The sequence below is a fragment of the Pleurodeles waltl genome, chromosome 5 (assembly GCF_031143425.1).
Source record: "Pleurodeles waltl isolate 20211129_DDA chromosome 5, aPleWal1.hap1.20221129, whole genome shotgun sequence".
NCBI classification, from domain to species: domain Eukaryota; kingdom Metazoa; phylum Chordata; class Amphibia; order Caudata; family Salamandridae; genus Pleurodeles; species Pleurodeles waltl.
Window position 1 is genome coordinate 265,846,789 of NC_090444.1, and position 72,089 is coordinate 265,918,877.

The window sequence follows — 72,089 nt, forward strand, 5'->3', positions numbered from 1 at the left end:
TGGATGTTCCAGGTAAAGAAGGGTTGTCTTCAAAATCAAAATTAGTAAGAGCAGCAATTGTAAATCCTTTTCCTGGTAAAGTGACTTGGAAGTGCTATGCTGTTGGATTCACAAGATTTTACAGCATGAGCTGCTAACAAGTTCCTACTCCGTACTATGTCATTATAACTTGTATACACTAATCCTATTCATTGAAGTGATTAGCTCTCTACGTTTGCACTTGTCATAGGTCAGGTAGGAAGTCATCATGTGTAGCAGAGTTTTCTTTTTGCCATGATGTAATTCATAAAACATGATTTGGAAAAGACAGTACATTGCACAGCATAAGCCTGTTGGTTCATGGGATTGTCTTCCACTTCTTTGCTTACATCTTCAAAGCCAACATCAAGGTTTCTGTGCCAAACTCAAGAAATTTAGGCCCTCATTACAACTCTGGTGGTAAATGCCACCTACCGCCGTGCTGACGGCCACCAACATACCGTGACCGCGGCGGTAATCTGCCATGGGTATTATGACCCACACATAGAATTCTGCCACAATACAGACAGACCAAGGGTCAGTGATAAACTGGCGATGGCAAAACCCACACCATCACGCTAACAGGAATACGCCCCCAGTATCACGACCCACGAATCACAGCAGTGGTCTTTCAATCGCAGTAAACCATTACCGCAGCGCTCAAAATACACACACACATACAAAACTACACCACATTGGACAATTCAAAATACACACACCTGACACACATACACACACCCCACCCACACACCCAATCCAATATAAAACACACATCCACAATACCCACAACCCCTTACAGTGAAAAAAAGAGACCAAGTAGAGAGAGACAAGCAAGGAGCACCCACTCAATCAGAGGCACAAAACACCCTCACCCATACACCATTCACGCACATCACAGCATACACCACAACACATCACCCCACAAATCACCCCACACATCCTCACACATATCACTCACACCACTTCCATGGCATCCCAAAGACACCCCAGGTTTTCAGAGGAGGAGCTAAGGGTCATGGTGGAGGAAATCATCCAGGTAGAGCCACAGCTATTCGGATCACAGGTGCAGCAGATCTCCATTGCAAGGAAGATGGAGCTATGGCGGAGAATCGTGGACAGGGTCAATGCCGTGGGACAGCACCCCAGAACTAGGGATGACATCAGGAAGAGATGGAATGACCTACGGGGGAAGGTGCGTTCTGTCGTTGCAAGACACCAGATTGCTGTACAGAGGACTGGCGGTGGACCCACACCTCCTCCCCCACAACTAACAACATGGGAGGAGCAAGTCTTGGCAATAATGCATCCTGAGGGCCTCGCAGGAGTAGCAGGAGGACTGGACTCTGGTAAGTCAAATCTTTACTACTATATCCCCCACCCTACCTGCATGCCATTACATACCCCAACCCTTACCCTCACTCCCATCACTCCATCACCTCACATATACCCCACCATAATAACCCACCCATCCCAATACCAAGCCCTGCATGCAACACCAATACATGGACACCACCCACAGACCTGCATGGACACCCATCACCAAAGCATGCCCATTGGGGAGACTCAGCCAGCCCACAAATTCACCACCCACACAAGGCCAAGCTAACAGGGAAAGCACAATCATACAGGGAAACACACCCATGTACAAGATGGCACACGCAGATACAGGACCCCTACTCAACGTCACCGGAGAGGAGGTGGCAGCTACATCCAGTCCCCCCCTGAAGTGGCCCACAGTGATGACAGAAGCTCTGCACGCCTGGATCAAGATGACCAACCTGGCCCATCAGGGGCCTCTGGACTGTCAGTTTCCCTGCCACAGTTCCAACTCACCACAGTGCTGCCCCCCTCAGGACACACCAACACAGTACCCACCCAGCGGGCCCATGCCATTGTCCCCAGGACATGCCAATCAGCAGTGTGTCCACCACTACAGGGACCCCAGGCAACCCCACAAACCCAGGACAATGAGGGACCTGGGGTCAGTGGCAGTGGGCACCCAGTTCAGGGGACAGAGGCAGAGGACAACAGGGACGCTGGGAGGACTGCTGTGCGACAGGGGGAGGACAGGCCCAGGGAACCCACTTTCCACAAGGCACTCTCCAACATCCTGGGAGCATACCACCATTCCCAGGAGACCATGGGCCAGGTACTGGCCAAGTTGCAGGAGACCCAGCAGCTGCAGAAGGGACAGTACCTGGGGATCAGGGAGGATCTAACAAAAATCTACACCATCCTGGTCACCATTGCAGGGGTGCTGGCTGGCATGGGCAAGACCATGAGGGAGGCAGTGGCATAACAAAGGGCACCTGCTGATACTAGCCAAACAGAGGAACAGCCTTCCACCTCCGCCTGCGCTAGTGGACAGGAGGCAACGGCACAGGAACAACAGGCCACCAGCACCCCACCCCCTGCAGGAGGAGAACCACCCCGCAAACGGTCCCTGCGATCCAGGCAGAAGACAGAGAACATTGCCAAGACCCCCGCCAGGAAATAGGACTCTCCTTATAGTCACCCTTCTGTCTCACTCTGTTACCCAGTCCACCTTGAACTGCCATTGCTCCCCTTCCTATGCCCCCTTGGACAATGCACCTGTAATACCAAGAGACTGGACTCTAACTGGACATTCCTCCACCATCACCCCAGCCCCTTGCACATACCCCTATACTTATTGGCACATAAATAAGCACCCTTGAAACAAATACCATACTGGAGTCAGTGTAATGAATCTCAAATATATTAGTACAACATTCTCAAAGCATTGCAACATAAATGTACAGTGAAATATACTACAGGATGACCTTTAGTGGGCAGCAGTACATATAGCAGGAGCCAGAATGGGACACACAGATCTGAAAATAGAGAATCCAAAGGGAACAGTCAGTGGCTATAGACATAGGGTAAGAGGCTGCCATGTACAATGTCCAACAGATTACTGAAATGTTAAGTGAAGATACAGGGGAACATTTCAACCCTGGCGGTACAGGACCGCCAGGGCTGAAATGACGGAAGCACCGCCAACAACAGGCTGGCGGTGCTTCCAGGGTCATTACGACCGCGGCGGAAGCGCTGGAGTCGCACCACCGGGGCTGGCGGTTTTCCGCCACAATGGCCCCGGCGGTAGTAATCCGCCATCGCAGCGCTGCCCAGGGGATTACGAGTCCCCCTACCACCAGCCTTTTCTTGGCGGTTTGAACCGCCAGGAAAAGGCAGGCGATACGGGGAGTCGCGGGGTCCCTGTGGGCCCCTGCACTGCCCATGCCACTGGCATGGGCAGTGCAGGGGCCACCTGACAGGGCCCCATGCGGCTTTTCACTGTCTGCTCTGCAGACAGTGAATGCTCTTCAGACAGTGAAAAGCGCGACGGGTGCAACTGCACCCGTCGCACAGCCGCAACACCGCCAGCTCCATTTGGAGCCAGCTCCCATGTTGCGGCCCACATCCCTGCTGGGCCGGCGGGCAGAAACTCTGTTTCCGCCCGCCGGCCCAGCGGGGATCTCATAATGGGCACCACGGGAGTGCGGCCACATTGGCGGCCGCACAGCGGTTACAACTTGGCCGGCGGCGGTTGCCGCCCACCAATGTTGTAATGAGGCCCACAGTGTCTTACCTGTGTGTCACTGGAAGTACTGCTGTATTATATTTGTTCTGTTGTCAACATCTTCTTCCTCTGCCTCCTCTTCATCACTGTCCACAGGCTCCACCACTGCCACAAGACCATCTCCAGGCACATCCTCCTGCAGAAAAGGCACCTGGTGTCTCAATGCCAGGTTGTGCAATATGCAACATGCAACGATGATCTGGCACACCTTCTTGGGTGAGTAGTACAGGGAGCCACCTGTCAGATGGAGGCACCTGAACCTGGCCTTCAGGGGGCCGAAGGTTCTCTCAATTATCCTCCTTGTATGTCTGTGTGCCTCATTGTAATGTTCTTCTGCCCTTGTCCTGGCATTCCTCACTGGGGTTAATAGCCATGAGAGGTTGGGGTAACTAGAGTCACCTGCAAATATAGGGTGACACCTGTTAGATACACACTAACCCTTAGGGGCAATCCCATACCCAGACACCAACAGATACTCGGTGGGGACCTTTGGCTCACCTATTAGCCACACCTGGTGCCTCTGGAGTTGGCCCATCACATATGGGATGCTGCTATTCCTCAATATAAATGCGTCATGCAAAGTGCCAGTATATTTGGCATTCACATGGGAGATGTACTGGTCCGCCAAACACGCCATCTGCACATTCATCGAGTGATAGCTTTTTCTATTCCTGCAAACCTGTTCATTTCTCCGGGGGGGGACACATGCCATATGTGTACCATCAATGGCACCAATGATGTTGGGGATATGTCCCAGGGCATAAAAGTCAGCCTTCACTGTAGCCAATTCATCCACCTGGGGGAACACAATGTAGATGCGCATGTGTTTCAGCAGGGCAGACAACACTCTGGTCAACACGTTGGACAACATTGGCTGAGACATCCCTGATGCCATGGCCACTGTTGTTTGAAAGGAACCACTTGCCAGGAAATGGAGGACTGACAGGACCTGCACTAGAGGGGGGATGCCTGTGGGCTAGCGGATAGCTGACATCAGTTCTGGCTCCAATTGGGCACACAGTTCTTGGATTGTGGCACAATCAAGCCTGTATGTGATGATCATGTGTCTGTCCTCCATTGTCGACAGGTCCACCAGGGGTCTGTACACCGGAGGATGCCGCCATCTCATAATCTGCCTCAGCGGTTGTAGCCTATGGAAGAGAACGGTGAGCAGAGGGTCATATTTCCAAATATATTGCACTAATGTTGCTGAATTTACTTTACAGAAGTAGTATGTGAAGTCGAGAGTCAGTTGATATGCCAATGTCTGCTGTGACGCTGTTAGGGGCCATGCCCTGTGCCGCCCAGAAATGGCGGCTGCCTCACCTGTGAGGAGGGACAAGTGGAAATGAGGTACATGCGCTGCCGTTGTGCACCGTTGTGGTAGGCGGTCAATGACCACCGCACAGATTTGCATGGTTATTATTGGGCCCTATGGTTCCAGGAGCCAATGGGGATGTACGCTGGTGGTGACGGTACGCACCGCTGTGGACGTCACTGCCAATTTCTAACTATTCACTCACTTGCTACCTGACCTTCAACAGGAGAGGACCTACACTGCAAGTACTGCTGTGACCTGTATCTGGAAGCGACAATGGCTCATGTGTCAGGGGAAAGGGCCCCTGCCTTCACTGCGGAGGAGTTGGAGAAACTGGCGGATGGCGTCCTACCCCAGTACACATTACTCTACGGTCCTCCAGACAAACAGGTGAGTACACTGTGAGCATGATGTGTGGGCAATGCATGTTTGGAGTGGTGTGGATATAAGCCACATGTTGGGGGGTGCTGAGGCGTCCTGGCCTAAGTGCTGCACGAGAGGTGGTCAGTGTATGTGCGTCAGGGCATGGGTGGGAACTGGTGGGCAATGAGTATGCCGGTCCAGACGGGTGAGTAATTTCCTTTTCTGCTGTCTTTTCCCTCCAGGTCAGCGCCCACCAGAAAAAGGGTATTTTGTGTGCCATCGCCAAGGAGGTGCGGACCCTGGGTGTCTATCACAGGTGGAGCACCCACTGCCGCAAGAGATGGGAGGACCTGCGCCGCTGGACCAAGATAACGACAGAGGCCCAGCTGTGGCTGGCTTCCCAAAGTGGAAGGGGTGCCCGTTGCACCAGGACCTCTCTGATGTTCCCCATCCTGGCGGTGGCCTATCCAGAGTTGGATGGACGCTTGAGGGCATCACAGCAGCCCCAAGGGGGTGAGTACAGATTCTGAAAGCTGACTTTGCACCCTTTAGGAGGTAGCTGGGTGGGGGATGTGGGCTGTGGGTGCCCCTAGGCCAGGGCGATCATGGCAGGGTAGGTCCCTTGTTTGCAGGCTCTGGCGCACTCCTACCCCAATGGTGTAAGTGGCCATCTACTACTGTGCAGGGTCCTGTGGGTTTCAGGTGTGCAGATGCTGGGGTTAGGCATTGTACCCCATTGGCTGGGTCTCAGTAAACGGTTGGGTATAACCTAGTGCTTAGGGCGGCTCTCTGTGTGTTGTGTACGCCAACGGTAGTGGTGTTGCTGGCATTGATCAAGTGTATCCTCTGTTTCTTCCCCCCCTTTCTGTTTTGTCGCCCTGTCCTTATGTGCATCAGCATCATTTGGCGGAGGAGCAGAGACACTGGTGACAGAGGGAGCTGCATCCCACATGGGCCTGGAGGCCGAATCCACTGAGGGTGAAGGCACCAGTGGGACGGAGTGGGAGGGGAGCTCCACGACAGGGACAGGAGGGGAGACCAGTGACAGCGACTCCTCCTCCGATGAAAAGCTCCCTGGCGGTGGCAGACACCTCTGTGGCCACCCCAACAACAGGTACAACAGGTACAGCCACCACCCCCCCACCAGCACCGCCCTCCCAGCAGCCCCTCAGCGTGTTTCCTGTGCCCGCTCACCCAGGAGGGTGGGCATCTCCTTCGCCCCAGGCACCTCAGGCCCTGCCCCAGCCAGCCCTGCTGCCCTCAGTGAGGAGGCTATTGACCTCCTGAGATCCCTCACTGTTGGGCAGTCTGAATGCCATCCAGGGTGTCAAGAGGCATTTGCAACAAACAAATGCATACCTGGAGGGCATTCACTCTGGCGTGGCGTCCCAACAGAGAGCATTTCAGGCTCTGGCCTCAGCACTGATGCAGCCATTGTTCCTGTGTCCAGCCTCCCCCCTCCAACTTCCACTACCCAGACCCAATCCCCTCTACCTCAGCCTATCCCAAGCACACCTTCAGACCAGCATGCACCCAAATCACCACACAAAAGTGGCTCAGGCAAACATAAGCACCACACTTCATCTCACAGGCACTCACACAAGCACCATGCCCATGCAAACACACCAACATCCACTGCCTCCACTGTGTCCCCCTCCTCCTCCTGGTCCACCTCCCTTCCAGTAGCATCTACACTCACACCTGCATGCACTACATCTTCATCCACTACCTCCATCACCAGCACGCCCATCACAACACAGCCCTCACGAGCAGTCACCACCCCCACAACCATGCACACATCCCCTGTGTCCTCTCCCTGTGTGTCTGTGACCCCTCCTCCCAAAGTACACAAACGCAAGCACCCACCCACCCAACAGCCATTCACCTCACAACAGCATCCAGCCCATGCACCTTCTCCCAAACTCAGCAGATGTACACCTCCTACAACCACTCCCTCTTCCTCCACTCCCAAACCCTCTCCATCTTCCCAGCCCAGTGTGTCTAAAAAGCTTTTCCTGGCAAACATTGACCTCTTACCTACGCCTCCCTCCCCGTCCTTCCCCTCGGGCCAGGGTGTCCATATCCCAGGCCAGCCCCTTAGCCACCAAGTCGGCGGACGCTGTGGTACCTGCAAGTCCCAGAGGATCAAAGTGGGCACCCGTCAGAGCAGCCAGTGTGCCACCGACACCTACAAAGGACCAACCCATTCCGCCACCTGCCAAGGTGAAGAAGGGGCCAGCATGCAGCACGGCCAAGAAGCACAACCCACCCAGCAATGCCTTCTTCAAAACTCAAGCTGCCAGTGCCAAGGTTCCAGCAGCATCTGCCAAGGTGGGGAAAGGGAAGAAAACCCAAGGCGAGGCACTTCAGGCCTCGGAGGCTCCAGGTGAGGGACTGGTGCCCACCGTCAGTACTGGCAGCCACGCAACCTGTACCGCGGCAAGCACTGCTGCAGGCACCGCCACCTGCACCGCCATCTGCACTACCAACTACAACACCGCTGCCACAACAACTGTCAGCAGCATCATCCCCAGTGGGCAGCCGTCCGAAGCTGCAGGAGACGGCCTGGTGTCTCCCTCCACCACTACCAGCACCTGCACCACGGCCAGCAGTGGCAGCATCCCTGCCGCAGACACTGTCGCAAGCACAGCAACCTGCACCGCCATCTGCACTGCCACATGCCCAGCCGGTTCCACAACAACTGTCAGCAGCAGCATCCCCTGTGGGCAGCAGTCTGCGGCTGCAGGAGACGACCTGGAGCCTCCCACCACCACTTGAAGCATCCCCACTAACACTGGCACTACCACCAGTTTGCAGTCATAGTCGCCGCAGGATGGAGTCTGGTCCTGCCTCCATGGAGTATCATGCTACCTGTTCCCTGCAAATCTTGTGCATCCGACACCCAGGTGAGGGAATGTGAACTGCCACACCCCAAGTGCAGCATCACTGGGCAAAAGGCCCCCTCCAGAACCAGTGGAGAAATGCATCCATTATCACTATCCTGGCAGGATGAAGCAGACTGGGCACAATGCCCCCTCCAGAAACAGTGGAGAAGCCATCCACTCAGCCCCTCCTTGGCAGGATGAAGAACACTGGGCACAAGGCCCCCTCCAGAACCAGTGGAGAAGCCATCCACTTGAGAGTCTTGAGAGACTGTGGCTTTGCACTCCCCAGGACCAAGCAGAGGGCAAACCACCCACTTGAGAGACTTGAGAGACTGTGGCTTTGCACTCCCCAGGACCAAGCAGTGGGCATACCACCCACTAGAGAGTCTGTGGCCTTGCACTCCCCAGGACCAAGCAGTGGGCAAACCACCCACTTGAGAGACTATGGCCTTGCACTCCCCAGGACCAAGCAGTGGGCAAACCACCCACTTGAGAGACTTGAGAGACTGTGGCTTTGCACTCCCCAGGACCAAGCAGTGGCCAGACCACCCACTAGAGAGACTATGGCTTTCCACTCCCCAGGACCAAGCAGTGGGCAAACCACCTACTTGATAGACTTGAGAAACTGTGGCTTTGCACACCCCAGGGTCAAGCAGTGGGCAAACCACCCACTTGAGAGATTGTGGCCTTGCACTCCCCAGGACCAAGAAGTGGGCAAACCACCCACTAGAGAGACTGTGGCCTTTCACTCCCCAGGACCAAGCAGTGGGCAAACCACCCACTTGAGAGACTTGAGAGACTGTGGCTTTGCACTCCCCAGGACCAAGCAGTGGGCAAACCACCCACTTGAGAGACTGTGGCTTTGCACTCCCCAGAACTAAGCAGTGGACAAACCACCCATGTGAGAGACTTGAGAGACTGTGGCTTTGCACTCCCCAAGATATCGCTGTGGGCATGTTGCCCCCTCCTGAGGTGCCTCTCTTCCCCTTCCCCCTGAGGTGCCTGTGTGTTTACGACCTGATGCCCCTGCAGTGTTCTCTCCGTTTTGAGGCAGGAGTCAAGTGTGGGCTTCGTCCATGATTTTTTGGCCCAGTGGGCCATGGACATTTGCAAAGGACAGTGTACGGCCTTCTGTACATATTGTAAATATTTGTATATACTGTTTTTCTAATCGTTAACTATATCTGCATATTTCAAAATATCACTGTTTGAACTCATTTGCTTTTGTCCTTGCGTTCTTCCAGGGGGTAACGGGGTGCATATGTACTGTTGATGCATGTTTTTGTGTGTATAGTGTTGTGGGTGAGGGTGGGGTGGGGGTTTTGTGTGTTGCATGTGTGTGTCACTCTCTTTTTCCTCCCCCTCCCCTGTGTCCTAGGTGCAGTACTCACGTGGTCATCGCCGCTGCCTTTGATATCCGTCGTGTATGAGGAGGTAGACCAGCATCGGCAGGACCTGCAGCTCGGGCTCCATGGCATCCTGGTTCTTTGTTGATTGTCGAGAGGTGAGTGGTTTCCCTTCCAAGTCCTGTTTCAGCCATGCTTTTGATGGTGTTGGTACCACCCCGGAAAAGCTGGCGGATTGTGATAGGGTGGGTGGTACATTGTCTTCCGCCTGTCTGTTGGCGGTGACCGCTGTGGTGTTTGTTGCTACCGCTGTGGCGGTCGGTGTGTTAAAGTGGCTGTCTATGTTGACGGTTTCCGCCGTGGTCGTGATCCCATTTTTTTTACAGCCAGCCTGTTGGCGGTATTACCGCCGCCTTATCACCGTCCGCCAGGGCTGTAATGAGGGCCTTCGCTTGTAACAGTTTTGCTTTGCTGACATTAAAGAATGATGTAAAAAGTGTTACGACAACATTAGGCGTTCTTGTTGACTCCCATGATTTGTGGAGCTCTGGGGCATCACAGAATTTGTCATTAAGTCCAAAATCTTTCAGGATGTTTCTTGAAATGGTTCTCGCTGATTTTACTGATTTTACTGATTTTACTGATCCTGTGATCTTATTTTGGCTTCAGGCATCAGATCAGCTGAGAACACCATAAATGGCTCATTCCTTTTGTTAGACTGACAAAAACAAATTCTGTCATTGTACATTCTCTCCAGAAAACTCTTAATTTCATTATTATGGATCAATACAATATTATCAATGTTGACCATTATTTCTGTGATCTGACTGAGTGTGAATCTGTACCCTCCACTTAAGACTGGCTTTAAAACTTAATTTGCTTTTTAAAAGAGTGCAAACTTAACTTTCTCTTTGAGACTCACATACTCTATACTTTGTTCTTTTGCCAATACCTTTGGCCCTTGCTCTGGCTAGACTACAGATAATACATTGAAGATCCTCTGCTTTCTGATCAGATGTTGGAGGTGGACATTGGGAAGCCATTGATCTCCTAAGTGAATGGGCACTGGGTTTAGTTGTCACTTTCTTAAAAGACTCAGATTCTTGTTGTGATTCACTGGGTTCTGCAATTTTGTGGTGATTTTTTTTCCAGGTTTTTTTAATTGCATACAATTTGCAGCACTTGTTGTTACAATGGGAAAATATTGATCCTCCTCACCCATCAGTTTCAATCTTTTGTGAACTTTGTCTTGCTGTATTTCAGCAGCATCTCAAACTCTCTTCTGTCCAGCTGCAGTTGGTGTTCGCTGTTCTTTCGGATTAGTTTGGCATATGACACATTTTTCTTTGTCAAAGGAGTCCTCAGATTTTGTAGTTAGCAACACAATGGGCCTAATAACAAATGTAGTGGTCTTTGGACCGCCACACTCGCGGTGGCTTTTGGACTGCCGCAGTTGTGGCAGTCCGACCGCCACATTATGAGGTTGGCAGGCAGCACCGCCAACGTACCACCGTCTCCGCCGGAATAGGAGATGTTGATGGGCTGAACTCAGCGTCACCCTGCTGATTAGAACCTGGCTCATGAAATGGCTGGTGGCGAACAGGTGCAGGGGAGCCCTGAACTGCCATTGCCCGTGGCAAGGGGTCCCGCTGCCCAGCACCCTCTTAACGATCACTGTCTGCTGTGCAGGCAGTACATATTACGAGGGTGCTGGTGCCAACTGCAGGCAACAGCACTACAGCCGGCTCGATTACTAGCCAGCAACAATGCTGTCACCACTTTCCCGCTGGGCTGACCGTCGGAATCCTTGGTTTCTGCCGGTCACCCAGCGGGAAAGTCTCAATGGGGCCGGCAGGGAAGTAGCCAGCACTGTGGCTACCACCCCGTCTGGAGTTTGGTGGACTGGTGTTCCCGTCTGTCAAACTCATAATCAGACCCTCTGTCAGGATGCGAAGATCCTATGCTACCAAGTGTTTTGCTCATATTTACTAACATGAATCAACTGAAAACCTCAAACAAAGAAAATGTTTAAAATAAATTACCAATATGATGGCTAAAACACATGATTATAGATTATATTTTGGAAAATGTTCTGAGGGTTTATTTTCTGTCTCTATAAGACTACCTGACTCCCAAAACTTGTTTTGACACCAAAATGAAGTATATAAGTCACATGGTTCCAGAAATATTACATAATCACTGCAACACATCTGCCATTTTCAAAAATGTCATCCAGAAAAAATTAGCCCGGATTAGCACTGTCTACCCAAGCTAAATTACTTCCCTAATAGTACCAAAACACAAATCAAAAATGAAAATCTCTGGCCAACAATTTTTTCACGGGGCCAGGTCTACAGGTACTGCAACCGGAGAGCTTGTCAAAGATTGTATAGCAATGTATTAATTTTCATCCAAACTATGACCAAGCTTCCTTTCACCTTCAACAAATGGCCTTCTTTTAATGAAGAACAACTTGAAGCTGCCTCCTAGACAACTGAACAGCTAGTTTTCTCGAACCTGTCGTGCCGTGGTCCACCGCGGCCCAAGCAGGAAGATAGACTCAGGACATGGCTGGGGCCGCGGTTCGTTTTCTCAGCCACAGGGCTTGTGGCAGCCCTTTTTTTTAAGACCTTATCTCGCACGAGGCTCTAGATTGGGCATCGGTCCTCGGCGAGTTCAGGGCACGGTGCACCCTCGAAATTAGAAGTGGGTGCCCTTCAATCCTCACTTACCTGGTGTTACCTGTTCTTTTTCTTTGTCTTCTTTTCTCTTCTTTCTCTTTTTCTTCTTTCCTTAATTTTTCCAAATAGGAGCAATGTTCTTCTTTCTCCCAGCATGCCCTTCTTCTACCTCTTTCCCTGCATGCATTAGGTTCCTTTTTTAAAATGGCGTCTTCATCTATGTTCTCCTATGTTCCTTTCCCAATCCAACTTGGCGTCTTTTATCTTCCTGTATGTCACTTCCATTTTTAGGGTATACCCCCTTGGTAGGGTAACAATCCCACTCCTTCTTACTCTCCTTGCGCTGTAACACTTCCTTTGGTGGGGATCATGCTCTGGTTGCTTTTCCTCCAGCCTTTTCCCTCACCTGTTTCTGTTTCTTCCAGTATTTGTTTTCTTTTTATTTGAAGGCTTACCTTTTTCTTGGACCTATTCTCTGTTCTAGGGAGTTCCAGTCTGTTAGAAATGGGGTCTTTGGTTGACAGTCAGGTTAGCCCTGTTCAAGCAAGGACCCTCACTCTAGTCAGGGTAAAAGAGAATCACCCTCAGCTAACCCCTGCTTACCCCCTTGGTAGCTTGGCAGAGCAGTAGGCTTAACCTCAGAGTGCTAGGTGTGAAGTATTTGTACCAACACACACAGTAACTTAATGAAAACACTACAAAATGACACAACACCAGTTTAGAAAAATAGGAAATATTTATCTAAACAAAACAAGACCAAAACGACAAAAATCCACCATACACAAGTCAAGTTATCAATAAAAATGCAAAAAGAGTCTTTAAGTAGTTTTAAACACACACTAGCGCTGCTAGAGTGAAAACGTACACAGTGCGCGTCAAAAATAACCCCGCAAGGGCTGGTGTGCGTCAAAAATAACTCCGCACGGCGGTATGTGAGTCGAAAATCCAGCCCCACGATGATCCGAAAATCCCGCAGCGTAGGTTGTGATCTCCCAGCCTCCGTCAGCGATGCTGCGCGTCGTTTCTCCTGCTCCGTGCGTCGATTCTTCGGTCGCGTTTCCTGCGAGCGCCGTTTCTCAGCTGCAGAGCCGGTGGCGCGTCGTTTTTTCAGCCGCAGATCAGATTCGCGTCAATCTTTTCCCCGCACAGTGCTCTGTGCGTGGATTTTCTTGTCTTTAGGCTGCCAGCTTCTCCTTTCAGGGTCCCAGGAACTGGATGGGCACCACAGGGCAGAGTAGGAGTCTCACCAGAGACTCCTGGTGCTGGCAGGCAGAAGTCTTTGCTGTCCCTGAGACTTCAAACAACAGGAGGCAAGCTCTAGATCAAGCCCTTGGAGATTTCTTCTCAAGATGAAAGGCACACAAGTCCAGTCTTTGCCCTCTTACTCTGGCAGAAGCAGCAACTGCAGGATAGCTCCACAAAGCACAGTCACAGGCAGGGCAGCTCTTCTTCCTCAGCTATTCAGCTCTTCTCCAGGCAGAGGTTCCTCTTGGTTCCAGGAGTGTTTCTAAAGTCTGCGGTTTTGGGTGCCCTACTTATACCCAATTTCTCCTTTGAAGTCTCTTTTGAATGTGAAATCCTGCCTTGCCCAGGCCAGGCCCCAGACACTCACCAGGGGGTCAAAGACTGCATTGTGTGAGGACAGGCACAGCCCTTTCATGTGTAAGTGACCACTCCTCCCCTCCCTCCTAGCACTGATGGCTCATCAGGAGATGCAGGCTACACCCCAGCTCCCTTTGTGTCACTGTCTAGTGTGAGGTGCAACCAGCCCAACTGTCAAACTGACCCAGACAGGGAATCCACAAACAGGCATAGTCACAGAAATGGTATAGGCAAGAAAATGCCCACTTTCTAAAAGTGGCATTTTGAAACACACAATCTTAAAATCAACTTTACTAAAAGATGTATTTTTAAATTGTGAGCTCAGAGACCCCAAACTCCACATGTCCATCCACTCCCAAAGGGAATCTACACTTTAATCAGATTTAAAGGTAGCCCCCATGTTAACCTATGAGAGGGACAGGTCTTGCAACAGTGAAAAAAGAATTTAGCAATATTTCACTGTCCGAACATATAAACCACATTACTAAGGTCTGACCGCCGGGCGGCCGCCAATGCAGCCGCACTCCCGCCGTGGCCATCAGAAGATCCCCGCTGGGCCGGCGAGCGGAAACCTGGTTTACGCCCGCCGGCCCAGCGGGGATCTCGGCTGCAACACAGGAGCCGGCTCCAAATGGAGCCGGCGGTGTTGCAGCCGTGCGACGGGTGCAGTTGCACCCGTCGCGCTTTTCACTGTCTTCATAGCAGACAATGAAAAGCTGCACGGTCCGTCCCCCAGAGCTCCCCTTTCTGCCAGCCTTTTCATGGCGGTGCAAACCGCCATGAAAAGGCTGGCGGGAGGGGGACTCGTAATCCCCTAGGCAGCGCTGCAGGCAGCGCTGCCCTGGAGGATTACTCCCGCCGGGACTAAAGTGCTGGTGGTGAAATCCCCAGGGTTGTAATGACCCCCTATATGTCCTACCTTAACCATACACTGCACCATGCCCTTGGGGCTACCTAGGGCCTACCTTAGGGGTGTCTGACATGTAAGAAAAGGGAAGGTTTATGCCTTGCAAGTGGCTACACTTGTGAAGTCGAATTTACAGTTAAAACTGCACACACCGACACTGCAGTGGCAGGTCTGAGACATGATTACAGAGCTAGTTATGTGGGTGGCACAACCAGTGCTGAAGGCCCACTAGTAGCATTTGATTTACAGGCCCTGGCACCTCTAGTGCACTTTACTAGGGACTTACTAGTAAATCAAATATGCCAATCATGGATAAACCAATTGCATACAATTTACACAGAGAGCATATGCACTTTAGCACTGGTTAGCAGTGGTAAAGTGCTCAGATTTCAAAAGCCAACAGCAACAGGTCAGAAAAAATAGGAGGCAGGAGGCAAAGAGATTGGGGATGACCCTGCATAAGCAAAAAAGTCCAACACAGTCAAAGAGGTTTTTTCCCCATTTGAGTTTTTCCTCTGGGACTCCTTCTGGAGGGCATGGACTGCCTTTTGACGTCCCATTGTCAGCAGCACCATGGCTACCAGAAAGGGCTGCCCTTACCTTGGTCAAGGCATGACCTACAAGGATCGAGACCATCCTGCAGTTCCAGTTGGCCCAAGCCATAAGCGACGAGTAAATTGTGACAGAACCAAGGTCAATTATCCAGCTCAAGAATTTCCGCTGCTGGTCAAATTAATCTTAAGAAGTTAATTTTGGCGTTAAATAAAACCGTGAGGCAAAGGAAATCCAGCCTTGGTGAACAAGCTCTGGGGGGAGAAGTAAGTAAGCTACAAGTTTACTATGAGAAGAAACTCTGGGACATACAAAATGTCAATGAAGAGAAACAGCTGATTTAGCTGTTTAAAGCAGCTAACTGCAAAGACTCACGGAAATTCCAGGCTAATGTAAACTGTTTTCTTTCCAGTCAAAGGAAGGTGAAGCCAATGAATATTCAACCTGCTGCCTGGAGTTGCTATGTATCTAGTTTATATTATGACAACATTGTTTCACTAAACAAGATTGAATCAGAATACTTACTGTTTAACTGTAAGGTTAATAATAAGGGCTCGGTATCACCAAGCACTGTAGAGGCAGCTATTAATTTCATTCATAGAAAACGAGAACCTGGCCACAATGGCATCCCAGCCTCTATTTTTAAACGTGTCTTTGACCCAATGGGTGAACATCTTGTGCCCCTTGTACAACTCATGTTTTACGAATAGCAGCATACCAGACTGGAGAGGCTCCCTGTGGGTACCGATTCACAAAAAAAGAGTCATATAGAGTACTACTGAATCTACACCATATTGCGCTAATATACTTCAAAGGGAAGGTCTCTGCAAAATTGCTCTTAAAGGAATTTGAGAGCTGGGCAACAGAGAAGTATTTTATTCATCTTTTTCAAACGGGATTTGCAAAAGGCGGAACTATTGATGATGATTTCCTGACTTTGTCCATGCTTGTGCAAAACACCCTGGAAACCAAAAGTAAGCTACTCTATGCAGCTTTTATAGATGTTACCACAGCTTTTGACAGTGTTAAGAGAGGCACACTATGGACAAAAAGTCTTAAATGGGGAATTCCGCAGTCTTTCTTAAATGCAGTCATAAGTCTTTACTCAAACACTACCAAGATCACCTGCGGAGTCCCCCAGGGGTCCTCCCTCAGCCCCACACTCTTCAACATCTACATGATCCCCCTAGCCAACATCCTCCGAGCACACGGAATCACTATCCTGTCCTATGCAGATGACACCCAACTCATCCTCTCCCTCACCCGCAACCCCACCACCGCCAAAACCAACCTACACGCTGCTCTCCTCGACACCACCAACTGGATGACCACTAACCACCTCAAGCTCAACTCCAACAAAACCGAGATCATCATCTTTGGCCCCAACAAAACCACATGGGACGAGTCCTGGTGGCCCACCGCCCTAGGTCCCGCACCCACTCCCGCAAACCACGAGCGCAACCACTGCATCATCCTGGACCCCTCCCTCTCCATGACACAGCAAATCAATGCTCTAACCTCCTCCTGCTACCACACACTCCGCACTCTAAAAAAAATCCTTCAAATGGATTTCCCCAGAGACCAGGAAGACAGTCACCCACGCACTCATCAGCAGCAGACTGGACTACAGTAACGCCCTCTACGCCAGCACCACACTCAAACTCAAATGCAAACTCCAGAGAATCCAGAACACAGCCGCTCGCCTCGTCCTTGGCCTCCCCTGCCATGAACGAATCTCACCACACCTCAAATCCCTTCACTGGCTCCCCATAGACAAGAGAATCACATTCAAGATCCTCATCCATGCACACAAATCCCTCCACAACACCGGCCCAACCTACCTCAACGAAAGAGTGAACTTCCACACTCCCACACGCAACCTCCGATCAGCCGACCTCGCCCTAGCCACAGTCCCCCGCATCCAATGCACCACCACAGGAGGCAGGTCCTTCTCCTACCTCGCCCCCAAAACCTGGAACTCCAACCTTTGCAAAACCAAAGACCTCCTGCTCTTCAGAAAGAACCTCAAGACATGGTTGTTCGATCAGTGACCCTCCCTACCCCCCCTTTTTAATTGTACCCTCCCCCCCAGCGCCTTGAGAACCTCACGGGTGAGTAGCACGCTCTACACAATTTTTTAATTGATTGATTGATGAGAGGTTTAGATTAACATCTAAATGGATTACCACAGGGAAAATTTCCAAGAGTAAGAGATAAAAGCAGAGCTGTATATTAGTCACTGCTTTTAAACTTGTATCTGGCCAGAAATACTTCCCTGACCCCAAGAGATTATCTTCCCAAGCTTTTTGATCAGAAAATCAAAATCCTCCAGTATGTTGACAACACCATCTCCTTAGATAAAACTGGAAGTGGACTACAAGGGCAACTGGACAACTTAGAGAGATACTGTATGATCAATGATATAAAACTGAATGCCTCTAAAACAAAAGTCATCATTTTTGGAAGAAGGTTAAATAGGAAGGGCCATTGGTCAATTGGCAAAAAGCACATCAAGAGAGTACAAACTACAACTATTTGTGGGATGATTTGATGTGAGAGAACCAGCATTGCCGCATAAATCAACAGTTAGGAACCCAGAAATGTATCTACGGACAAAATTCCTGCTCTACTGAAGAATGTCACATGCCCTAATACGTGTCTATTTAACAGAGCTGTGCATTGCATACTTCTGCCAACTTTGCTGTATTGCATGATTGTTTTTAAAGACATTTTAGGGGACTGGTTAGAGACGCAATTTATCATCCATTATTATGCATTTCAACTGCCAAATGCTGTCTCTCAATCACGGCTTAGTCTGGGGTTCATCTTGGGTCACTGCAAATTACTTCTTCGTGCTAGATTCCTCTCATTCTGCAACAAGCTAAGAAGGGCAGGTGCCGCCAACGAGAAATACTATCCATGGGCAACGGTAACTGAAGGAGGCTCTAGGTGTATTTGGAAAACCCCTTAATGCAGGTATAAGTCAATGATCACTGGAATGGGGGGGCCCGCGGAGAGAGAGACTCGCTCTAGTCTCTCCGCGGGTCTTTTCGGGACGACAGGAAGTGGCGCGGGTGCGCCAGGATTGGTGGACAGGTAAGTGGGGGTGGGAGTTAGGGATGGGTTAAAAGGGGGTAGAGGGGTGGGGTCGGCCTCTTTCCAGGCTGACCATTAGAGGGAGGAAGTTTTGGAAGGGAGGACTCCGTGGCGTTAGAATCTAGGCAGGGCCTAGGTCAGGTTAGTCAGGCGAGTGGAAGGGTACCTGGGAGGGCGCAAGGGTCTAATTTATTTTACTTTCCCCTTAGGGTGGGCCCCGGTTCCGGAAGAGAACGCGTGCACGCCAGGGCATCCCCGGGCCACACAAGGGAAGACGCGTAGGCGGCGTCACAGGAGTAGCGGTCGGCGCGGTCGGCAGCCGCGCCCCGAGGCGCGCCCTGTGCGGACGCGGGGGCGTTACCGCCGCGGCAGAAGGCAAGAGAATTATAGTTGCAGGCACGAAGGCCTGTTTTAGCAAGCGGATCGCGGGCACAACGCGGCGCCCGAGCAGAGGCATATAAGGCCACAAGACGGCCTCCCACACCCCCCAGGCCAGAGTAAAGAGAATTGCCAGCATTTGGACGCCGGGGGCAACGCACGCGCGTTTCAAAACGCTGTGCAACAGTGCATCAACAGGGCCAGGCCACTAGGGCCCCCATAGAACACAGCTCCTGGGCGGGCCCTGTACATTTTCTGGGAGCCTGAAACGCGGCGGCCCACAGTAGGAATATACGGGCAAGGGGCACACGGGACACAACACAGGGACTGGGGCCACAGATTTGAGGGCAAAAAAAAAAAATCAAGGCTGGGTGGGCATGACACACCCTACGCGGGCCGCATCAAGCGGAGTAGCGGCGGCAATCGCAGCATGCGACTCACAAGATTCGAAGGGGGACAAAGATGAAATCCCAGTGAGGCAGGAACAGGCCGCAGAGGTACGGCCAGAGACTCCCAACACATTTAGCCCACTAATGTTTGGAGGCGAGACGCAGGGCACACAGGACTCGGGCACAGGTGGCACAGGAACGGGCTGCGCAGGTCCGACAAGCGGGGGGCCCCCAGACGGAGTGGGGGATGGCATGTCAGGGATAGCCCTGGGGCAACAAGGGGACGGGTCCGAGCAGCCTATGCCGGGGCCCAGTCGGATACAGACCCCATTGGATTTGTCATGCCCCAGGAGCGGGATTTCCTTACCCATAGGTCACGGGCCACCACTTAAAAAAAGAGGAAAATACACAGGGAGACCCAGAGGAGGCGCTGGCCGGGCAAAACCGGCTCCACGCCAGGCGAAGTTACCTAAGCACCAAGCCAGGGATGAGGCTTTGGCGGAGGGGTTGCCCGGACCCGCCCCCCAGGCAACATGGGGCCAGACAGAAATATGGGACCTGGAAGCCAGAATCCGCGAGCAGCGCAGGGCAGTGGCAGAAACGGAGGCCAGGTGGACACAATTATGCAAGGACAGGGAGGAGATGGGGAGGCGGCACGAGGATAACAAAAAGGTCAGAAATGTCACGGACATGAAGGGGGTACAGACAGCAAGGGCCAGAGCAGGCAGTTGGGTCTGGATACCGCAGGCAGGAGAAGGTAGAGTTCAGGAGGCTGATGCGGCCGAAGGGCAGGTTGGCTTGGGAATCCCCAGTGGTCCAAGCGGCCATGTGGGGAAAGGCAGCACAATGTCAACGTCAGAGGTTGGCAAGAAAAAGGGAGCACCAACGGGGCGCAACACGGCCCAAGCGCGTTGGAACGAAGCAATAGAGGGGTCTGCTGCGGCCTTCTCTACACCGAGGGAACGGGGACAGCAGCAGGTTGGCGGACGCCATGTGGTACAAAATACGACAGAATCACTGATAACCAAATCTCAAGGGTATATGGAAAGCAAAAGAGGGGGGGAAGAGGAAGATGATTTGGAATTGGACTACGACGAAGAGGAGGGAGATTGGGAAGATGGTGAATTGCGTGATGAGGATGTGAGCGGGGTTAAGAAGGGGGGGGTGGGGGCGCAAGTGCGGCGCAACCCCTGCCTCTGCTTTTTTGTTTCAGGATGACGTAATGGGCGAAGGGCCGTCAAGTGTAAGGCTAACAAGGCCACGTGGTGGAATGACACGGCGAACACCGCGTTATGTGGACGAACCAATTGGAGGTAAGGGGAGATGGTGGTCAGTCTGGGGTGACGGGGGTTTGACTAGCAAGGTGACGCGCACGAGCAAATCAATAGGTGTGGGAGATGGGTCAGTATTAGACAATCCGGGGGAGGTCGTAGCACAGAAGGGCGACATAAACAAGGACAAAGAGATGGCATCCACCAGTACCATAACGGCGGTTAGCCCGCCCATAGGGGAGGGCAAGAACGCAGAGGATAGAGAAGGGGGAGCTCACAAGAAGCGCCTTCCGTACATGGGGTTGGCCATGCCTTTAGGGTCACATGTTGGGGAAAAAACCAAGGCAAAAATATGGAAACACGAATACGTGGATGTTTTCAAACTATTGCATAGGGACATACAGGCCAAGAAAGGCTCCAAGGAAGAGGAATGGGAGTTAGCACGCAGGCCTAGGGTTCCCATTTCAATGGACAATTGGACGTCCGCATTTTTGATTTTCGCCAGTATATACTGCGAAAAATACCCAGACCGGGCCATTGCGCTATTCAAGTACATGGATATCATTAGAAAGGCTCAGATGCATTTTGGGGGTTTTGCATGGCTAAGTTATGACGAGGAGTTTAGGGCCCGGGTGAGCATCAACCCTGAGAAACCATGGGGGGATGTAGATCCAGAATTATGGATGCAATGGATGGCATCAGCACAGGCAGCGGCCTCCACTCATACGGCGAGCGGATTGCCGGTAACATATAAGCCCTTCCAGGCGCGCCCCGCCTTGGGAGGGGCGGGACATACTACAAAAACGCAAGCGGGTAACACAGGGGCTTGTTGGAATTTCAACAAGGGTTTCTGTTCAAGGGTTCAGTGTAGGTTCAAACATGACTGCTCCAAGTGCGGGGGTCGTCATCCAGTCATACAATGTTTCTCCCTCAACAGCCCAGCTGAACAATGGAGGGCGACAAGAGGAAGAGGCTCACAAGGTGCTCCTGCGCCAAAAGGGGCCTACGCCAGTTAGATTAGAAGTTTTGTTGCCATGGCTGCGCAGGTACCCGGACAAAAATAGGGCCAGACAATTGGAATGGGGTTTTCGAGAAGGTTTTAGGGTAGGTTATCAAGGTCCTAGGCAGAGGCGATGGGCAGACAATTTACGGTCTGCAAAGGAACAGCCGCAGGTAATACGCGACAAAATAGACAAAGAGGTGGCACTTGGGAGAATAGCAGGTCCATTCCTTGACTGGCCAACGCATCATTTGATGATATCCCCACTAGGGGTGGTGCCCAAGAAAGCGCCAGGCAAATTCCGGCTCATACATCATCTGTCATGGCCTGAGGGGGCGTCGGTAAATGATTTTATCGCACAGGAAGATACCAAGGTTATTTATGCGTCAGTGGATGATGCAGTGAAATTAGTATTGAGGTGCGGGTTAAAAGCGGAAATGGCGAAATGTGATATACAGTCTGCTTTCTGTTTGTTACCAATTCATCCAGCAGATTTCGACCTGCTAGGCATGCAGTTAGATGGGGCCATATATGTGGACAGGTTTCTACCTATGGGTTGCGCGATATCATGCGCGCTATTTGAAACTTTCAGTACCTTCCTGTAGTGGGTTTTTGTGAAAACAAGTGGCCACAAAGCAGTAACACACTATCTGGATGATTTTCTGTTTGTAGGGGAAGCGGCATCTGGGGCATGTGGACGGGCCTTGGCAGCCTTCCAGAGACTAATGCAGCAGACAGGAGTGCCATTGGCACCGGAAAAGACAGAGGGCCCGCTGTCAATCATGACCTTTTTGGGCATAGAGCTAGATGCGGAGCTAATGGTGGCAAGACTGCCAGCATCAAAAGTGAAGGAAATACTAGAATGCCTAGCAGCCGTGCGAACTTTGCACAAAATGGAGTTACGGACTGCACAAAAACTACTAGGCTATCTCAATTTTGCGTGTAGAGTAGTGAGGGGAGGACGTACTTTTTGTAGAAGACTCGGACTGTCCATGTCAGGGGCGGTGTTACCTCACCATAGGATAAGAGTTTCCTTGGCCCTGAGGGAGGACATAAAGGTATGGGAGATGTTCCTGAAGAAATTTAATGGGGTACCAATGTCTTTTGGAGATGCAGACACAGTATGGCAAGTTCAAATATTTTCAGACGCAGCAGGCGCGTCAGGTTTTGGCATTTACTGGGACGGGAGGTGGTGCGCGGAGACATGGCCACGGCAGTGGTTGCAACAAGGGAGGAGTAGTGCGTTCCTGGAGTTTTTTCCTCTGTTGGTGGCACTGGCAGTCTGGGGACGGGAACTGGCCAACAGGACGGTAGTTTTCCAGGTGGACAATATGACAGTAGTGGAATTGGTAAACAGACAGAGAGCCAGAGATTTAAGAGTTTTGCGTTTGTTGCGTCAATTTATGCTGCAGTGTTTATCTCTCAATGTTATCTTTAAAGCTGCACACATACCAGGGGTATACAACGAGATTGCAGACTCCCTATCTCGTTCACAGTGGCGGCGTTTTCGCGACCTGGCGCCAGGAGCGGAGCAGTCCAAGACTACGGTCCCGGCAGACATTTGGGAGTGGGGGGCATGATGATCTCGGGGCTGGTGGAGATGTCTTTGGCAGTCTCTACGCGGCGAAGTTACAGGCTGGCATGGTTGGACTTTCAATCTTTTGAAGAGTTTGAGGGCAATTTCTGGGCTCAGGGGTCTGAGTGTTTGGAAGCACGGGCCTTACGCTTTGTGCTGCATTTGATCAAGGAGGGGCTATCCCCGGCCACGATAGGCGGGAAATTAGCAGGTGTCTCATTTTATGGGAAGCTTTTCTTCGGTACGGATCCAGCACGGAATGATTTACTGGGAAAAATGTTGAAAGGATGGGGCAGGGTTAGGGCCGGGGAGGGAAGTAAGGCAAGAGAGCCCATTACCTTTGGGATACTGAAAGAACTTTTGCATGTCTTGCCAGTATGTTGCACGGATGAACACGAAGTAGGACTCTTCAGGTTGTGTATGGTCTGGATGTTTTTCGGGGCTTTTAGGGTATCTGAATTGTTGGGCATAGGCAAGGACTGCGGTGGGAAGGAGAGGGAGATCTGCATGCATCAAGGGAGATTGGGCATATGGCTCAGGAAGTCCAAGACGGACCAGTTAGGAAAAGGGAAGTGGGTATGGTTGGAGAAAGGAGGTGATGATCTAGCATGCCCAGTGAAAGAGTGGATGGTTTTCAAACAAAAGTGGGGACAGGCGGGGGAAGCAGGTGTGTTTGTGCATGCTTCAGGAAAGAAAATCACTAGTTATCAGTTGCTGCAGGTTTTGAGAATGGCTTTGGGTAGGACTGGTCGGCAGGCAGGGAATTTTGGAACGCACTCCTTTAGGATCGGGGCAGCAACAGCAGCAGCTCATTTAGGATGGGATTGGGCTAAGATTAAAGCAATAGGTAGATGGAAATCCAGATGCTGCGAGCGCTATGTTAGGCCATAATGAAACCCAGGTTGGGGTGGGAGGGTTTAGAAGTACATCACAGTTGTTATAGTGTTTTTTCTTTACACGGTGTGTGGCCGGACCGAGGAACAATAAGACAGTGACTTGGCTGGTCGGCCATTCATTCGTACATTGGGCGGCAAAATTCGCTGAAAAACAGATCTACGGCAGATCAATGGGACTGCCCAGCAGACACCACGAAGTGCGTTGGTGGGGAAAGAGCGGAATGAGGTGGGGGAGTTTACTCCCATTTATCACAGGGAATTTGCCGCAGTGGGGATGCCCGGATTTGTTGCTGATACACTTGGGAGAAAATGATTTGGTGAGGCAATCAGGGCTCACATTGATACAATTTATGCAAAAAGATTTGGAGCTATTGAAGCGGAACCTGTGCGGGACATGTCTGGTATGGACAGAGTTTATACCCAGGCGGGTATGGAGAGGGGCAATCAACCACGGAGCCATTGAACGGGCTCGGAAAAAGTTGAATAGGGCAATGAGGGTATTTTGCTGGGCCCAAGGGATTAAGGTGCTGAGGCACGAGGATATTAAGGAACATGAGGGGACATTGTTCAGAGATGATGGAGTACATTTATCGCAATTGGGAAATGCGTATTATTTGATGGGTTTGAGGCTGATGCTAGAGAATTTATGGGGGGAGAACCTGTGGATTAAGAAATGAGTAGGAAGCAGGGGGCAAACGAAGGTTTGGCGGGTGGGGCAGAAAAACGCCACATGGGTTTTCCTGGGTGGCAGGAAATGGGGGAGGAGGGAGAGCCAGATGCGGGCTTGTTCCCCCCTTCCAAGGGGAAAAATGAGGTGAAGGATCAGAATGGGGGGGGAGGATTGTTTATAAACAAGGAGGGCATGGAAGGAAGAGGGGAGTGTCTAGGGGAGGGGATTGGAAGAGAGCTATTAGAAGAGAAGGAAGGGCATAAGGAAGCTTTTAAGTTGAAAGTTGGGCGAAAAGGATTTCATGCAGTTCAAAGTTGTTGTTTATGTTAAATCCTGTCCTAAATAAATGACCTTTTGCACTAGAAATAAGTGTCAATGTATGTTTGTCCCGACAAGGTCCTTCCAGATAAATGTTTTTCCAAATCCTTGAATAAACAGGCAAAATTGCCATCGGCCAAATAAGACCTTAAAGATCTGAGTAAAAAAAAACCCATGCTGAGCACACTGTCCCACTTTATGATCCAACAGTGACCCCATATTATCTGAAGCAGCCCTGGACATAAGAGTGAAACTGACGAGGCTCCATTTTGGGCTGATCTCGTTAAATGAATTTTGGTATGGCATAACTGGCACTTGTCCAGATTACCCATGTCGACTCTGTGGGGCTGCCTTCAAAATCATTAATTCATGTTATTTGCGCCAGCTCTAATCTAACAGTCTGTCGAAAAGTTTGGCTAATATCTATGTTTAGATGCTTGTCGTTTGGATCGTGAACAGTAACAGTGGAAGCCTGCTTAAAGAGGGAGTCTGGACAGCTGACTTACAGTTTTTTAAAACACATGAAATCAGTTACAAATTAAATTAATAGCCTTGAGCAATAGAAACTCTTAATCTACACAGGTGCTGTGTTGACAGTCTGTCCTAGTTACAAATGATGTCCAAATGTTTCTAGTCCCCCGCCCCCGACCCCAGCTTTGCATTTTTTCTTTTGACTTGTTAAGACAAATATCAATTTATGATGAATTGTATTCACTTTTTTGTGCTGGACTGTATTTCACTAGCTTTTTTAAATTCCCATTTTGTAAGATTGTATCCATTACTTGTTTAAAGAAGACCGTTAAGCATTTTTTATGCACACCTGTTATTTACACCTTGCTTGTATAGGCAAATTGCTGCTGAAGGCTCATAAGCGCTTTGCAAATGTTTGCCTCATCTCTGTTAATTCTTTACCACACGTAGTATCCTATGTCTTTTTTACGATGACTCTCAACTACCACTTTTTTTATTTCTTTATTTCATTGATTTGCATAGAAACAACTACAACAAACGTCCTGAGGTACATTCAATGAGTACAAGGTACTTGTCGACACACAATACAGTTCCATACATACATCATAAGTTACAACATGTCCCTGTCCCTATAGGTCCCAATAGTAGGCCCAGAACATGAAACATTGTCATTAGTAAAAAGGGCAGGGTTTAGGAGCAAATAAAATGTGCAGATTAGTGTTTACCAGACACAGCCTGTAGTCGACCCTCGGGCGGCATACTCTGGTTAAAGGTGTTATGGTGGAAACTAATGTGCGAAGTTAGTCACACGTTTATTTATCCCACTGTCTGTGATGTGGTGTTAGTTGATTTAATTATAGGAGAAATAGGTCTGTTCTGGGTGTAAAGATAAGAGATGAAGGAGCCACATATGTGTCTGGGTCAGGAGCTAGGTGGTAGCAGTACACCACATTCATTTAATTGTTCTTGGCCTTATGTAACATCCTGCACCCAGGCGGTGACAGTGGGGGATGGGCACCTTCCCCAGTGTATGTTCACTCTCCTTTTTGCTAACAGGAGTAGCATGGCTATCAGGAGCCTGCACTCGAAAGGCACCTGTGTCACATTGCCCAATAGTGCCACCAACGGCATCCTACATGGCTTGTGTCCAGTTATTATCTGTATGGTATTGAAGACCGCCCCCCAGAATGCCAATAACGTCAGGCATACCGACGCTAAGTGTAGTAAGGAGGGCTGAGCCTCCCCGCATCTGATGCAATTCACATCTGGGGAAAGGTTGAAAAGGATTTTGATAGAGGCGGTGAAAGTATTTAAAGTTTATGAGTCACAATCTGTGGTTGGGGGAGAGGTGTTCTAGTTGGCCACAACAGTAGCCCCATTGTTCGTCTGAGAGTGTTAAGGAGAGGTCTGCATCCCACCTTGCCCAGGCACCTGATGTGAATGGTGGGGCAGAAGACTGGGTGGAAGTATAAAGGCGAGTGATCAGGCGCCTAGTGGATGGGGACGAAACAATGATTTCTAATGATGGCAGTGTGGGTGGCACAGCTGGGAAGGTGGGGTAAAAGGTGCAGCATGTTGCCCGATATTGGTAGTACAACAATATGTCTAGCAGTGCGTTACTTGTGCCTTCTACTTCAGGTAGTTCTGTGATGAATTGGCCATCGGTATATATATGTGCAAACATCAGAGATATTAAGTTTAAGAGCGCGTACCTTGGTGCTGAGTCTTTGAAGGGGTGGGAATATTGGGTTCTCAAGTAGTGAGATGGGTGACGCATAAAATAGGGGTAGTCCAGCTTGTCTACGCATCCCCTCCCATGCCCAGTGCACGCAGGGGACCGTGCTAAATTCAGCCCTGGTTGTCGGATATGGGCTGAACAATGGCGTCTTGAGGGGGCATGGAGCTGCTCTATCTGCCTCTATGGCGGTGTGTGGTTGAAATGGGGTGGGGTGCACCCAGAAGTGGAGATATTGCTCTTGTGCACAATAAGCGTAAAGAGTCATGTCTGGTGCCCCAAACCACCCCTTACTGGTAGAGTGAGAAGGGCCCAGGAAGCTCAGGGCTGCTTGCCCGACCAGACTAGGTTGCACAGATTGGATTTTAAACGTTTGAGGAAGGTAGCATTCAGGGGAGGGGAATGTTGAGGAACAGATAAAGAAATCTGGGAAGGACCACCATCTTCGCTAGGGAGATGCAGCCTTTGAGGGATAGTGGAAGGCGGATACCATAATGGTATCCTGTACTCCAACCAGGTCACTGCCCTACCATAGTTTACTTGCCACTTGTATCATAGGAGTCAGGTTGTCATGTGGGTCACGGGTATATAACACAATGTCGTCAGTGTGCATTGAGATCACCAGGGCTCTGGAGGTAAGGCCAATGCCCCTGCATGCGCAGTGTTGTCGAAGGCGCTAGTGATTCCATTGCGATGGCGAATAAAAGAGGCAATCGCGGACAGCCCTGTCTCGTCCCCCGGTAATCTGGAAGGGATGTGAAATAGTCCCATTTATATGTACTCTTGCCATTGGGAGGGTGTATAATAGACAGATCTGTTTTATAAATATGGGACTAAGTCCTATTCTTGCTAAAAGGGTGAAGAGATATGACCATTCTAGTGTGTTAGACGCCTTTGTGGTGTCCAATAAAGAATCCTTAGCCTGAATATGTGGAGCCAAATGGTGCATGATGTCGAAGATTGTGCGGAGATTATGGGATGTGGACCTGCCCGATATGAAACCAGCCTGACCCACTGAATGATTTTTTGTAAGAGTTGTAGTAACCAGTTTGCCAGTACCTTAGCGTATATTTTATTGTCTACGTTGATGAGAGAAAGCGGCCTCTAGGAGTCGCAGCACGGTGCTGGCTTGTCCTGTTTGAGTAAAGTAACTATCATATACTCTTGTAGTGAGGCAGGGAGGCATCCCGTATCTAATGAGTCCTGGTACTCGGCGGCCAGGAGGTGAGGGGCCAGAAACGAGGTGTATTCCTTATAGAACGAAGTGGTGAGACTGTCTGGACCAGGGAGCTCAGCAATTACCTTAGTTATCCCCAAGGTTGTAATGAGGGCCTCTAGGCAAGTGCGATGAACTTGGTCCAGCCACACCAGTTGTAGAGTATCAAAGTATTTGCTTGGTATAACTTTGCATAGAATGTGGAAAATACTTGTGCTATCTCCGGTGTGGTGGTAACTAAGTTTTTAGTGGGATCAATGATTTCAGCTACATGGGAGGAGGTTGGGTTGGTGTATTACTACATGCACTACGTGCAAGGTAAACAGTGGTGCAGGGTGTGGACCATTGGCCTCTGCTTCCATTGGCCTTCGCTTCCATTTTGGTTCACGACTCCATTTTGTCGAGTCTGGTTCGGTGCGTAAGGCACTGTTCTGTGTTTTTCCACAAGCTTCGGCAAGCTGAAGGGTGGGGTGTTTTTCTGCTCAACTTCGCTCCATCTGCCTGATACGAAGGGCGCTATTTACATTCCACGAGCTATCAGTTAGAACAACAGGGGGATGCGCCTGTACTCAAGGAGGAATGCAAGCTTCACCTTGGAGCCCTCTTCTGGGAACTTGGCCCGTTCCGAGGAGACGTCTCGAAGGGTGAACAAGGTACCGCCGATTGCACAATTTGTAAAGGAGGGGGACTTTTTCTAGAAAAGACTCCTGGGCGTTAGTAAATACTATAAAGGTTGGGGGCCTGGATGGACGGGTTTAGGAACTCTCTTCTGGGTTGGACGCAACGCCAGGAGGACTGATTGTCCCGAAGGAGGCTCCCTGTGCCAGCCGATTTGGGTTCCCCGGCTTTGTGTACGGCAGAGGGATGCAGACGCTCTTTTCGGTGAAGCTTTTCAATTTATTAAGTATATTGTGTGTGCGTGCGTAATATGCACTTATTCTTGCAGTTATTCTCATGCTATTAAGCATTGAAGTATATTGTGTGTGCGTGCGTAATATGCACTTATTCTTGCAGTTATTCTCATGCTATTAAGCATTGAAGTATATTGTGTGTGCGTGTATTATATGCACTTATTCTTGCAGTTATTTTCATGCTATTATTCATGATATCATAGAGTGCTTATATTCTCACCATTATTCTTATGTTATTCTTTTGATATATATATATTAGTGTGGTTAGTTTTGCCATCTGAGAACTTGCCCCTTAAATAAACTTGATTATTCTACTCACTAAGGTGTTTGAGAGTAATTGCTTTACATTGTGCCTTAAAATATCCTGAAGTGCATAGTTTTGATATTCTGAAGAGTAAAGCAACACAAATTGGCGTAGTCGGCAGGATTAAAAAAAAAAAAAAGGAAAATACTTAATAAGATCAAAGCGAGCTCAAAAGCAAGTTCTCATGTAGCAAATCCGGACATAGAAATACCAGGGTGGGAAACTGCCCCGTATAAACTTTTAGCTCAGGAATGGTCACGTTGTGCTGGTTTGTGTGAAAATTGGAATGTGTGTATGTCAAATGCAGAACCTGAAGATGTTCTTACATGTTTACAAAAGGTATCAATTGATAAGAGAAGGGAGATTTGTGCGTTGGGGAGGCGAGGCTGGATCTTGCTTTCTGCGTACCGAAAGTTGTATGAAAAATGTTTACAGTTACAAAAAGACCACGAGCAGCTGGAGAAGGAGTTAGTAGGAGCCCGAAATTCCTCTACCAGGTTAGCTTGTCAAAATAAATTATTAAGTGATAAGCTTGAAATGTACCAGTTGGTTGCAGAGAGAACGGCCGTTAGCGTCGCTCAATATAAACACAAGAAACGAAGAGGGAAAGTTAATAAAAAGAAGGTGCATTTAGCTATCTCTCAGGCAGGATTAGCCTTTGACCCTGAATTTTGGGATGGAAACATCTGGGATACGTCTGATTTTTCAGATGAGTCCGGGGGTGATAACTGTCAAGATGTTAGTCAGGAAAAGACAGAGCGCAGGAATGTTGTCCGTGCGCAGCCCATATATCGGCGAAAGTTACAGCATAGCCCAGCTAACCCTGGAGGGGTGATGTTGGATGCCCTGGAGGATTATACACAGCAAGAACTAAGTGATGCGATAGACAGATTTCGACAGAGGTCTGGGGAAACATTGCTTACGTGGATGGTGCGAGTGCATGATATGGGGGGTTAGGGGGTCCAATTGGATCATGGCGACGCCCCGAGGCTTTGTATGTTAAGTACAGACCTGGTTATCCAAAATGAGTTTAGAACTTATCCAGGGAATGGTCCCATGACCAATTTGTTAGAGTTAGCTGCGCAAGGGTGTGCTCAGAAGTATCCGACAGAGTCAGACTGGCCGCCTAACGATAAACCTTGGTATACTTTGAGAGATGCAGTACAGAGATTGAAGGAAGAAAGGATGAAAACAGCTATCTTTATGGGTAATGCCCATGATTTGATGAATGGAATTTTAAATGTGTCTGTGCGAAACCGGTTGATTAGGGCCGCTCCTCCTGCATATAAGCATGTCATCATGACTTTGTTAATTAATCAGACGGGTAACCCATTGTCTCAGGTGGTAGAAGCGGTGAGTGAGTTAAGTGATTTAGGAGAATGGGATAAGCCAGAGAGAAATTCACGGTCTGAGAATCGTACTGATAACAACAGGGTGACAAGGCGGGACATGTTTCAGGCCTTGTTGCGAGATGTGGTGACCAGGGATGAAATTGATGGGATAATTACCAAGGACATGTGGGAAATGTACAGCAAACGCGGTTTGGATATAAAGGAGGGGAGCAGGAAAGGGAACAAGAAGGATAACAAAGTGGTGAACCACAGAAAGGCAGGAGGGGAGGAGCGTGAGGGTGAAAAGGGAGAGAGAGGGAGAGAGCTCCCCAGTAGAGAGAGATCCCCAGATGATGGAGATTGGGAGGAAGAGCACCGAAGCTCAGAGGGAACCCGGAGCAGGGAGAGAGACCGGGAACTGACAGGTTCTGGGAAAACTCGAGGAAGAGAGTGGGAGAGGGAGCTGGTAAGCTCAGAGAGGTTGCGAAGCAGAGACAGAGAGGAGGAGTTCCCTGAGAATTACCGCAAACTGTATCCAGATCTGACTTGGGCAGACTCTGATGTGCGCAGAGTGAAAATAGATAAGGAAACAGGTCAAACTCCAGTGCAGGGATGGGCTCGCAAAGATAACAGACCTCATGTCAAAGTAGAAATTTATTGGAAACGTGGAAATGTTCAAAAAGTTCGAGCCCTCGTTGACACCGGAGCGGAGGCCTCTTTGATTCATGGCAACCCAAGAAATTTCAGGGGACAGTACTTCACCATTACGGGATTGGGCGGAAAAGAAACCCCGGCAGTGCAGATAGTGGTTCCCATGAAAATAGGGGCACTTCCAAAGAGAGAATACACTGTCTTGATTGTGCCCATTCCCGAGTACATTATTGGAATTGACATTTTGAAAGGGATGACCCTACATTTGGAAGATGGATGTTATCAATTTGGTTCCAAAAGATTTATATCAATAGCCGCCGCAAGGGTGGGGCTGTTGAAGATTCATCCGGTAACACTTCCCCAAGCTACTAAGGTGATTCAAATGAAACAGTACAGAATACCGGGAGGACATGAGGAGATTAGCCAGACTATACATGACTTACTGGAGGCCGGGGTAAAAGTTCCCATCACCACTGCGTGGAATAATGCCCTCTGGCCTGCTCGTAAAAGTGATAACAGTTGGAGGATTTGCATTGATTATCGCCAATTGAATAAATATACACCTCCTCTGACTGCAGCGGTCCCAGACACCATTACCTTGATTGAGACCATACAGAAACACAGTGGGACTTGGTATGCCACCATTGACATTGCCAATGCGTTCTTTACGATACCAATAGCTACTGAGAGCCAGCCTCAACTGGCATTCCAGTGGGCGGGGCGTCAGTACACTTTCTGTAGATTGCCCATGGGGTATTTACACAGCCCCACTATCTGTCACCGGCTGGTGGCAGAGCATTTGGATGAAGTACCAGTGGTTCCTGGAGTGCAAATTTCTCACTATATAGATGACGTGATGATGTAGGGAGAGACACAAGAACAGGTGCAGATTCAGCTAGACAGGGTGGTGGAACATTTGCAGAATAAAGGGTGGGAGATTAACCCCGAGAAAGTGCAGGGACCGTCTCAGAGCGTGACATTTTTGGGCATTCAGTGGAATCAGGGACACAGAGAAGTGTTGCCAAAAGTGAAACAAAAGATTAAGGAATTTGCAGTGACGCAAAATCGGAAGGAAGCCCAGAGTTTTATTGGACTATTCGGGTATTGGAGACAGCATATACCCCATTTGTCTCAGATTTTGGCCCCATTGTACAAAGTTACACGAAAGAAGAATGCGTTTGAATGGGGAGAGCAGGAGCAGCGCACGTTTGAATTGGCGAAAGATGCCATTCAGCATGCTTTGGATTTGTGGCCGATTCGGGAGGGAGACATCGAGTTGAATGTGACAGTCCAGGGGCAGCATGCTAATTGGAGTTTATGGCAAAAACAAGGAAGAAAGAGGGTGCCCCTGGGATTTTGGACAAAGAAGTTACCCGAGGCAGGAGAGCGATATACTCCCTTTGAGAAGCAGCTGCTGGCCTGCTATTGGGCCCTGGTTGATACTGAGCAAATTACACTGGGACACAATGTGATTTTAAGGCCTGAAATTCCCATCATGCAGTGGGTGATGAGTTCCCCTAAGACTCATAGAATTGGACATGCACAGGAAGCCAGCATTATCAAATGGAAATGGTATGTCCAGGACAGGGCACGAGCGGGTCCAAAAGGAACTGCCGTTTTGCATGAGCAGGTAGCGCAGGCTCCAGTAGAGAATTCCGAAATGTTGCACGATGTACCTTCAGTGTGTGAATCCCCAGTAGGGTGGGGCCAGCCGTTCGCAGACTTGTCTGCAGATGACAAAAAACATGTGTGGTTCACGGATGGCTCAGCAAAATATGTTGGAGCGAAAAGGCACTGGAAGGCAGTGTCCTATAATCCTGTTACAAAGAAGCTTTTGACAACTACAGGACAGGGAAGAAGTAGCCAGTTTGCAGAGCTTTATGCTGTGTATCAGGCTTTAAAACAAGAGCTACCCGGAAAATGTCACATTTATACAGATTCCTCCGTCTACCGCCAATGGGTTAGCTACTTGGCTTCCCACGTGGCATGCACATCAGTACAAAATCCATAACAAAGAGGTATGGGGGAAGGAGTTATGGCAGGAGATCTGGGAAATGTTACCTCAAAGCACCGTGACTGTCTATCATGTGGACGCTCACTGTCCAACTGATTCATTAGACCGATGGTTCAATTGTCTTGCAGACGATCGAGCCAAGATTCAAGAGGCTGAAGTGGAGGCGCAGAATTCTGATTTGGTGGGAATGGCTAAATGGGCACACCAGAAATGCGGACATCTTGGAGAAAAGGCTACTCACAGGTGGGCCAGGATTAGAGGGATGCATCTTCCACTAGATTTGATTAAAACAGCAATCATTGAATGTCCCATTTGTCAGCATGCACAGCACAGACCGGTCCCACAGGTAGTGAGAGGCCAGCTAGGCAGAGGTAAATTGCCAGGACAGATATGGCAGATTGATTACATTGGACCAATGCCAGTGAGCAGAGGGTGTCAGTATGCCTGCATAGTGGTAGACACTTACTCTGGTTATCTCATAGCCTTTCCCTGCAAGCGCGCAACCCAGCAGAGCACCCTGAAAACATTAGATCTGTTGATTCTGTACTATGGAGTGCCGCTCCAGATTCAAAGTGATAACGCCAGCCACTTCAAGGGCAGACTAGTGCAGGACTATTGTGCACAACACAATATTGAGTGGATTTTTCACATACCTTACTACCCACAAGCAGCGGGACTGATTGAGAGAATGAATGGGTTGTTGAAAGAACAATTGCGTAAACTGTCTGATGGGACACTGAAGGGGTAGAGGGATAATTTGTACGATGCTTTGCAAATTCTGAACAACCGACCCCTTACAAATGCTGAGACACCTCTCATGAGAATGCTCACACCTGCTTTACAGATTAATCCGTTTACAGCAAGCAATACCATTGTGTATTGGGAAACAGCTCCAGGAGCTTTGGCCCCATATCGAGCTACACCAGAATCTGCAGGACTTGTCTTGCATGCTTTACACATGCATCGATTGAAGCCTAGAGACATCACTCTGATTGAAACTGGGGTGGGAATTCAGATTCCCCCTGAGCATTATGGTCTGATCGCCCCTCGATCTGGGCTTGCCCTGAGAGGCATCCAAGTTTTAGGAGGCGTGATAGATGCAGACTACCAAGGCGAGTTAAAAGTCATTCTCTTGAACAGTGGTGACGCAGACCTAGTGGTGCAACCTGGTGATCGCGTTGCCCAAATTGTCATCATGCCGGTTTATGGAGGTGTTGTTAAGAAGGGGAGCGCCCCAGCTCTTCTCACTGTAAGAGGCAAAGGAGGGTTCGGATCTACTGACAAGAACCCAGGGGCCAAAGTGTGGATTGAATCCCCAAATAACCCTCCTCAACCCGCTGATGTCATCGCCACTTGACCAGACAATGTCCTGGTAGTTATGCGACCTGGTCAAGACAAATGGGAACATGTTCCCGCTGACAAATGCTATTTGCGAGAATGATAATACATGTTTTGTCCTTTGTTCTTTTCAGATCATCCTGTGGAGTGCCTGTGCCATGAGTGTGGTGTATGGAGCCCGTTCGGGAGACTCCACCGGGGAGCGGGAGGGGCTCATAGCCCAAAAATTCAACCGTCAGCCGCAGATGCCGACGCTACTGCATCAACCGAACAATGTTTGGATTCATCTAGCGCAGGAAGTGCTGAATATATCTCACTTCTGTATGAGTAACATGCAAAGCGTTCAAGATCTGATTACCACTTGTCTAGTGGCAGTGCCCACTCCTGCTGCTGTATTATTGCACATCTTTAACAATACAAACCAGGATGGAATGGTGGATGTGAGTGACGTTCGCTCCCATCTGTCACTCTGTGAGTACTGCCGTCATTGCCCGGAGGTGGGCAGGCGGTTGTGGAGGAACATGACATCTATACTCACGTTTAACATCTCAAATGGGGATGTGTGCTATTCATTGACCTGTGATCCTATGAAAATAGGTAAATGTGCTCAGCTCAAATTGGAGAAAAGAGACAAAAACTTAACTGCTGCACAACGGATGTTGTGCCACTTACGGAACGACCTGACCTGTTTGAATGTAAATAATTCGATGTTTTGCCAGAATGTGGTGCCTACTGCCAGCCACATTCAAAATGTTAAGTTGCCTAAAGGTTGGCTCTTTTCTTGTGGTAACCTTTCTTTTACTTATATTCCAGCCAATCTAACCGGAGGGCCTTGTGCCTGGTCACGCTTAGGCTTTCTCATGTTTCCTATGGATACTGCTCTACACCCTCGCTATACCAGGGACACCATTCAATTACCTACGGACTGTGATTCTGAAATTTCATTGCTTTCCAAAACAGAATATGTTAGTTTAGCTGGTTCTATCGTAGGGGTGCCAGGACTCGCAGTATATAATACCAGAGTTATTAATAAACTTGCATGCCTAGTAGTCAAGAATATTAACTATACATCAGGTGCCTTAGCTGAGCTGTTACTAGATGTACAGGGAACTAGAAAAGCTGCTTTGCAAAATCGTGCTGCTATTGATTATTTACTGCTTAAACACAACCATGGCTGCAGTGATTTTGAAGGGTTGTGTTGCTTCAATTTATCCGACCACTCCATATCAATCAACTCCCATATATAGGCCCTGCATAAGTTAGTGAAGGGGGTGCAGCAGGATGTTGACAAGGGGTGGTGGGATTGGGCTTTTGGATGGCTGCCTAATTTAGGCCAACTGCGTTATATCCTTGGTGTAATCATTATCATAACAGTTATTTTAATTTCGTTATGTTGTTGTATTCAGTGTGTGCCTAACCTTCTATCTCAGTGTCGCCCAAAAGCATTGCCATTTCAGCTTATAGGATATACTTAGTTGCAAGTTGGCCAAATGGTCCAAGGGTGGAATGTATTACTACATGCACTACGTGCAAGGTAAACAGTGGTGCAGGGTGTGGACCATTGGCCTCTGCTTCCATTGGCCTTCGCTTCCATTTTGGTTCACGACTCCATTTTGTCGAGTCTGGTTCGGTGCGTAAGGCACTGTTCTGTGTTTTTCCACAAGCTTCGGCAAGCTGAAGGGTGGGGTGTTTTTCTGCTCAACTTCGCTCCATCTGCCTGATACAAAGGGCGCTATTTACATTCCACGAGCTATCAGTTAGAACAACAGGGGGATGCGCCTGTACTCAAGGAGGAATGCAAGCTTCACCTTGGAGCCCTCTTATGGGAACTTGGCCCGTTCCGAGGAGACGTCTCGAAGGGTGAACAAGGTACCGCCGATTGCACAATTTGTAAAGGAGGGGGTCTTTTTCTAGAAAAGACTCCTGGGCGTTAGTAAATACTATAAAGGTTGGGGGCCTGGATGGACGGGTTTAGGAACTCTCTTCTGGGTTGGACGCAACGCCAGGAGGACTGATTGTCCCGAAGGAGGCTCCCTGTGCCAGCCGATTTGGGTTCCCCGGCTTTGTGTACGGCAGAGGGATGCAGACGCTCTTTTCGGTGAAGCTTTTCAATTTATTAAGTATATTGTGTGTGCGTGCGTAATATGCACTTATTCTTGCAGTTATTCTCATGCTATTAAGCATTGAAGTATATTGTGTGTGCGTGCGTAATATGCACTTATTCTTGCAGTTATTCTCATGCTATTAAGCATTGAAGTATATTGTGTGTGCGTGTATTATATGCACTTATTCTTGCAGTTATTTTCATGCTATTTTTCATGATATCATAGAGTGCTTATATTCTCACCATTATTCTTATGTTATTCTTTTGATATATATATATTAGTGTGGTTAGTTTTGCCATCTGAGAACTTGCCCCTTAAATAAACTTGATTATTCTACTCACTAAGGTGTCTGAGAGTAATTGCTTTACATTGTGCCTTAAAATATCCTGAAGTGCATAGTTTTGATATTCTGAAGAGTAAAGCAACACAGTTGGAAAGTATTCCCCAGGGTTCTGCCCGGTCGGTCTCCCTCGCCATATCTGTGCGCTTGACTTTCTTTATGTAGGTACTGAGTTTCACGGGTGACCTCTACCTTGAATTGCGTTAATTTGGAGTTAATGTCCACCAGCCAATCGGCATTCCTTGAGGGGAAATAGCAAGTCTTAAGGGCACGGATCTCACGTTCGAGGCTGGCCAGTGATGTGCGAATGGATTTTAGTACCCCAGCCTGCTTTGCTCTACATGTTTCTCTTATTACCACTTAAAAGGCCTCCCACAGTGTTGAAGGCAATTTGACAGAGTTTACATTGTGGGCAAATAATTCAACAATCTCCTTTCGGATCTCGTTGCAGACCACAGCGTCATACATTGCTATAGGCGGTAGGCCACAGGAAAAAGGGCAAGGTATGGCTTGGGGAAAACTGAGCTCTAGTAAAACTGGCGCATGATCTGATAAAGAATGGGAAGATGTGTAACGGCAATCAACCAAGATCTTACCTCTGGGGATTCTATCCAGAAGTCCATATGGGACCTCGACCCGTGGTATGTGGAAATGCAGGTGTCCTCGAGTATATGTTGATGAGAAAGTCTCCAAATGTCTAGTAGCTGACTATCAGTCATAATCGTGTGTAACATTTTAGAGGCCTGTGGGTGAAGTTCATGGAATCCACCAGATCTGTCCTATTTGCCTTCAAGGACAATGCTAAAGTCACCACCCCAAATAATGGCCCACAGGTCCTGGCTCTTTATCTTTGACCAGAGTGTGGAGAAAAAGTTTGGATCATCTGCATTTGGTCCATACACAGCCGCCAATATTGCAGAATGTCCTTCCAGGGAGCCTGCCAGGAGTACATATCTGCCTTCAGGGTCGAGTATTGTGTGTGTTATTTGTCGGGCTAAACCCCTACGTTATAGTATTGGCATAACTTGAGTATGTAGAGGAGTAAGCTGAGTCCCAACCTCTAGCTCCCAAGCGAGGGGATTTGGGGTCAGCTAGGTGCGTTTCTTGTATATAGAAATGAAGAGGAAACAGATGTCGATGTTGGGTCTGTTTATATAAGAATACACAAGATGGGCCTTTCTAGCATCATTAAGGCCACGTACATTCCAAGTTAGGCATTTCAGGGTTGCCATAATGATGTGATGTGTACTATCTTGTGGGCCCAAGGTCCCTTGCATGTGTATTGTGATGTGGTGTCATAGATCAAGTGTGGAATGTGCATCATCTCGTACCTCAGTGGAGCAAACAAATACAAACAGTCATAGGACGTAATAGAGCAGCAAACATCCCACCCTCCCACGCCAACCCCTAAACGTGGTTGAGATACAATACCTTTCTCCCGCCCAGCATACCCAACCCAGTGTAAAGAAAACATATGGGAAACATCCCTTGGGGTGAAGCGACTTCGCGCATAACCTAACCAGATGGCTGGGTGGCCAGCTGCCTGATCTGAGGACCCCGTAAAATGCAGCTCAAAGGTAACATCGCCTCGCTGAATCTAGCGACTCCTAAGTAGTGGAAGTTAGCAAGAACAGCTCAGTCATTGTCACTTAGATCAGTGTGCTCGGCAGCCCCTAGCGATCCACCCACCGGGCCTCGTTTCTTAGTGGCACATTTGGCAAACTTTAGGGCTGACCTGGTGTCCGTGAAGAAATGTGCTTTCCCTTCAGCAGAAATTCTGACTGAGCAGGGTACAATAGTGCATTTGGTATTTTAGATTTCTGCAAGAGTTTTTTCACAGGAAGAAATTCTCGGCGGGCAGCCTGCACAGTATGCGTGAAGTCAGGATAGAAGGAGATGACACTGCCATGGTGTTGCAGTGGACTTGTTTCGTGAGATAGGCTCAAAACCGTATCCCTGCCCCGGTAGTTCAGGAGCATGACAATTATTGGTCTGGCTGGTGCCCCGGGGGGAGGCAGGGGCCAAGCCACCGATGGGCTCATTCCACTATAAATACTTGTGATAGGTTCTCATATAACAGGCTGTGTAGCATATTTTACACAAAGTCCTCCATTTTGGAAATGGTAGTAGATTCCGGTACACCTGTAATACGGAGAATGCTGCGATGGGACCTTGCCTCCAAATCTTCATTTTTGGCTCTTATAATGTCCAATAACTTGTCCATTTTTAAAAGATGCTCTTTCGATTCAGATTGTTGATCATCTATGTCAGATATTCGTGTTTCCAGGCAGGCCGGCCTGGACTCATGTGTATCCACATGCTGTTTGACTCAAGGCGAGCGGTGAGGAGGTCCAGCTTGCCATCAATAGTTTTAAGACTAGTTTTCACATCAAGTGATATTTCCGTGAGGTCAAGCTCGCCAGGGTCCTCTTCTATCTGGGGACTTGTACACTGTGGGGTCTCTCACCCTCTGTATGGCGGATGCGCTTTTTCCCTTTAAATGTGAGTTTCTCCTGCTAAGTGTCTGTCTTACCCATGGTCACAGCTGGCACGGGGGTGCATGGGCAGAAAAGGGAGGAAAGGAGCCCTCCCAATTCATGGATCTGTATTTTGTGCGGGGTGGGCGCCACAATCCACTGCCCAGGATGTTTCAGCCTAAAGGGCCCGCCACTCCCAGCCACTTCCTCGTCCACTTCAGAGAACACAAACAGGCCCTCAGGATTGTCCCCAGTGAGAGGTGGGCCCTGGGGGGGCACCTCACGCAGTGCGTATTTCACCTGCTCTCGCCCCAGCACATAGAATGTCCTGCCAGCAGTCAGTGGGGTGGCAAAATGCCCAAGAGGCTCTGGGGCCCTCCACCAATGCCCAACAGGCTGCCGCCATATATCAGAGGGGGGAGTGGTCCCAGTGATCCCTGGGCCACTCCCTCTCAGGCATGGGGGCCCCCCTCACTTACCAGGTTCTCACCAGCACCACTGCACTGAGGCCTACCAAGCGCTCCTGCACTCGGCCTGAGGTTGCGCCACAGGTTGCAGGCCTCGTACTCAGCCACCGGCCCAATCCTCACTCTGCGATCCAGCGCAGTCCTCTCTTCTGGCTGCCGGCCAGATCACATGCACCCGGATTGCTTTCTCGTGCGGTCAGCCCCTCTCCATCTCTCCTCTGCCCGATCCCGAGAGAGCCGAGCAGTCACTTGGGCCTGGAGGTCGCATCGTAGCCTGCACCCACCAGGGGCTACCCGGAGCCGGGTCCCGGTCAAGCTCAGCCCCAGGAGACGCAATCGAGTGGCGTCGGCCCATCTAATTATCGTGCACCACTTCAGCATCTTATGGTCTTCGCGCCACGCATCCAGCGCCCATCATATATTCAGATTTTATAGGATTAGCGCAGCCGGACTGCAGAGCCCTCTACGGAGCGACCATCTTGCAGCCCGGCGAGACCACTCCCCCCCTCAATGACCACTTTAAGATGAATTTTATTGACTGCTTTATGTTGGCCGGTGTTTTATCAGCCTATTAAAGTTTTTGATTCTTACTTTGTAAGATGTATTTTATTGATCATTTGGTCAAAGACTGTTAAACCTGCTTAAAGTGTACCTGTAATTCCTTCCTTGCTCTTTAAGGCAAATTGCTGCTGAAGGCCCACAAGTCCTTTAGAAATGTCTACTCCATCTCTTTTTACCTTTTTTTGCACACAGTATTTTGTGTTACGCATAAACCTCAAAATTATTTTAGGCTGTTTGTCTTTTGTACGCAAAACATTTTTATGAATTGGTTCTAAGCTTTTGCAATGATTTTAATTAATCTTGCACAAGAATTACCTTACCTAAAAGTGTATCTAATAACTGTATGGCTAGACCTTAAATACTTAAGATTTCTAAAATCCATGTAGTATGCTAATGCTCAACATGGCAGTTGAATGTTATCTTTCTCTCGTTTTCAAAATCAAATAGCCTACCCACTGGGAAAACGAGTTAACAAAGACTGAACCAGAAAAATCTTACAACAGAAGTACCGTGTATTCTGGCCATTTAAACAGTTCACTGAAGTGGAGACGGTTCTCTATTTGCTTAAATTGGAAATCAAGAAATTCAGTATAAAGGAATAAAATCAGGAGAATCCCCAAGAGCAAATGGTCCCTTCTTCTATCAGGGGAAAGTGTTTCTTCCCAACAGAGTGTCAGAATAAAGCTTTTTGTGGTGCTGCTAAAGGTTCACAATTAAGTTCCAAATTTTGGAACACACTAATTCATCATTTAGGCATGTTCAACCTTAAATCAACCAGCCATGATCCCCAAACTGATGGGCAGAGGAAGAGAATCAAGCAATCCTTACCACAATCCCTCCACTGCTATGCCCTAAATCAACAAGAGCAAATGACAACTAATTATACTCTTCCCTTGGCTACTCAACATTCTATTGTTCTTTTGGTTTGAAACCTCAACTTTTTCCAGTTCTAGCTTCTCAAACCTCTGTCCCCTTTGTTACGGGTTTACTGACAGCAATTTCTACCATAGATGCAAACACTCTCCTGCACTTACACTGGGCTAGGGCAAAATAGAAATGTTTTGCAGAATGTACAAATAAAGTTTAGATTTTGGGGTGGTTATCAACTAGTTTTCTGTCTTTGCCAGGCTTACAATCTAAGTTAATCTCTCCATTTGTGAGCCCATTCTCTATAACCCAATTGATTGATAATGAAGCAGTTGCAATAGCACTCCCAAAGGACTGAAGATTTCACTCAGTGTTTCATGTATCCAGGGTGAAACCTGCAGTATCCAAACCGGAAGCGTCTTCCCCATCAGTTATGAAAGATGGATCCCAGCAGTTTGAGGTAGAATCTACAGTGGACTCAAGGAGAATAAGAGGTCAATTACAGTACCTGATAGTGTGGAAGTGGTATGGACCCGTGGAATGCTCCTGGGACCTAGCAAGTTTTGCTTTGCTCTCACCTCTAGATTAGCGGCCTCCTTTCATAAAAAATCCCAGAAAAAATAGCACCATGAAAATGGGAGGCAGTGTCTGCAGTTTTGAACATTCGTGAGCTATTTCACTTTAATGCTGTGGCATACCAGCCTATTGCAGCTAGCTGGTCTAGGTTAAGGGCAGGATATCTGGGCCAATGCAGATGTCAGCATTTAAAGTTCAAGAAGACATTGGGAAGCTTTCTGACAACTTCATTTGTAATGGCTCTCTAGTTTGTCTCTCACTGTTGTTGTTTTCTCACGGTTCATTTGTTCCTTGATGCCTTGCTTGTTTACTCATTCATTGCTCTTTGGATTCTGTTTGGCTTTGACATACTACTGTAGCTTTCAACATTTACGGCTGTTGACCATTTGCCAGTTTACTCTGACCTCGCTCTTTGGATGCTGTTTTACCTCTGGCGTTTTAGTGTGTATTTTCCTGTAAGACTTTCTGACCCTTTTTTCCTATTATGTTGACCTTGTTCTCAGACTTTGCTTTGGCTTTGTTTTATACCTGTGTTTTTCTCGTTCCCTTCCCCTGCTTAGAAGCATCAGGAATCCTTGCCTGAATTTGGGACTTACTGGCTTTACTTCTCCCTGACTTAGGTGTACTGTGGCTCACCTTTTGTAAGCCAGTGGTTATATATCCTCACAATATGTTTGGTGGGAACATCATGTGATTTTTATTAACACTAAAACGCTGCATGTACCTTTTTTCGATTAGTGCCCCGCTCTACCTCATGAGTGTCTCCATGAAAACCTGCACTGTGGCCAGAGAATTAACACCAGAGACAACAGTACCAAAGAAGATTTGGGTGTGCTGCTTCTCTCTCTCTCTTTCTCTCTCTCTCTCTCTCTCTCTCTCTCTCTTTGCGTGTCTCCCTCTCTATTTCCCCCAACCCTCTGAAGTTTCACTCTATCTGGTGCATCATCATTAGTACAGATATTCGTATATATGCAATGCCTCAATTGAGACAGGGAAAATTCCTGTGGCCTGGAAATCAGCCCAGGTAATACCTATTCAGAAAAATGCTAATATGGAGCCGCTAATTCTCTTGAATTATCGACCCGTATCTTTGCTTCCATTACTAGGCAAGCTATTGGAAGGGCTGATTAAAATCTTATCTTGAAGAAAACAAGATTTTGGACCCATCTCAATCAGACTTTAGATCAGATCACAGCACCGAAACGGCCTTGGTTGCTGTGACTGTCTCTATCAGGTGCTTATTGTATAGTGACACTCCCTCCATGCTGATGCTCCTAGATCTATCTGCAGCATTTTGGGATTTTCGGAACAGCGTTATCCTGGCTCCAAAATTTTAGAAGAAACATCACAAGTCATTTTGTTAGGGGGTTTCAAATCCATGATTATGCGGATGGACAAAGGAGTCCCTCAGGGTTCTTTTTTGAGCCCCACTCTGTTTAATATATATGTGGGCCCTTCTTGACAAAGTCATTAAGGGCCATATGTACGAACACATTTTCCCATTGACACAGAATGGGAAAAACCCTTTGGTACATCTGGCCCTAAATCCTTTGGCTTTGAAGTTTTGCCCTATGCTGATGACACCCAGCTGGTCATTTCCTTTGATAAGGATGTAGACAAAGTGAAGGAACTATTTTCGAGTGGGATGAAAGTGATTGCTATGTGGATGTCTGATAACTATGTTCAGCTAAACCCTAAGAAAACAGAGATGATACAATTTGGGAGAGCCCATCAAGTCTGCTCCCCTGATTGGTGGCCCCCAGATTTAGGCAAGTCTCCTATTCCTAGCAAGGTCGTAAAAAACCTTGGTTGAGGTTGAACCAGAAGCTTACCATGATAGAACAGGACCTATCTACAAGTGGCACCTGTTTTTATATGCTTTGCTTTATTGAGGAAATTACTTCCTTTTCTCCCATTATCTGCTAGGAAAACTCTAGTGCAGGCTCTTATTGTAAGCAGGCTGGACTAAGGTAATGCGTTATTGGCTTCTGCCAATGAGACATTGCTGACTAAACTACAGGTCGTGCAAAATACCGTTGCACAGCTTATTTGTAATCTTCCTCTGTGCACTGCTTGCGCAGCATTAGTGGGGAAAACTCGTACTATTTGCATTTGAAACTTACACACTATTTATTGTTCGGCTAAGAATTTGCATTATAGTGACAAAGGCCTACTTAGCATTACCCGCATCTGCCATCCTAGGTGTGGTGGTACAGCCTTTTCCTATTTGGCCCCCACCTATTGGAATATGTTGCCATTTAATGTCCGCACCTGTAGCGAGTACAGCAAAGTTAAGAAACTTTTTAAACCCGCTCTGTTTTAATTACCCTTCGGCGCTCTGCCTGTTGCTGTTGGCTGCCACCTCTCTCAGGGTGATTCATGTACAATATTAAATAAATAAATAAGTGCTTTGGGGAGTGAGGTAGGTTGCCATCAGAACTTCTTAGATAGCACTTTCAAAACTTGACACATTATAGGTGTTGGATAAACTTGATGTCAGATCCCACCATCAATTTAGTTGCTCATTGCAAGTTGTTATGCTGAGTAAGTGACAGATAAATCTGTGCAAGTTTGGAGGCTTTATGTTACGTGCTTATTGTATAAATACAGCTGTTCTGTACTTTACTGTTTAAGATCAATGCCTATTAACTTGAGAGATTTGATTACGATGATTGTATGGGCTGAGCACGGTGTCCACACCAACTGTTAATTTTATACAGCTGATGACGCAGAAAAAGAAGGTCCGACATATATTCATACATATCGTGTAATCAAAACATATAATGAAGTGTGATTTTAGTAAAGAAAATAATGTATGAGGGAAATTGTGCCCTCGGGGTAGTTCGCCATCATTGTAAACGAGCTTTATTAATCATGAAGTATTGAAAATGTAGTAATCCGTCATAATTGCAAATGTATGCCATGATTTCTTGTTTGAAAACTGTTTTGCTTAGCTTAAATTTAGTACAGGCTTTGGCCTAGTTGCCTGGTCTCAAATTCTAACTGCGTGATTTTTTTCCTTGAACTAATGAAACATATATTCTTGCTTGAAGTTGTACTTTTCCAGCAGAGCTGACTGATACACTTATCTCCAAGGTTTCGTACTAGGCCGGTTTCATCCCCTTTGATACAAGGTCAGTCTGCAGGTGCGGACAATGAAGGTACAGATAGTAAAATAATTGGCAACCCATGTTACAACTTGTGTTCCAAGGCTCCAAGGACAGTGTATGCATAAATGAGCGCTAGTAAAAGACAATTTTCATTGGACAATTTGAAGCCAACCTATGAACCCTCCAATGGAAGACCCTGCAGAATTTGGAATGTTTCTTACTTAAACCCACTGGACAAAGAGAAGTCAGCCATTTTCCTCGATGCCAGTTTGAAGCCAGATGCCAGACTCCATTTTGGACGACACCCTGATGCCCTTTTCTCTATCTGAGAGAAAGAGACTTTAAGAATTCTCACCCTAGAGACTTTAACTTTGATTTGCCCCGTCTTGCCTATGCAGTAACTTTGCCCCATTCTCCTTGCCGCTGCAAGGAAGCTTGCCCTTAACTTTGCCCCTTTGAAACTTGCCCCATGCTGATCAACCGGTACCTGAAGGACGAAGACTTTTCTTGAATGCTGATTGTATTTGGTAAATATGAAAGGATAAATGTATTATGCATTGTGTTTTTCCTTTTAGGTACCAACTGCTATTTTGATAGGGTCCTAGCTAGAAATTTTCCAAATTTGTATTGACTAAATTCGTTTTGCATGAAGCCCCACATGCCAATGCTAATTAGAGGTTAGTCGAGGTATTCATTCAATGTACCATGCTAAATTGAAACCTTGTTATGCTGATCAATGTATGAAATTAGTCAAATACAGTTAGTCATATTAGTGATTTGCATTGCCATAACTGAGAGTATCATCATCCCGATTTTGCGTAGATTGCGTTTCTTCCGCCGTTATGGACAGCTAGTAATGTTCATATACATATATCATTTGGTTTTGAGACTTATATACATCGTGTTAGCTTTGTTAATATAGGGAAATAAATTCACTAACTTTTAATAAACTGGTGTGGTTATTCATGACTGAAAGGTCATGGTGCGCCGAAATACCAACTGTTATTGATTTCTGATGTGCTATATTGATCTATTAATTGAGTATTGATTACCGATTACAATAGTTATTGATTATTGATCTGAGTGACTCGACTATTTTAGGATGAGGAGAGCCCGACTCGGTTAAAAGATTCACCGACCTCCAACGTGTCCAGGTACAGGTAATTTATAAGGGCTGGACGCGTTATCAGTAGATGGTAGCAGAGATTGATGGTTTAGCCCTTTGGGACCCCATCCGAACAATAGACAGAGTCAAGTTAGAATTTTCTTTAATAAAACAAGTTGGAGAGATGATGATGCCCTAAGTCCCCAATGACTTTCCCGGAATCTCGGAGCTTGGGAATGAGGAACATGGAGGTATGAGAATGGTCTCAGCGTTTCTAGTGACGGTATGAGTGAAGTTAGGGTTTTGCGCTTGCACAGCTTATCGCCGCAGATTAATTGAGAAGTTTGTGAGGATTTTAAGGGGGGTTAAAAGATATTAGAGGAGTGTTACTCCAAAGGTGTGAGAGTAGGGAAGTCGTCGAACTTCACGTGTGTGTGTAGCGCTTTGAGCAGAAAAAAAATTGTCCACGTGGTTGTTGATGTTGAGACGGGCCCTGCGAGGTCAAGAGACTCCAGAGTATGTTGAAAAGTGTATGTGACACTTGTTTGATGTTGTGATCTGGTCAGGTTTAATAGGTTGATCGGGCGTGGTCAACAAGTCGGTACGAATGTTTCAGAGTGAAAGAAAACTTCGACTTTGAGATTTGACGAATTCTAAAGTGCTCTAGAATAGTTCATTGATCAGTTGAGAGTAAAGTTTGCGGGTCAAATTTTGCTTGCGAAAGTGGGAAACCGAGAAAGATTGAATAACTGCAGAGGCTAGTGAAAAATCCCTAAGGTTTCTGAAGCGATTGTATTACCTTTCCTGTAGTAAACCGACAGATCTGTTTTATTCTTTTGGTTAAGTGCTCGCGTTTTATTGCAGAAATTAGTTTATGAGTGAAGCCGAATGAAAAGAGGACAAGCCGCAGGACTTTGTCAGCCGCAGTGTGTGAGTGTGACGTCACTAGGAGCCGCGCTGGGATAGGTCGGTTGGTGAGAAGGGTCGCGCACGGATTGGACGCAGTCCGTGAAGCGCAATTGGAAGGGGAAAGGCAAGCGAAGAGTATTCCGGGAATTAAAGTCACTTATTGATTACATATTTTAGAAAAACAAAAGACGGAAAGATGAAATTTTTCAAACCATTTAAGAGTGCCATGAGGGGAGATGTTTATATTAAAGCAAATGTAGGAGAAGAAACACCGCCTGAGAGTACACCAGCTTACATTGTCATTGAAGAAAAGGGTGTAGCGCAATGTCTTTGGTTAAAACAATGGTGCAAATTAACAGAGAAACATGGAAGTGTAGCGTTCCCTATCCACGGGTCGTTTAATCTAAGAGTTTTAGAAAATCTGAGATTTGCGCTATACGACATGAAAGTACCTCCAAGACCAGCACAGTTTGAGGCACTAGCAATTTGGGAGCTAATAGCTAGAAACCAACAACAAAAGAAGTTCGAGACCAGAATAAGAAAAGTAGAAAAGACACTAGCGGATGCTAGATGGGACAGCACACAAAAGGTTTGGAGATCAGACGTATTGCAGGGGATTAAATTGTTTCCAGCGATTACTGATGAAGCGGAGACGGAAGGAAGGAAAGCCACCTATAAGACAAACAGGAGTCAGTCCAGAGAGAGAGAGAACAATAGAAACTCGAAAAGGGGAGACGAGTCAGATGATGAAGAGTTCATTGTACAATTGCTGAATGATCGCCCACCACCATACGTGGAAAGCGAAAAAGGCTCAAGCATTAGTACTGCCCCTCCAGAACCAATACAGGGTAATGTAACACCAAATTTGAGAATATCTCAGAGGCCGAGCAGCTCCGACATGCCTTTCTCACCACAAATACCACAGATTCAGAGAATATACCCAGACGTGCCGACATTGAAACCTGCTGATAACTATCAGCCACAGGTTCAAAGGCACTGTTGTGATGAGCATAACATGGGAATGACTTCTGATTCAATGGCGCAGGGAGGACAAAACTATCATAGACCGACATTGATTCAAGCTGAATCAACACAGTTCTCGATGCCCCAAAAGCAGACACAAGAAGTGCGAGTAATAGAAAGCCAGTTAGGTATGCCAGCAATGATGAACCACAATGTGGGGATTAACATGCCACAGAATTCGGGGAACAGACAGAATCCAGACGCAATATCTCTACCTATCACTGTAGGTCCACCAGTACAACTGTACATACAGGCAAATTCAAGCACAAGCGACCAAGGGTTAATGATACAGAATGGGACAGGGAGAAGATGCATAGAAACTACTCCAGAGACATCTCCGATAGCGGCACTGCCAAATGGATCTGGGTCCTTGTTGGAATTTAGTCCAATTCCAATTTGTGCTCCGTCAACCGTGGTAAGGTCACATCAACCACTATTAGTACCGTTAACCTCACAGACTGAAACATTACAGAAACCATCAGTGGCAGTTGATGTAACTGCTACACTGATGGGACTGAACGCGCAACAGTTAACACAATGGTTCAACAGCCTGAACTCCCCACAGAGTGCATCTAGCGGGAAGGGAGAAGAATACCTGAATAAAATAAGGTTGGGTATGGAGGCAGATGAACTGGTTGAGGGAACAATGGGTTTGAACAGATTAGAATCATACACAGAGGAAGAACTAAGATACATGTGCCCTAGGATTACAAGAGAAGTGAGCAGCATACATAAGAAGTTACAAGAAATTGCAGACAGAAACGAGATCGATATAAGTAAGACTAAACACCTGAGCAGAAGTTACAGGTTAGACTTTGAGACAAAAGATTTTGAACACATGAGATCCGCAGGGATGAAAACGCACCTTAAAGAGATACTGCAGAGTGCACAGGTCTGGAGATGTTTAGATAAGTGGGAAAGCAGGTGGGTTAAGAAAAAGGACAAAAAGAAAGAAAATACTCTAGAGCGGAATGAGAAAAAACAACAGAATGACGACCTGATAACTATGTTACCAATGAGAGAGACAGCAGGGGGAAAACTTGTACATGTACCGTGGCACAGGTGCGATATTCAATCCTTTACGGATGACTTTCCCAAATTGAGAGAGAAGCCGATTGAGTGGTATCAACAAACAGATAGATTTGTGAAACTCGCGAAGTGTCTCTGGGAAGACTTGAATACTTTGTTTGAAATTGTGGTTCCGGCGGATTTGTGGGAAGATTGTAAAAGGGCTGTAGGTTGGCCGACGAGTGAACCAGAGAGAGACAGGGACACAGGTGCGCCATCACCCACGGTAATGAGCTTGTACCACAAGGTGATCGAGCACTTGAAAACCAAGGTTGCGTCGAAAAATGTGGATTGGCAGAGGATTGACAGAACAGCCCAAGAGGTTAAAGAGTCTATACATGCGTATTATGAGAGGTTGTTGAAAGCGTTTAAAAATTACAGTGGCACGGAAACGATTGAGGCAAAGGACATGCTCGATTTTGTGTTCAGGTTTGTGGAAGGGTTGAGACCCGAAATCAGCCAGATGATTAAAACGCATTTGATTTGTTGGCAGTCGAAGTCGATCGATGAAGTGTTGAATTATGCGAAATACTGCAGTGATGAGATTGACACCAAACAGAAAAGATTGAAAGAAAAGGTGATGGTGATGCAGCTCAGAGCAGCTCAGACAGGTTTACAAGGTTTGCAAGGTTTTCAACAACAGATGCCGCAGCAGCAGCAGCAGGGAAATGCTATGTTTCAGTCTCAGATGAGAGGCAGAGGCCGAGGAGGTTTTGTGAATAATGGTCCTGATTTGAATACCGTTATGATTCCAAATGGTATACAGGCAATGAAGAAGGTGATGCCATGTCACACGAGCGGAATTGTCGGGCATTGGAAACGGGAGTGCCCAATGATGGTGCAGGAAGGTGTAGGTCAGCAAAACAATGATGTCAATGCATTCCAGACTATGAGAGGACCGAAACTGAGAGGTCCAAACCCAAATTTCCAAAACAATATGAACCAGCTGCAGGGTTTACAACCCATGCAACCGCAACAGGTGCAAATGCCCCGTGTGCAAATGGCACAATTGCAGCCAATGCAACAGCAGTTTCCTATGGTACCTAATCAGCAAATGCAAATACCCTTAGCACCAATGAATCAGCAGCAAGCAATGCTTCCTCAACAGGTCACGGGTCAGGGAATGAGTCAAAATGACACAGTACACCAATTCCCACTACACAGCGAGAATGGAATAAACAATGTATGGGAGAGTGAAAGTTCAGATGAGGATGGAAATTGTGTGCTTGCAGCATCCTTGGAAGTTGATCAAAAGGGTCCGTATGTGGAGGGAAGAGTTATGGGTCATTGCGTTTCATTCTTGGTTGACACAGGAGCTACACGTTCCACTGTCAGGAGCATTGAAGTACCAAATTTGCCACTTTCAGGGAGAACAGTTCAAGTAGTGGGAGTAGCAAACAGGTACCTGACAAACCCAATCACAGATCTAGTTAAAGTCAGAATTGGAAACTACCAAGGGTCACATAAATTTGTGGTATGTGACTCAAGCCCGATATCACTGTTAGGGAGAGACCTATTGTGAAAATTGGGATGTTCAATTATGTGTTCGAACGATGGAATTAGAATTCAGACGAGCAGTGATGGGGAAGAAGAGGACAGTGTAGGAGGGGATGAGATGGAGACTGTCGATGAAGAGTATCCCCTGATTACCCTTTATCCGATGATCACTGAAGCAGATATTCCTGCTGAGTTACAGGAAACAGTCGGAAAAGAAGTGTGGGATGTGACAGGAAAAGAGGTGGGATTGGTGAAAGGAGTGAAACCAGTGAAAGTGACCGTAAAACCCAATGTAACCTTTCCCCAGACCCCATAGTACCATATGGCACAAGACACCCTCATGAAAGTCGCCCAACTCATTGATGAGTTTGTAAAACAGGGAGTACTGAAAGAAGTGTTAAGCAGTCCATGTAATTCGCCAATCATGGGACTAATAAAGCCAAGTGGAAAGGTCCGAATTGTTCAGGATTTGAGGAAAATAAATGACATAATAATCAAATGTTGTCCCGTAGTACCGAATCCAGCTGTGATAATGTTTCAAGTCCCTTGTGATGCTGAGTGGTTCTCAGTCATCGACTTGTCACAAGCATTCTTTTCAGTGCCTCTTCATGAGGACAGCCAATTTCTCTTTTGTTTCAAATTCTTAGACAGAGTTTACAGTTGGTGTCGAATTCCTCAAGGGTTTTCGGAGTCACCGTCAATTTTCAATCAGATCCTAAAGAAAGATTTGGAAGCGTTGGAGTTGCCATTCGAGTCAACCCTAGTACAGTACATTGACGACTTACTGATTGCATCCAAGACAGAAAGTGACTGCACAGCCGACACCATTGCCCTATTGAACCATTTGGGAAGGAATGGACACAAGGTGTCTCCTTCGAAATTACAATTCTGCCAGAAGAAAGTTAAATATTTGGGTCACCAAATAGAAAAAGGGTCACGAAGAATTATGAAGGAAAGGATAACAAGTGTACTTCAAATGAGTCCCCCAAAGACGAGGAGGGAGGTGAGGAAGTTTTTGGGAATGGTGAGCTACTGTCGCCAATGGATTCCCAACTTCTCAACTCTAGCAAAACCTTTACTGAAACTGACCCAGAAGGATGCATTGGATGAAATTGAGCTGAAAGGAGATGATATGGATGCTTTTATTGAATTGAAAGAATGCATGTGCAGGGCTCCAGCTTTAGGTATGCCTGATTACACAAAGCCTTTCACATTGTTTTGTCATGAACGTGATGCATGTTCCTTGTTTGTCTTGACCCAAGCCCATGGCGGCGTAAACAGACCAGCAGCATATTTTTCAGCTACTTTGGATCCGGTCGCAGCAGCACTGCCAGGGTGCTTGCGTGCCGTAGCCGCAGTTGGTATCAGCCTCACTCAGAGTGAAGGAATAGAGATGGGACACCCTTTAACAGTCATGGTCCCTCACTCAGTCGAAATACTTTTGACACGTTCCCGAACACAGCACATGACTGGTGCTAGACTCACAAGGTATGAAACAATAATTCTGGGATCACCTAACGTGCAGGTGAAACGGTGCACTACGTTGAACCCAGCAACCTTGTTTCCCAGTGAAAATGCCGAAATTGAGAACGCTGAAGACATCGAGCACGATTGTCTTCAGGTGACTGAATTTTGCACCAAACCAAGACCTGATATCAAAGATACCCGATTGGAAGAAAATGATCAAATTATTTTTGTTGATGGTTCATGTTTAAGAGATGCACTGGGTATATTGAAAGCAGGGTACGCTGTATGTACGGTAACAGGTGTTTTGGAAGCATCTTGGCTTCAAGGAGTTTACTCTGCACAGGTAGCAGAATTGGTAGCCCTTACTAGAGCTTGCCAACTCTCTGCATTAATGAAAGTTACCATTTACACTGACAGCCAGTACGGGTTTGGAATAGTGCATGATTTCGGACAATTGTGGTCACAGAGAGGCTTCATGACCTCTTCAGGATCACCAGTGAAAAATGGTGAAAGAATAAGAGAATTGTTACATGCCATCCAACTACCAGGAGAAGTAGCAGTGGTAAAATGCAGTGCACACTCGAAGGGACAAGACTATGTTTCTCTGGGAAATGGATATGCGGATCAAGTCGCAAGGTTTTGCGCATTGAACTGTATATTGCTTAGGGATGAATGGAATTTGATAAGTGAACCAGAACTCGAACCAAGCGAAATATTTGCTCTAAAGGTGGTAGATACGATGGACGAATTGAAATCCTTACAGAATGATGTCAGTGAGGATGAGAAACTCTCGTGGACCAAATCACAATGTGTAAAGAGACTAGATGAATTGTGGGTTTCAAGTGAAGGGAAATTCGTTCTTCCAAACAGCCTTTTGACACAGATAGCCAGATTTTACCATGGACAAGCTCATCTTGGGAGGGATGCCATGATTAGCTTGTTTAAAACTGATTGGTTTAACCCTAAATTCCGTCAAGCTGCTGAAGCAGTTTGCCACCGTTGCGTCACTTGCCAACAGATGAACGCAGGGAAGGGAACCGTAGTAAATTTGAGCCACATAGGAAGTGCAGGGGGTCCATTCAGCAGGATGCAAATGGACTTCATTGAGATGCCTGTGCATGGAGGCTTGAAGTATGTGTTGGTGGTTGTGTGCATTTTTAGTCACTGGATCGAAGCATACCCTACACGCAGGAATGACAGTCTCACAGTTGCAAAACTACTCTTGAGAGAGCTAATACCACGTTTTGGATTCCCGATCTCTTTAGAATCAGATAGGGGAAGTCACTTCAATAACGAAGTAATAAAATTGCTTTGTGCAGCACTGAACATTGAGCAAAAGCTGCATTGTAGCTACCGCCCTGAAGCATCAGGTCTAGTGGAGCAAATGAATGGCACATTGAAATCAAGAATGGCGAAAATATGCGCATCAACAAACTTGAAATGGCCTGACGCATTGCCTTTGGTACTAATGTCAATGAGAAACACCCCTGACAGAAAGACTGGACTGTCCCCACACGAGATTCTCATGGGCAGAGCTATGAGACTTCCAGCAGTTCCTGCAAATGCGCTTTTGAATATTACAGATGATATGGTGTTAGACTACTGCAAAGGTCTAGCTGATGTGGTTCGCTCTTTCTTTCACCAGGTGGAGGCAACCACCTTGCCACCGATCCAAGGTCCAGGACACGCCCTGAAAGCAGGTGACTGGGTCGTGATAAAGAAGCACGTGAGGAAGTCGTGTTTGGAACCCTGTTGGAAAGGACCTTTTCAAGTGATTTTGACGACTACCACCGCTGTGAAGTGTGCGGGAGTTCCCAACTGGATTCACGCCAGTCACACAAAGAGGGTATTGTGTCCTACAGATGAGGAAGTTGAAGCGCTGAAGTTACCAGTACCTGATAACAAAGTGCCAAGCGCTGAGACAGAGCGAAAAAGAACTAGAAGCGAACAGGCAGAAGTAGAGGAGGGAGAAATATTCTCTGAGGACGAAGCAACTGATTCACTTGGGGAAGACCAAGGAGGAGCCTCAGAAAGCGACGAAGCAGCTGAAGGTAACAAAGAGCCTGAAGCAGCTGAAAGTGACAAAGAGCCTGAAGAAAGTAACGGTGACAAAGGGCTCGAAACAGGTGAAGGAGCAGGAGAGCCTGATCAGAGGAGGGCTTTCCCAGAAGCAGACGATACAGGAAAAGGAAAACCTGATTGACTCCCCAGAAGGAGGGGACAAGGCAGAACAGAACAAAACTGCTCAAACTCCTTCAGAAGAGATTGCAGGTCCATCAAGTGGACACAGTGCAAAAAGAAGACCAAGCATATCGCCAGTAAAATTAAGAATTAGGGATACGCTGAACAACAGTGAAGGGCCAAGAGTGAAAGAGAAAAGAAAGGAAGTATCTGTCGTAGTTCCAACACCAAGTAAAGAAAAGGACTTGGCCGAAGAGGAAAGTACCAGTGAGAAAGAATCAAAGAGAGATGCAAAATTGAAAAGAAAAAGGATACCGAGCAGGAGGTATTCCGGTCCGGAGTGGGCATACTTAGCCAATAACGATTGGTCAGACGAATTCGTATCCCTCAGTCTTGAGAACGAAGAGGCAGAACTTAATTTTGGAAATAAAAACTTTATGGACTCTGTCAATTGAAGACATTGATCATCTGATTGACTTTTCAACCGGCTAAGACATTGCTAACTTGATTGACTTTGAAACCGATTTTGAGACAACGCTGCTAACCGATAAGAGACCAAAGCTGCTAAAGAAAACTGTGTGAACATTGAACTCGTTCAGCTTTGTAAATACCTGCAAATACGCTTTGATAAAGTGTCTTCAACTTTCTGATTCTATACAGATCATGACTAGCTTCACTACACAGGGGCGTAAGATGAAGTGTTGTAAATAAATGTGTATCGGTCTAATAACCGCATGCGTACTAATCATTGTAGCAATAGTTCTTGGAATGCATGGTAAAAATGAGAGTGAGACGAATGATGCTTCTACTTCTAAACCTATTATTGTTACTGAACTAACAGCTCTGAAGAGACTCGAGAAAGACGAGAGACACTTGCATGATAAGAAGGAACTTTCATCTAACATTTTCTATCGCTTACTGAGTGAGTATGTTGAGACCATGGATGCGAAAGATTGTTATGTGTGTACACAAATACCTACCTCAGTAGTGGAAGTGGTAACGTATCACAGCATGCCTCTTACGTATGGAAATACATGTAGTATAATAGCTTCCAGATTTTATGGTCAAACGTATATTCATTATTTTTACACTAATTATGATGTTACTTTTGCATATGTCCCCATAATAGGGCACCTGAGTAAAATAGCTAGAGATTATTATGCCAAATTAATGAGGGAATTCTTCGAACCAATGTCACTTTTTCACACAGCTCACGCACATAGAGAGAACCTTACATGCTTGCTTTCACCAGTAGAAATACATTTCTTAGACCGCACTGATGATAGGAGGAAAGAAATGAAGGAGGAATTAGAAAGGGAATTACACAAAAGGACATCTGTAGATAACTATGCTTTTGCCGCAATAAAGACACAAGGAAAAATAGCTTTAGATACATTGCACGTAGGGAAATTTTGTATATATAGAGCTGAATCATATTATGACACAGTTTTTGTGGGAACGAGTGAATGCAAACATACGTATGCATTTAAATCTAAGTGGACGTTCATGCTGAATGGACAAGACCCAGTTATTCCTGGAATATATTATATTTGTGGACTCAACGCCTATTATCGTCTTCCTAAAGGATGGTATGGGAGGTGTTATTTGGGAATAGTGTTCCCAAAGATTTACCAACTAGACGACTTAAAGAAATTTCCAAGGCTGTCTGAATCACATCATGTTCAGAAAAGAGAGACAGCTTCTGGTGTGGTAGGAGATATATTTGGAGCATTGATTCCTTCAGTAGGAGTCATATTGAATTCAATCAAAATATGAAAGTTGTCTACTATTGTGGATAACATGCTGACAAAGTTTTCAGGAGCTATAATCCTGATGGATGCTGAACTTGCTGCAGAAAGAGCTATGACTCTTCAAAATCGGCTTGCCTTAGACATTCTTTTAGCAAAGGATGGCGGCGTTTTCAAAATGCTTGGTACACGTCACTGTTGTACATATATACCAGACAGCAGTGGAAAAATTAGAACGATGCTTACAAATTTAACTAAAGAAAGTGTAGATTTAAAGGAATTGAAAGAACCAGGAGTTTGGGAGAAAGTTGGAAAAGGATTTGCTTCTGTGGGAAATTGGCTCAGCAACGTTTGGAACGGATTGTTACTAAAAATAGTAAAGGGAATATTAATAATATTAATTTGTCTATTAGGTTCTTGGGGAACATGGAAAGCTTTCAAAATGTTAAAAGCAAGGAACAAAAGAAAAAGAGAAGAGAAAATAGAGAAGAAAATGGTGGAAATATATAGAGAAAAATCAAAAGGGACTAAAAGAAAAGGGCAATTGACTGAAGTGCCAAATTATTATACAGAATTTTAATGGAATAAAATTTGTGGGTAGATTTGATGTGATGACATAATTAGTCATCAGAGGAGGGATTGATGATGCAGAAAAAGAAGGTCCGACATATATTCATACATATCGTGTAATCAAAACATATAATGAAGTGTGATTTTAGTAAAGAAAATAATGTATGAGGGAAATTGTGCCCTCGGGGTAGTTCGCCATCATTGTAAACGAGCTTTATTAATCATGAAGTATTGAAAATGTAGTAATCCGTCATAATTGCAAATGTATGCCATGATTTCTTGTTTGAAAACTGTTTTGCTTAGCTTAAATTTAGTACAGGCTTTGGCCTAGTTGCCTGGTCTCAAATTCTAACTGCGTGATTTTTTTCCTTGAACTAATGAAACATATATTCTTGCTTGAAGTTGTACTTTTCCAGCAGAGCTGACTGATACACTTATCTCCAAGGTTTCGTACTAGGCCGGTTTCATCCCCTTTGATACAAGGTCAGTCTGCAGGTGCGGACAATGAAGGTACAGATAGTAAAATAATTGGCAACCCATGTTACAACTTGTGTTCCAAGGCTCCAAGGACAGTGTATGCATAAATGAGCGCTAGTAAAAGACAATTTTCATTGGACAATTTGAAGCCAACCTATGAACCCTCCAATGGAAGACCCTGCAGAATTTGGAATGTTTCTTACTTAAACCCACTGGACAAAGAGAAGTCAGCCTTTTTCCTCGATGCCAGTTTGAAGCCAGATGCCAGACTCCATTTTGGACGACACCCTGATGCCCTTTTCTCTATCTGAGAGAAAGAGACTTTAAGAATTCTCACCCTAGAGACTTTAACTTTGATTTGCCCCGTCTTGCCTATGCAGTAACTTTGCCCCATTCTCCTTGCCGCTGCAAGGAAGCTTGCCCTTAACTTTGCCCCTTTGAAACTTGCCCCATGCTGATCAACCGGTACCTGAAGGACGAAGACTTTTCTTGAATGCTGATTGTATTTGGTAAATATGAAAGGATAAATGTATTATGCATTGTGTTTTTCCTTTTAGGTACCAACTGCTATTTTGATAGGGTCCTAGCTAGAAGTTTTCCAAATTTGTATTGACTAAATTCGTTTTGCATGAAGCCCCACATGCCAATGCTAATTAGAGGTTAGTCGAGGTATTCATTCAATGTACCATGCTAAATTGAAATCTTGTTATGCTGACCAATGTATGAAATTAGTCAAATTAGTGATTTGCATTGCCATAACTGAGAGTATCATCATCCAGATTTTGCGTAGATTGCGTTTCTTCCGCCGTTATGGACAGCTAGTAATGTTCATATACATATATCATTTGGTTTTGAGACTTATATACATTGTGTTAGCTTTGTTAATATAGGGAAATAAATTCACTAACTTTTAATAAACTGGTGTGGTTATTCATGACTGAAAGGTCATGGTGCGCCAAAATACCAACTGTTATTGATTTCTGATGTGCTATATTGATCTATTAATTGAGTATTGATTACCGATTACAATAGTTATTGGTTATTGATCTGAGTGACTCGACTATTTTATGATGAGGAGAGCCCGACTCGGTTAAAAGATTCACCGACCTCCAACGTGTCCAGGTACAGGTAATTTATAAGGGCTGGACGCGTTATCACAGCTGATCAAATTAGTGAAATCACTCTATGTAACTGGTTTAATATAGACAATTAAGGGGGGTGAGTTAGACTCAATTTTAGAGAGACAGATGTTTATTGTGGAGTTTGTAGATGGTGACTCTGAAATGGAAGTGGTAAGAGCTATCTTATTAAAAACTTGGAATAGCATTGTTTGTTGTAAAGTAAGTACGGAAGGTTTTGCGCAGATGCTGAATTAAGCATCAAAGCTGGATTATATGTGGATCCCCTGTTCATTTGGATTTTACCTTATATAGGCCTTTCCATGTTGAGTCTTTTTGTTGCCTCTGACAGCTTTAGCTTCATTTGTAATGTCATTGGAATGATTAGATCTGATGGCCATTGAATCATAGTATAAAAAAATGCAGTGAATTTATAAATGACCAAAGTCTGTAGTTGCTGGGATGAAGCCATGAGCTGAGAAGTTTTTTGTATAGTACAAATGCATATTTAGGCTACTTCTTGTGATATAACTATTATCTAGAAACTACTTATGTAGAGTTAATGCAAATTAGTTGCATGAAATCACATCAGATCTGGATGTCAGGCACGCCACACTGCTTAGGCGACCTGCCCGTTATGGTCCCTTTAAGGGAGTGCGTAACCTTTAAGGCTGCGCACTGCACCTTGACGACCACTCGTCGTCAGTTCTCCCGTTTCTCCCCCTGCATTTACCTGTGATTTCCTCGGCGTCTGTGTTGACGTTGACTTGCCGCAGCGCATTGTTTCTCTTCAACTTCCTTCCTTGTCCTCACTTTGCTTACATTCTCGTCCCCAGGAGTTGTGACGGGTTTGTTGGCTGGCGTCGGGTTCATTGAGTTTTCTTCTGTCTGCCTTCACTGAAACCTTGGAGCACCTACAGGACCTACAAAGGAGTAAAGAAAAATAATGTTTAAGCGGCAAACCGTATAGATGGAAACAAATGAAGGTACATATAACTCAAACACTTATCTCATGAAGCACTGTGAAATAACCGGTGATTTCACCGTTTGATGCCTGCAAATGAAAAAAACTATACAATTGGACTGCTTAAGTTTATTTGAACTTTATTACTGATAGAAAAGCTATTGTTTGTTTTGGTAATCAGATAGATGACTCTAGTATACAGGAACAAGATTCCATTGCCTCCAAGAGAAGAATATAGATGATCTTTTAAGAGCTATATGAACTGAGTGATATATATCTCGATATATATATATACACATATATAATATATATAGCTATATGTATATGCATATATAAATATAGCTATATATATGATAAATAAATGGTTCAATTTTGAGTTAGTACATACGCTATTGTTTTCCCTTACAGCTCCTGAAATAGTCAGTATAGGTAGGGGTGGGAAATTAAGGGTCTCTTCATTTATATATACAAGCATATATATTAAGTATTGTTTCAGTATTGTCTAGTCTGCTTTCTTGTTTTGAATCAGTGCACATCATTTCCAGAGTATTAGGAACCTGTGTTTTCCACAAAAAGGGAAGAAGGGGCATTGGGTAGGTGACATAGTGGGCCACAGTGTTGTTTGATATACACCCATGAGAAATATTCCAAGCACCAAGTAGTGCTGTTATTTGTTTTAGAAACGGATATACCTAGACGTCATCAGGTATTGGACTTGGTAAAGCTTCATTTGTTCGTCCCAGTGGGTCAGAAGTGATCATTCATTTGTCCATTTGAGTGGCAGGGAAGTAGTAAACTAAATTGTGTCCATTACACTCCCACAAAAAATGTAACCAATTCCTGACACTGGATTTATAACTATGAAGAAATGTCAATTGGTGCATGAATATCAATTGAGTTATTTGTATAGTTAACTAATGGTGCTATGGTCGGAAGAGATGTGTGTCAGTCCTGCAAAGTGTCTCTTGTACATCTGATGCCAATTGATCGAAAGGTTCATGCAAATTTTGCTGCTTTTTACCAAATGAATGCGCCTTCCAGTTTAAATAGACTCTTAATGAAGTAGGATATGCCTTTGTGACAGTTGAAATTGCACATATATATGCTTATTGTTATATATTGTGCTTTAGAAGCTTTTGTTGTAGATTGTCTTTGATGGTCTATGTGTGTTAGCATGTGTTGCCCTTGCACCTGTATATGTATAATTTGGAATAATTTGGTTTGAGTCTTTTTACTTCTATATTGTAAATACATGAAACATTTGCTATAAATAAAAAGTCAACTTTTTTTGTAAACCTTAGTTCCGGGTGCTGTTTTTGTATGTCATTTAACATTGTTAATTCAATTAAAGTGGTATGGTTGTTTCACCCCCAAAGTATTTCTGAAGCAATTCTGATGTTGTTGAACAGTTCCTCCATGAGCATTCCTATTTAGAAGAGCCACCATTAGAGTATTCAGGGTGTTTTGTGGCCAGAAGTGACACCCCCTCCATATGAACCTCAGTGCCAAAGAAGTATTGTACATCTGTCTTTAGGGTGTCCCCAATGGTAGACATCAAGTATTCCCAACAAGTAAGCCATGAGAACGTTGCCTCATTTACCAGATTTTCCACCTAGGTTTCAAAAGTGCAGTAGTGACATAAGCATAGCCATCTACATCATGACCACTCTGCAGATTCTCTTCATGGGCTTGTCACAATTTCTCCCTGGGTGGCAACATGCCATTTAGGACTTCATACTTGTTCATTCTTTGCAAGTCAGCCCATGAATTCATCAGATGCAACCTCCTTAGAAGAAACTTTCTTCTCAGTAGGCTTGGTGGTACCTTGCAGTTACTGCATGAGTTCTGACTTTGTCTTCACACACTGGGGGTGGGGAAGATACCAAAAGGAGCTCAATCAATCAATTAATCAATCAATTAATCAGAATTGATAAAGCACACTACTCACCTGTAAGGTTCTCAAGGTGCTGTGGAGGGTAGGCCCTCTATGCTTCAGTCGAAAAGCCAGGTCTTAAAGTCCTTCCTGAATTGAGGTAATGATAGTGACTGCTTGAGGTGAAGAGGCAAGATGTTCCAGCTCTTTGCCACAAGGCAGGCAAAGGATCTTCCTCCAGCTGAGATCTTCAGTATCCGGGTTACGGTAGCTAGTGCCTGTTGAGCGCAGTGGAGGGGTCTGGTGGGGGAGTAGAAGGTGATGCGGTGGCCGAGGTACGTGGGTTCTAGGTTGTGGAAAGCCTTGTATGCGTGGATGAGGAGTTTGAAGTTGATCCTTTCCTCAATGGGGAACCAGTGGAGGCCTTTTAGGTGTCTGGTGATGTGTTTGCGGCGGGGATGTTCAGGATGAGTCTGACGGAGGCATTCTGGATATGCTGTAGTTTCTTCAATTTCTTCTGGATGGTGCCGGTGTAAAGGGCGTTGCCATAGTCGAGCCTGCTGGTGACCGGGGCGTGGGTTACAGTCTTGCGGGATCCATTTGAAGATCTTCTGGAAAAGTTGGAGTGTGTGGAAACAGAAGTATGTGTCAGAGTTGACCTGGTGGGACATGGCAAGAAATAAATCCGGGATGAAGCTGATGTTGCATGCATGGTTTATTGGGGTGGGGGGCTGCTGAGGGTCACATGCCACCAGAAGTAATTTCAGTTGGATGTGGAGGATCTCAGGATGAGGATCTTGGCGTTGTCTGAGTTGAACTTGAGGCAGCTTTCCTTCATCCAAGCAGTGACGGCTTCCATCCCATTGTGGAAGTTCTTCTTGGCAGTTGTAGGGTATTTGGTCAGTGAGATGATCCGCTGGGTGTCATTGGCATAAGAAACAATGTTCAGTCCATGGCTTCTGATGATGGACGTGAGCGGGCCATGTAGATGTTGAAAAGTGTGGGGCTCAGGAGGAGCCCTGGGGCACTCCTCAACTGATCTCTGTAGGTTCGACAGGTATGGCGGAAGTTTGACTCTCTGTGTTCTGCTGTTCAAGAAGGAGTGTATCCACTGTAGGACCCTGCCATGGATGCCAGCTGCATGGAGTGTGGAGCAGAGGGTGTGATGGGAGACTCTGTCGAAGGCGACCTTTAGGTCCAGTAGGATTAGGGCTACTGTTTGGCCATGGTTGTGGAGCGAGCGGATGACATCTATGGTGGCGAGAAGGGCAGTCTCTGTGCTGTGGTTGCTCCTGAAGACTGATTTGGAGATGTACAGGATGTTGTTATCCTCAATGTGTTTGCGGAGCTGTGCATTGATGGGCTTTTCTATGACCTTGGCTGGGAAAGGCAGCAGAGAGATCGGGCGGTAGTTTTTGAGATCCAGGGTGTCGGCCATGGGTTTCTTCAGGAGCGGGCAGATTTTGGCATGCTTTCAGTCCTCGGGGAAGGTAGCCATCTCCATGGACCAGTTGAGAGTGTGGTGGAACTCGGGTGCGATGGAGGTGCTAGCTCTGTTGAAAATGTGGTGGGGACAGGGATCAGTAGGCGCTCGGGAGTGGATGCTGCTTATGACTGAGCGGGTCTTGTCCGTGGTGAGGGTGGTCCAGCAGTGCAGGATCTGTAAAGGTTCGGAGGATACGAGCTGGATGGTTGTTGGTTAGATCGAAGGGTTTTGTGGCCCGAAGCTATCGTAGATGTCCTTGGTTTTTCAATGGAAGAAGATGACTAGTCTGCCGCAGAGGTCCTGAGATGGAGGGATGTTGTGCAGCTTCGGATTGAGGTTTAGCAAACTCTTTAACCATGGCGAAGAGCTCTTTGGTATTGTGTGTGGTAGCGCTGATATGGTGCTGCAGGGTGGCTTTCCTAGTGTATCTTTTAAAGTGGTGGTGAGAGTTGATGGCGGATTTGAGGGCTGCGAGGTACTCCGGGGAGTTGCTGTTTCTCCATCTTTTTTTCTAGCCGTCTGCAAGTGTGCCAAGAGTCCTGGAGTGCGGGGGAGAAGCAGCTGGCCTTTTTAAGGTTGTGTTTATCTGAGATCATTCGGAGTGGCTCTAGGGTGTTGGCGCATTTGGAGATCCATTGGTGTCGTCTGTGACGGGGGAGGTGGTGACTTGCTGAGGGTGTCGGTGAGATGCTCTTCAGTGATCTGGTTCCATTTCCTGTGTGGGGAGCAGAGGGTGCAGAGGTGGATGGTAGGTATGGTGATGGAGAAATTAATGCAGTGGTGGTTGGTCCAGTGTAAGGTGGAAGTGTTGTTGACAGTAATGTTGTTGCTAGCTGTGATATTGTTGATGGCTCAGGCTCAAGTCCCTGTGCATGTCACCACAGCACCTAACCTCCAGTCATACTGGTGCCACACACAAATGTGGACCCCAGGACTCCTCCTCAGCCCTGGTTATACCCTCATTTAAAAGCAAAGCAATGTCTCTCTGGTCCAACATGCCTACACCAGATGACTTGTAAGATCTGAGGCTTTGTACGGCAGCCATCAACTTGGCTCTGTAAGATGACAGTGAACAGGAGGCCCTACCAATGTTAAGAGCTAGTATCACTGTCCTCTAGCCTAGAAGCAAGAGGGAAGGCACACTGGAGCTCCTAAAAAAAGTCAGTCATCACAGAGCCTATCAAGCCCACCAACCACATCCAGTTTATAGTAATAAACAAATGTGACAGGAGAAGTGCACATACCTGCACAATGACTACTGGATATATCAACCCTACTCAATTCAGCCCAAACTACCACAAACTCCTTCATAAACATATTGAAAATGACACTTGGAAGATGCATCTGAGCCAAATCAAATGCCATTGAATTTGTGAAGTGTTCAAGGTTTAAAAAGGGTTTGCCCCATTAAAGTGTATGGAATCATTTTGTTTGATAGTTGGATAAATACTAATATAAAGAGAGTAACAGCCACCAAATGTGGGTGACTTAGCAGATATGCTATGTGGCCAGCATGTGGTTAAAGATTATGTCCATTATTAATTGACTGGTGATAGGAAATTAGGCAGAGGTATAGCTTGTTAAACTGTGTCTAGTCCACAAACCTTATAGGACGCTGCTACAATGACTGGATGACATATAAGTGATGTCATAAATTATATAATTTGAGATGTCATTAGTGCTACCAATGATGTCCTTTAACATGTCATGATGTAATATGTGAAGTCGTAAGCACTGTATGGCAAGGGACCAAGTCAGTTGTAATTCACTAAACTATAGCTGGTGAATTTCAGTGATTTTTCATTCTTTAAACATTAGTTCTTATCTTATTTCAACACCTAAGTATAACATTCCTTTTTACTTTCCTCAGGTGCAACAGCTAGGCAGAAAACAAAATCCCAGCAAGCAGATTCTAGAGACAATGTTTCTCTATCAAAACAACTCATAAAACTAGAAAAAGCTTTCAAAACAGGAGCTGCGCAAATGGTGGGAAGCCATCATCTTACAAATGTATGTGGTTACATGGATGATACCCTGAGAAATATGCATACTTGCAATGTCATTTTTTGATAATCCTGACCCAGAGATGTTGGAAGTGTGGACCAACAACTCTGCGCTTTCCTCAGAGAATATGTTGAACATTTTTATAAAATATGTATGGAGTGATAGAGAGAAAATCTCAAGAAAATGGGGGAGATTATGATTTGGTTGCAAAAGTAATCAGATCATGAGACAATGAAGAAATTTAACTGTTACCTGAATAAAAGATTAGATAAATTAGAGGATGAGAACAAGATACAATAAGAGATGTTTCTGCCAGATTTGGAGGATTATGAGACAGAGAGGATCCTAACATTTAACAAACATTATGATGGCCCATACTAATAAGAGAACTAGCGCAAGGACAAGGTACCCATATGGTTACATGGCATTAGAGAAGGGTTCATACATGGTAGATGACAGTGATGCTTCAGAAACGAGGGAAAGAGGGGGGGTGCCGGTGATGGGGATGGAGTAGGTTGCTTATCACCGACACTCCATTCCTCCATGGGCCTATAAGCTAAGTAAAGTTTACTAAAGTGGCTCCAACGGTGCTCCAGCGAATGACACTGGCAGTAACGGGGGACACTGCGGGTTGCGGTCCGCATATCAGGACAGGGACTGCCTGAAAGAGCCATGCTGGGGAGCCTGACTGGGAAACTGAGAGACCGTGAGTTGGGGCCGCCATATTGGAAGCAGGGGCTGCAGCAAGCAGCCCACTGTACCTGCTGCAAGAACCGTCTCCGTCCTTGATACTGGATCTAGGGCCGATCGATGGATTGAGGTGAGCACAGGGGGGCACCTGTGAACGGACCCCACCACAGGTGGAAACTCATGGTCTGTGGTTGGGCTGGGAATAAAGCAGCACTGCAGTTACGCTGCGTAGCCTGCAGTGGGGCAGGTGTAACAAAGCATCGGCCTTCCCTTGGGGACCCTGAAAGCGCCCTCACCTCTCTCAACATTAAGCTGACAAAGAGGGCCCGCCACCACTAGACAGTGCCATTCCATTGTGATGGGGTGACCTGTGCAAACCCACTAGGCAAATCCCTGCATTCACTGAGCGGGGACACAATTCCTGAGGCCTACTATGCTGTGATTCCTGCCGGCCTGCTAGACAACATTTCAGCAGCAGACCCTGGACCCCCAATTTTCTGCAGGGCCATTTTCTTGCGACCTTTGGGGACATTTAATTGGAGAGCCTCGATGGAATACTCATACCGGCCCCGCTTAGCACTTGACCCACCGTCTGATAGGTGGGACCACTTGAAAGACTCTCCTCTCCTAACAGTGTGGATTGACGGCCCCACAGCTACAGCAACATCCTGCACACTGGTGACCACCCTGACTCATTGGTGAGGTCCCAGCTAAGCGACAAAACTGTCTCCTGCAAACCTCGTCATGGGGGCAGCCGTGGTGGTGAGGACCTGGCGTCCTTTGCAGTGGCCGACACCATGATAGACCTGGGGATCATAGCCCTCCTCTTGGATTTGCTACATCTGAGTGGTCATTTGTGGTGCTTGCTGGACTCTGCTGTGGCACCCCTGCGCATCCCTGACTGAAGCACCAAACCAGTTGCTTCCTATTCCTGGTGCCCAATGCTGTTTGGGCCCATACCAATCTCTGTGCCTGTCCGCTCCATTGCCTTCCGAGGCCCCCTGTCGTGGCTGCCTCGACCGCACTATGCCGGCTCCCAGTGTGACAAAGCCTGATCTCCCCACTCCCTATTTGGACTCCATGACCAGCCTGGTAGCCCGAATTGCCTTGACATGCCCAGGGGAAAGACCTCCAGGGATTCCTCAGTTGCATCCCTCTGAGCTAAAGCCCCACATACAGACATGTAGAGCAAGGGCGAATCCCTCTCACAACTATTGAACGCCCATGCAGCCCTCCCTATAATGCAAGACTACATGGAACGCTTCCTTAGTCACATTCAATCAGAAATCAACTCTCTCAAAGCGGATTTCGAGAATTTAATGCAGGAACTACGCGCAGACATCTCTTACTTGGTTGAGTGAGTGGATGACTTAGAACGTATGATGTACTCAAGAGTGACAGACCAGGAGCTGCTTATGTGTAACATGGTCACCTTGGAGGGCCAGCCGTTAGACTTGCAGGCTAAGCTGGAGGTCCTTGAGAATGTAGCACCACACCAACTTCTGCATTCGGGGAGTTCCCCTGGGGATCCGAGGGCGAGGACATTATGACTTTCACCAGGGACCTGCTTCAGACTGTCTGGTGGGTACCGGATAACCAACAGCTTATTCTTGACAGGGCGCATCATGTTGTGGCCCCCTTCGGGCCTTGCGGGCAGGGCTCCCGAAATTCTCACCAGGGTCCACTTCTTCTCGAGTACAGAGGATATTTTGAGGGCCTCATGGGGAAAGGCTGACATTGTCTTCTGTGGCCACATAATACAGATGTTCCAAGACCTTTCCTCACTGATATTGAAAACAAGCACTGGCAAAGCCAATAGGTCTCAGCAATCTGAGAGCGATAGGTGTTCAGCAATGTAAATGTACTTGTGTACGGCTCTGGGGCTGTTTTTATTAATATACAAAAATGCATTAACATTGCCAACGCCTATAGCTCTCAGATTGCTGAGACCTATTAGCTTTCTGGTTTTATGTGAAAGAAAGACATTGAGTGGGGTGAAAGAGGATTTCGGTGAATCTGCATTTTAAATGGAGAGGGCCGTCCATTATGTATGTTAATGTATGCCTTATTTTAATCTTCTAGGCCAGATGCATGGCTGAGGCTTCAACAGGTGCAAAAAACTGAATGTTCTCTATTTGTTCAGCAGACTCTGAGGCCAGAGGCACTCAGTTTGAAATAAACCACTGGGTCTGGGTCTGGTGTATATAAAAATCATACTGTATAAAACAATGTGTTTCTAATACAATGTTGTGAAATGTTTTATATTATTACCAAAAACTTGTGTTCAATCCAATTTTGGATGCAAGTGGATCAGAGACATCTTTGGATATGCTATTAAATTTGTGCTTACTACCCCTGACAAGCACTCAATGTTGGGGTTCAGGGTCAAGGCTGATTTGCATATGGCTGGGTCCAAACTGGGGTGACGCGGCAAGCAAAATAATGATGTATTAAACCCAGATCTGTGACTGGGAATGAGAGTTAAAAAAGTTTCAACACTCCGTCCATCATTTTATTTTTTTGGTTTTGCAATGTGGGCACAGAGATTATACACATAATTTTGTTTCCATTAAGCATTTGGAAGAATGCAACATAATACTCACTCGTACTACTGGGTTTAACCAAAGGTACACGTCTGTATTAATGGAAAAAGAAAAAAGGAAAACGAGAAAGCAAAATATAAATATTATACATTTTTTAAACAAAATCACATAATTATTTTGGCTTGTAAGATCAGCAACATAATGAGAAACTGAAATATAATAAAGTGCAATACATACACAATTAGCAGGTTTCGATTTCCAAGCTACTCTGGCAATGTACAAAATATGCATTTACAAACGTCAAGTGCCATTCAGGGATGCCAACATTAGAGAAAAATGTATGTGGCATGTGCATGGCTGCCAAGGTTTCAGATTGCTACGTGTGACATTTTCAATATTTCAATGTCATTATGAGTGACATTTCAACGACTACAAGTGACACTTTTTCGCTAGCTAAATCAAGCAATAAAGATGAGGAAAGCATATACATATCAGAAATCACACTCATTTGAGCAACGCAAAAATTTAAGATCTTAAAAATGCAGCAAAGGACCAGAAACTGAAGAACCTAGTGATCATAGAACCTGATCGTACTCTGAGAGGAGCATCCCTTAACTCCAGGCCCCTCTGTCCTATGTGAGACCACAACTCACCCAGGTCGAGTAACAGGATGTGAGAGGCCACTAAACTAAACACAGATCTCATCTGCCTCAGCCTGCCTATATTGATAAATTATACAGTCAGCTAACTTAGATCCCGGCTGGAATAGTCAGCATCGCACAGGCATGATAATGATTCGGCAAGTCTTAGGAGACGAGAGGCTGTAAGTGAGGCACACATAGCACCTTGGTCACAGCCAGAGCTGAGGAGCTGTATTCAAAAAGTCACAGTTCACATCTTCATTTATAAACAAATGTATTTTACTTAGTTCAGTCAAGTCACACTAAACATTATTGATTTAGCATTTGAGTGTAAGCGCCGACCCTCAAAATTTACAGGTGGGGGGGGGTGGTCTTGCAATGCACAGCGAGCTTCAGTACTCTACCTCTCTGCAAACAGCTGTGTCCTGCACACAGCAGCATGGAGCACTCTAGGCATTAATGAGCAAAGAAGCCCAAAGGCAGTTAGAAAGGGGCCAGAGAGAACCCAAGATTACTAGATAACATGGATACAACTCGGTATTCTATTGGCGGTACACACTGCCGCGGTCGAAATACACATACACCTACAAAACACTACCACATTGGACAATTCGAAATACACACACCTGATACACATACACACACCACTCCCACACACCCAATACAATATAAAACACACACCCACATCACCCACAAACCCCTACGGCCAAAACTTTCGAACGAAGACCAGAGAGAGACACCACAGTCAACTACCAAGCATCCACAGGCACACAATACCAATACCCACAGAACTTCCACGCACATCACACAACACACCACTAAATAGCACCCCACCTATCACTACACACTCCACCCCACACATCATCCACACCACCCCATGGCACCTCAAAGACACCCCAGGTTCTCAGATGCTGAACTCAGGGTCATGGTGGAGGAAATCCTACGAGTAGAGCCCCAGCTGTTTGGGACACAGGTGCAGCACACCACCATTGCCAGGAAGATGGAGCTATGGAGCAGAATAGTGGACAGGGTCAACGCTGTGGGACAGCACCCAAGAAATCGGGATGACATCAGGAAGAGGTGGAACGACCTACGGGGGAAGGTGCGTTCCATGGTATCAAGGCACAACATCGCGGTACAGCGGACTGGCGGCGGACCCCCACCTCCTCCCCCCGAATTTACAACATGGGAGGAGCAAGTCTTGAACATCCTGCATCCTGAGGGCCTCGCTGGAGTATCTGGAGGAATGGACTCTGGTAAGTCTCATCTTCACTACTTCATCCCCCCCACCCCACCTGCGTGCCAACTCATACCCCCATCCCTCACCCCCTTCACAACTACCCCTTGCAAATGTCTCACCATCACAACCCACCCATCCCAAAACTTAGCCCTGCATGCGGCCCCAAAGCATGGACACCCATCACCAAAGCATGCCCAATGCACATACCCATCGCCCCCCCCCCAAAACACCGTCACAACAGCCCCCACAAAGGAATGCCAGCACTGGGGTACACAGGCACCCACCCATTGCACGCCATTGGCACACACAGAAGCAATAACCATACTTTTATACCCCTGCAGGACCCGAACGCCAGGTCACCGCGCAGGAGGGTCCGCAAATGTCCCCTCCACCCCCAGAAGAGGCCCACAGTGATGACAGCAGCTCTGTCTCCCTGGATCTAGATGACCAGCCCGGTCCATCGGGGACCTCTGGACAGTCGGTTCCCCTCAGACAGGCACAGGCCACAGCAGACCTACCCCCCTCTGGGAACACCAGCACAGCACCCACCCAGCGGGCCCATACCTCTGTCCCCAGGACACGTCAATCAGCGGTGTGTCCACCACTACAGGGAACCCAGGCTAACCCACCACCCCAACAACAACAGGGACCTGGGGGCAGTGGTAGTGGGCACACGGTCCAGGGGACGGAGGCCCAAGGAAACAGGGGAACTGGGAGGGCAGCTGTGCGACAGGGGGGGGACAGGCCAAGGGAACCCACTCTTCACGAGGCCCTCTCCTCCATCATGGGAGCATACCACCACTCCCAGGAGACGATGGCGACGGTCCTGGCCAGGTTTCAGGAAATCCAGCTTCTGCAGGAACAACAGTATATGGGGTTCAGGGAGGAACTGAGAAACATCAGTACCGCCATGGGTACCATCATAGTGGCCCTGAATGAGTTAATCTCCACATTGCGGACTACTCTGGCACCTCAAAGGGCCCCTGACACTAGCATGGACCAAGAACTGGCTACCACCTCCGCCGGCGCTAGTGGACGGGAGGCCCCGACAGAAGACCAACAGGCAACCAGAACCCAACCCCCTGCAGAAGGAGAACCATCCCGCAAGCGGGCCCTGAGATCCAGGAAGAAGACAGAGTAACATGTCAAGACCCCCGCCAGCAAAGGATACCGCCCTGATTGTCATTCCACTGTCCCACATTGTCACCCTGTCCAACCTTAAACTGCCCCTGCTCCACTTCCCACAGGCATTTGGACAATGCACCTGTGAACATGATAGTCTGGACTCTGCCATGGACAATCCTCCTGTCAAAGCCCAGCTCACCTGAGTTCTTGTTCAGTTCTGATGGAGGTTGAAGACAATCCGACCCCACCCTGAAACTGCTTGTTCCAGCACACTAGTTTTTAACACAGTGCACTAAGAACAGAAGCTCAAGGGTAGGGGGGAAGTGGATAAAATAAAAAAGAGAGACAACACCGTTCTTGCGTTTCCACTGTTGAAGTGCTGCACAAATCTGCGGCCCTTTCTGACTTCTGTAGAAACTGGTGCCTAATGAAACATAAACAAAGAACAGATAAGTGCAACCTATTCCTAAATGGGTTCCTGACTATCCCTTTATTTATTAGAAATTCTCTTCTAAAAGTACCTCTTGGATCCTGGTCTCGAGTTTCCAGGTTTGGAATGTGTTACTGCTCTGGGATGTGCTTTCTATTACTGTAAAGCTTCTAAAACATTAAACAAATACCGTTATCAGAATTACCAATATCAAACATTCATCTTAATATAACTAAAGCCTAAATTCCCAATAGCAGACTCACTTTTCCCATATCTCCAGAATCTTTTGGAAAACAAATACTGTACTTTTACATCAAAATACAGCATGTAATTTGTGCAAGTCCTTGATTTACTGTTTGCCTTGCTGTTAATGGTTTCCACTGTTCGATTCTTAAAAGTTCCATAAAAAAAAAACAATGTTTGTTTCACAAAGCTCCGCAAGGTATTCTTGCAACAAAGAGCCTGAATCACAATGTTCGTGGAAGGTATCTTGCTTCAAACCGTCCACACACGAATCCAGAAATTGTTGTCAAAGTTCCTTCAGGTAATAAAAAGTTTTGCACTTACTTGTTGCTGGCAAGAGATACTG